This window comes from Macrotis lagotis, chromosome 6, assembly GCF_037893015.1.
Source record: "Macrotis lagotis isolate mMagLag1 chromosome 6, bilby.v1.9.chrom.fasta, whole genome shotgun sequence".
NCBI lineage: Eukaryota > Metazoa > Chordata > Mammalia > Peramelemorphia > Peramelidae > Macrotis > Macrotis lagotis.
In genome coordinates, this window is record NC_133663.1 from 14,506,222 (window position 1) to 14,578,310 (window position 72,089).

The 72,089-nt window shown below is 37.0% G+C and overlaps 1 long non-coding RNA gene across 1 annotated transcript; it reads left to right on the top strand.

The window, feature by feature from the left end:
- The first annotated feature begins 10,970 nt into the window (after positions 1-10,970).
- On the top strand, positions 10,971-34,864 carry LOC141491582 (uncharacterized). Its single transcript, XR_012469653.1, has 4 exons — positions 10,971-11,096; positions 11,677-11,757; positions 14,240-14,341; positions 34,818-34,864. It is a non-coding gene; the product is annotated as an uncharacterized LOC141491582 (long non-coding RNA).
- The last annotated feature ends 37,225 nt before the right edge of the window (positions 34,865-72,089 follow it).

Below are 72,089 nucleotides of genomic sequence, written 5' to 3' on the forward strand. Positions count from 1 at the left end.
GGTTTTGTCTTAGCTTACAGAAATCTAGAGATTTATTTCTTTGCCCAATGGTTCTTTGGCTTGGTAGGAAAAACCGAATGTAAACAGTGGGACTTGAATAGAGTTTTAAAGGAAATTGAGCATAATTTGTGCCATATAATTTTCTGTCAGCCTCATTTCATTGTTCCCATGTTCACATCCTGACCAGAAGCATGATAATATTTCCCAAGCTACCACCTCTACCATTCTCTTGGGTTCTGGTGGCCTGCCACTGCTCTTTCACTCAAGGAAAAGAACTACAGTCAGATCAAATATAACCTTCTCTGCTTAGTTTAAACATATGAATAACTGTTTCCAACCTATCTTTCTATTTCATAATATACTACTTCTTTGATGATACTCCGTTATCCAGCCAAACTGACCTATTCATTCATCACATATAAACCTCTATTTCTCAGTCTTTATATTGACTGTGCCCCATCTAAAATATACTCTCTCTTCATCTCTTCCTCATAGAATTCATTGTTTCTTCCAAACTCTACTTATATTCTAGCTTCCATAAAGGGCCTAGTCTATGGTAATTCCTTTCTGCTATTAGTGCCCTTCTACAATAAAAAAGAGATCATCTTGAATTTATGCATATGTGTATATAATATACATATAGAGAGTTTAAAGTGTGTTTATATACTATATTCTAATACCTTCACAAAGTATATATACACATAATTTTTTTCTCTGAAAGAATATAAGTTACTTGATGTCAGAAAATTTTTCATTTTTTTTACCTTTGCATTTTCCTTTCCTGGAACACAATAAGCCCTCGAACAATTCTTGCTTAATTAATTGATGATTTCATCTTTTATATAACCCACCACTGTTTCCCTGCCTGCCCTTCCTTCCTCCCTGTGCTTTTGTAAACGGACAGCTATGATGCAGAGGTGTGGAATACCTAACTAGGGTGACTCTTGATGAAATTAAAAAGGTGCTATCTAATAGAGAGGGGATCTGAAAGACCTCAGGTGAATTCTCTCTCCCTGCCTGTCCTGCTTTACTCCTTGCTATAGGGTCTACCTACCCAGTAGTTTCTTTTCTTCCACTACCCCTCCTCCCCAAATCTATTGATCCTTTCAGAATGTAAATTTCTTAAGATTAGGATTGCTTCATTCTTTATAGTTGGATTTTCAGCACCCTGGATAGTGCCTGGCACATAAGAATCACTTAAATGCCTTTGGATTGGTTGACACCTGATTTTTCTTTGTTCCAGAATTCCTACTTAAGACTCTGCCAGAACTCATTAAAAATTTAAAAGCCTTGTATTCTTGATCATCTTCCTTACTAAAATGACTGCAAAAATGTACATTTGCTCATTTCTTTTCCTACAATAATCCAAAAAATATCAAACCAGAGCTTTGCTCTGAGAGTTTTGACAGAGCAGTTGTCACAGTCATGGAGTCACTTTGTTTTGGTGTGTTTGATGAAGCAGAACAAGCTAGCATATCACTTAAGATGAAAAGCAAGCCAAAAATATGAACTCTAGTATATTTATCCTGTCACAAACTTACCTTCCCTAGTAAAAAGCACAGGGAGAATAGAAATAAAGAAAATCATCATAGAATTCCTGATGTTCATTTTCTGGGAATTTGATAGCTCATTGTATCTAGAATGAAAGTTATCTGTCATCAGCTGCTGTATCACTCCTGGGGTAAAGGCCTCATGGACTCACAGTGGGAGACAGCTCTGGGCCTTCAGGGAACACGAGCCACCCTTAGGCTATCCTGAAGCATCTCTGCCCCAAATGTCAATTCCAACTGTACAGACTCCCTTGGGTTCTGGAAGGCTCCAAAAGCAGCAGCTGTCAACTTGTTTTTACTAGCTACTAAATAAATAAAAATATGACCATATCCTTTCTCTATTGCAGAATCACTAAGAAAATATTTCTACTTTCCCCAATTTTTAATTTCATTTAAAAAATAGTAAAAAATAAAATGAAATGAAAGCTTTCATTCATAAATTCTATTTCATATGTCTTTTTATAATGATAGTTCTAACTATTCCTCCAATAAATTCCATCTTGGTGCTTAGGTTCACAGATTTAGAACTGAATGGAGTTTAACCATCATTTAGTCCAACCCCCTCCTTTAACAGATGAAGAAACCCATTTCAACTCAGCAACTATTCTAGGGTTTCAAAGTGTAGCACTGTTCTGGGAATGTGAAGATTCTAATCCACAAAGCATGTTATGGAAGCTTCCACCAAGCAGGAAAATACAGGTTTTCAGTATAGGTTTAATGGTGGACAACATGGGTGTCACATGGGCCAAGCATAGATAAATCTGGTGAGCATCATAATCAGATTGTTGGCCCACATTTTAATTTCTAGGGCATCAAAGGGTATCATTTGAATCAGTGAAGAAGAAAATCATGGTTTCTTTTAAAAAGTGACAAACAGGTTATCAAAGTTCAGTTTCTATTGTATGCCTCTAAAACCCTCCATGGATCAGTCTCCTTGTCTGTAAAATGAAAGGTCAGATTACATTATTTTTAATGCTTAATTTGATCTCTGACAGAACTTACAAAATTCAGAGGAGTATAAAAAAGAGGAAAGAGAATTCAAGAAGGAAAATCCCTTAAGAATGTCTTGAGAATACTGAGAAATGGTAATTCAAAATATTTTATATAATTTTATATAGACTAGATTTACACTCGAAGATTATAGAAACTGTCTTTACCACTATAATTTTAAGTGCTTCAATAGGCTCATTTAATTTTCCAGTAATTTATTTGACCATTTAAAAATGTAACTCTTGTGTTAAAGTATGCTGATCCCAGATGGTGTAATTTGCTTTGGTTGTGTGGTCTAAATTAGCAGTATTGATCTATGGTCATATTGACCTAACATACAGATTAGGACCTGTGCTTTTAGCTCTTTTTATTTTTCTTCCTACATAAAATATCTTTTGTATTCATTGTCTGAAATAGTAAATAATGAACTTGATTAGGAGTCAGAAAGACCTGGTTTCATATCCTTTGAGTCAGACAAAAAATTCTCTGTGACTCAGTTTCCTCATCTATGAAATGAAAGGATTCTACTTAAAGGTCTTTTCTAACTCTAAATCTAAAGTCTGACCAAGATTATATTAAAAGTATCTACCTTTATATCTACATATATGTAGATAGATGTGTAACATATATGTATGCATAAATATTTATCACTCTATATATGTTATACATATGCAAATATATTATGCTCATGCATGTGCATTTCACAATGTGTATTATATGATTATGCGCCTGTGTATAGGTAGATCAATATGCATACAAATATGTTTATAGAAATACATTCATACCTACATATAAAAATATATGTGTAATTATGTATAAATTAGGGCAAGCTTTGGAATCAGAGGTATAGTTTCTGACTAATGACAGATCATTAAACATTTCTGAGTCTCAATTTTCTGAGGAAATAAGGTCAATAATGTCAATGTCATTGTAAAAATGAACTTTGCAAACCTTAAAAACAATTAATCCACTAGCATAAACATTTCTTAGTTGCCTACTATACTCTAGGGACAGTGCCAAGTCCTGGATAATTAAAAGGAAAAAATGTAGGAAAATAAGCTTCTATCATAAAGCTTATGAAGGAAGGAATAAGCATTTATTATGTGGTTACTATGATATAGATGAAGAAAGTAATGCTTAAGTTATTCTGGATATTTTGGATTGCATTCTGCATATTCTATATAATGTATAATTATTCAATTCTCACTAACCCTACTGTTATCAATCACTGTTCAATCTCTTTTCTTTTTCCCAACACTTAATTAGAATATTCCTTTCCAGTACATTCTGAATCATCTCTGAGTCAGGACTCTCTAATCTGTCAATAGCTTTGGGATCCTAGGCCAATTTGGCACTCAAAGTCCTTTCCATCTTCCTACTGCTGTGACCATAGGTACTTCAGTTCAAAGACCTTCTTCAGTTCATTAAACAATCTGTGGACATCTGGCTAAATGAGACTGAACTCCTATACTGCAACTACTGAGTCAGGATTCACCTGTCTAAAATTCCTACTTCCCAGATCCTAGGTTTAGAGCTGGGGGAAAAAAGCCTCTAAGAACAATGACTCTAATCCCTTTTATTTTACAGTTGAGGAAATTGAGAATCAGGAGAGTTGAAGGACCTTTTTAAGATTATGTAAGTAATAAGTGTCAGAGGTGGGCCTCAATCTCAAGTGTTCTGGTTCCAAAGATATCACTTCTCATATTTTCTCTTGCTGTTGGTGATTATGTACAGAGATGGAAGCTAGTTTTGTGTCTGTGAGGTTGATGCAATGAGAAAAATGAGTGAGATAAAAGAACATTATCTATGTGGGCACAGAATTAATATGAGAGAGAGAGAGAGAGAGAGAGAGAGAGAGAGGGAGAGATGAGTAGATGGATAGACAAATAGGTAAATAGATGATTTGCAAGTATATACTCCTTATACCTATATTTATAGATATGGTATTCCCACAATCAGCACAATATTAATCTTTAATATGTTAAAAATGAAATTAAATATTTTTATAGTCTCTTCATGGGGAAAAAAGAATCCCTGTGGATTACAAGCTGGCCAAAATTCCAGATGTGAATAAAATTATCTGCAATGGTCTTTCTATTATCTGCAATGAGTCTTTCTAAGATGATATCTGACTACTGATCATTGTCTTTTTTTCTTCAAAAGACCCCAGGGATTCTTTAACATAGCTTATCTTTTCTGCTAATACCTATAACTTTCCATTTAAAGTAACCCTAGTCACAAAACTCTTCCCTTTTTTGCCTATTACTAATACATAGGTCTTGACTTTTGGGAGAGGAGCAAGATACTGTTAAGGGGAAAACAAAAGATGGCAGGTAAAAGAGAATAAAAAGAAAGAAAGAAAAGAAGACACAAGGTTTAATGAAGCCTCAAAATATCTCAAAGAAATGTGTTCCTCACATACACAGGACTGTGACTGAATCAGTAAAGGACCCTGAATTTTTTTCTTTCTCGAAATTATTTCCTTCTTTGATCTCAAGAGTAGAAATCCCCATTCCAGCTTCTCTAATTTTTTCCAGGAAAATCACAAAATTGGTACAGTATTTAGACATAAAAGGGTGATGCCAAAAACAAATTAGGAGAGCAAGGAACAGTTTATCTGTCATATTTAAGGAGAAGGGAAAATTTTAAGACCAAACAAGAGAGAACAAAATGAATAATTTTGATTGCATTAAATTAAAAAGGGTTTGCACAAACAAAACCAATGTAACCAAGATTAAAAGGGAAGCAGAAAACTGGGAAATAAATTATACATAATAGTTTCTGATAAAGGTCTCATTTCTATAATGTATAGAGAATGGAGTTTAATTTATAAGAAGACAAGTCATTACCCAATTGATAAATGGTCAAAGAATATCAAAAGACAGTTTCTGATGAAGAAATTAAAGTTATCTATAGTCATATGAAAAGATGCTCTAAACAACTACAGTTTAGAGAAATGCAATTTAAAACAACCATGAGGAACATCCTCATACCTAGCAGATTGGCTAAAATGACACAAAAAAAGATTGGAAATGGGAAAAAATTGGAAAATCAATGCCTTGTTGGTAGAGTTTTGAACTAATTCAAACAATCTGGACAGCAATTTGGAACTATGCTCAAAGGGTAATCAAACTATGCACATCCTTTGATCCTGCAATACCACTACTACATCTGTATCCCAAAGCAAAGACATCATAAAAAAGGAAAAGAACTTAGATGTACAACAAACATTTTAGCAGATCTCTTTTGTGGGGAGAAAGAATCAGAAACTGAGGGGATGTTCATCAGTTGGGGAATGATTGAACAAATTGTAGCATATGAATGTAATGGAATACTATTGCACTATAAGACATGATGAGCAGGCAGATTTTTAGAAAAATCTGGAAAGACTTACATGAACTGATGAAATGAGCAGAATCAGGAAAACATCATACACAGTAACAGCAAAATTTTGTGAAGATCTGACATAATTCTCAGCAATACAAAGATCCAAGGCAGTTCCATAAAACTCATGATATGAAAAGCTATTGAATCATATTATTTTTACTTTTTTGTTTTTTCTTTCTCATATTCATTTTTCCATTTGTTATAATTCGTCGTTCACAACATTACTAATGTGGCTATATGCTTAATATATAATATATATATATATATATATATATATATATATATATATATATATATACACATATATATATAACCTATATCATATTGGTTTTTTTTCTTAGGGAGGGGGAGAGGAAGGAGGAAAAAATTTATAACTAAATATCTAGTAAAAATGAATGTTGAAAACTATCTTTACATGTAATTAGAACAAAAGTAATTTTAGGTGGAGGAAAAATAAGAAGGAAGGGGAAGAAAGCAGCAGTACTTTCCAAACAATGGGGTTGAATTTTTTTGGTTAGCATTGTTTGAAAGAGAACTCAGAGACAAAAGATAAGGCAGGAAAAATGTCAAAACTGCTCTTCTGAAAACATCTTTGTGAAGAAAAACTCTTCAGCAACAGAATGGGAGGGAATCGGTACACAGTAAACACTTCACATTTTGCAGCTACTTTTTAAGTGTTCTTTTTCTAAAGTGCTGGGGGGGGGGGAAGGATCGAGGGGTTTTTTTTAAGAAAGATTTATTTTTATGTAATCTAACTGAAAACACTCAGCCAAGGAAGAGAAGACTGCTATTATACTCACTCCCTAAATGGAATCTCAAAGATTTATCTACAAAATGGTAGGTTTTCATTTTTCAATATTCTCAACCTGGTATCCTCTAGTACATTGGGAGAAAATGATGGTAATAACACTGAAAACACAGAATGATCCTTTGATGGGGGTAATTGTTTGGGGACCCAAACTAAGCCATTAGGCATTGTCTAACTGGTCATCATGACCTATTAAGACTGCATTGTTTGACTCATGTCAGTATGTAACATCTGAAACTCTATGCCCATTGGGGGAAGCATGGCAGAATGCATTGACAGCTGGCCTTAAGGTCTGGAAGTCTCTAGTTCATGACCCACCCTGAATGTGTAAAGCTGGACAAGTTCCTTGATTTCTCAGTGATGAAGACAAATCTCCAAAACTCTAATTTAGTCAACCAGGATTAAGCTCCTACTAAGAGTCACCTACTGTGCTAAACACTGGGGATGAAAGAAAGACAAAATTACTGAGAAGGTAAAGACCTGCACTGATGAATGAAAATAATTGGAATACCCATGCCAAATGAAATCGAAAGGCTAAGCAAAATTTGAAACCAATGTAATCATAAGCTGCTTTCTTGTAGTCTTTACCCATAATCAAATAGTCCTTCAAAGTCTCTCTCTGCTCTAAACTGTCCTACATACAAATGTCAAAGGGTCTCATTTAAGAACAGATATGAGGAAGGTCTCCTCTTCTCAATAAATTCCAGTGGCTTCTTGAGCCTCACAAATCAAAGAAAAACTCTTCTCTTTAATTTTTAAAGTCCTCCAACCTTGCCCCAACCTATCCCTCAAGCCTCTGTAGCTACTTTTCCCTTCTAGCACTTTCCAATCTAACAAAACCAGTTTCTTTCCAATCTGACACCTGCAATTCCATCTCCTCTGCAATTCCATCTCCTCATTCCCTGTTTGGCGGTGGCTGTTTGTCCCCCATGGCTGGAATGAATTCCCTCTGCCTCTTCCTTAAAAACACAGCTCAAAACATTGTGTGATAGAAAATTATGATGATCTTTCTCATCTCATCAGTGCGATAATCAAAGACAATTTTGAAGGACTTAATGATGGAACATAACAACTATTCTAAGAGAAGGCACTATGGCATCTGAATGCAGACCAAAGCTTACTATTTTCAATTTTTTAAATGTTTATGTGTTATGGTTTCTTTACTCTCTCATGGTTTTTCCTTCCCTTTTTGATTCTTCTTTCACAACATGCTTAATATGGATATATGTTTAACATACATGTATAACCTATATTAGATGCTTTCTGTTGGGGGAGGGGAAGGGAGGGAGGGAGAAAAAGGTATAACTCAAAACTGCCAAAAATGATTGTTGAAAACCTTTGCATGTAATTGGAAAAATAAATAAAATATTTAAGATATTAAAAATTCCATAGCTCACATACCAACTTCTCCTTGAACCCTTTCCTGATGCCCATCACTGCTGGGGTCCCACATCCTTACCTGCCACTATTTTTTGTCTTAGTAGCTATTCTCTATATGCTTATAGAGAGCTCATCTGTTCCTGGGGAATACTACCTCACTCCAAATTTATGGGCTTGCTATTTATGCTCTCCTAGGTCTCAAGTTTTCTCAGAGTACCCTGGGGTTAGTCATGGTACAGGCCTCAGGTCTCTGACTTCTGTCTTCACACCAGGGCCTACTCCAATGCTCAGGAGCCTATCCCCAGACCAGACTGACCTTGAATTGCCAAAGGCTGCCAGTGGCTAGACTCTCCTAGGCTGAACCTTTGTTTATTCACAGGACTCAACATGACCACCTGCCAGAACACTGCACATCAAGGCAGGGCCCTGAACAATCTGATCAGTGGATTTCTCTCTAATCAGTGATAATCAACTTGAAATAAATCTGCAATATTAATTAGTCAATTAGCATTTATTAAGAACCAAGCATAAACCAGGCACTAAGGTGTGCTCTGGGGAATTCAAAGAAATACAAGAAACACTCAGTCTTGTGTGTGTGTGTGCACATGCACACACACACACGCACACACACACACACACACACGCACACACAGCTCAGACAAGACTCTGAGCTAAATGTATATTTAGAAATAGAATATATATATATGTGTGACCCTAAGCAAATCACTTAACCTTATCTGCCTCAGTTTCCTCTTCTGTAAAATGAACTGAAAGAGGAAATGACAAACCGCTCCAGTGTCTTTACCAAGAAAACCCAAAATGGATTCAGACACAACTGAAAACAACTATACAACAATAGTCTCAGAGGGAAGGTACTAAATGGAGTTCCGAGAAAGTCTTCTTCTGGAAGGTTTTGCTGAGGTTTGAAGGAATCTAGAGAAGCTTCCTTCAAGATGAAGATCAGCCACAGGGCACTCTGGGAAGACTTAAAATTTTAGAGGCTAAAATGGGGCAGTTAAAACAGGATGTAGCTCTGCTTGGTTTCAACTCCAGGGAACAAGGCAGCCCTCACAGAATAAGCTGGTTACTCCATATCCCATCACCAACTCCTACCATGATACTTGGATAGACAACACCTTCCTGCCTGTCTCAGGCTCCTCTCCTTTCTGACTGGAACTCTTCCTAAAATCTCCCTTTTGAGATGATAGGACCTGGACATTCCAGCTCCCTCCACTCTCAATCTGCAGCTCTGCTTGGATTCAACAAGATACCCCCTGGTCTCCATCCCCTTTCTAGCTTAATTTTGTTTTCTTCCTCCATCAGATTAGAAGCTCCTTGAGGGCAGGGACCATCTTTTCTTTATTTGTCTACCTAATGCTTAGCATTAGATTAATGAAATTTCATTGAATTGAAATAAATGAGGGTTAACATTTTAGGCATGGGAGACAGTCAAGGGAAATGCCCAGGAAGACTGTCATGGAAAGAGGGGAAGGGAAAGGAGGGTGGTAGAAAAATGTAGAACTCAAAAACTCAAAAACTGCAAAAAAAGGTGAATGTCAAAAACTATCTTTGCATGTAGTTGAAAAATTAAAACAAAATAACTTTCAAAAATAAGAAAAAAAAACACCCAGTAAGGGGGCCAGTGACACAGGATCCCAGATTATATAGTGGTAGGGGAGGGAGTGTAAGAAGATTGGGAAAGTAGGAAGGGCCAGGTCTTGAAGGGGACATATACCCAAACTTTCCTATTTTCTGTTCTTCACTCACAACCCCTCCACTCTGGGTTCAGATAGTTACCTATTCCCAGAATTCACTTCTTCCTCTTCTCTTCATTTTAGGATCCTTAGCTTTCATCCTTCAAGGATCAGCTCACTTGTTAGCTTCTAAAGGAAATCTTTCCCAATTCTGCTACTTATCAGTGTTCTCTCCCTGCTCAAATTATCTTGTGTTTACCTGTTTTTGTAGGGCTTCCTTCCCACTGAAATAGAAACATCTTGAGGTCAGATGCTGCCCCATAATTTATCTCTGTAGTATCACTTGAATTATGCCTGACTCAAGTTTACCCAAGTGCTTGTAGCACTTGACCCTAGAAAACAAATGTTTGGTGGATTGAATTGAATGAGTGTGATTATCCTCATCTAAACCATTCGTTCTCAAGCTCATTTTACCCAATTTTTGTTATAAATCCCACAGGAATTTGAAAGTTACATCATATAACTGATAAATTAACAATTAAATCAATTGAAAAACTTATAATCATTTTGGTAGAGTTTGAAGTTATGTAACTTTTAACATGTTTTCTCAGCTTGAATCTCCAAATTCTTTAGGAAAATAAATAGTTTTGTGAAGTAAAAAGTTTTTAAGGAAAGACTATGAATGTCAGATAGTTAAAGCAGCCAGGTAGTGAAGTGGACAGAGAGTCCTGGGCATGGAGACAAGATGATCTGAGTTTAAATATAGAGATCTGATTTTCTGTATGACTTTGAGCAAGTCACTTTAAACTCTATTTGTCTTGGTTTTCTCATCTGTAAATGTATAGAAATAATAATTTTATTTATCTTCCAGGATTATTGTGAAGACTAAAATGATATAATATTTGTAAAATGCTTAGCACCTTACACAGTAGGAACTTATAAAAGTTAGTTATTAAATATTATTATTCTGGCCTTCCAATCTCTCTGGCAAATCCCCCAAAATGGTGTATTGATTATTATCGATAAATTTTCACTTCAAAGTCTGTTCCCTGGGCTCTTACATCTGTGAAAAGATTTTTTCTGTTGTTGAACTGCTTGTATTCCTGCATGGGAAGATGGTACTGATAACTCATATGAACCGTCTCATTTATTAAGGCAATCGGAAGGAGCATATAGAGACAAGGCCCAAGAGGGAACTGAATCTGAAGGTATACTATATTAAAAAGATGGAGTTAATGGGTGAGGAAGAAATGTACTGGAAGAAAGGGAAAGAAGATGTAGAATGGGGTAAGATATTTTACATAAAAGAGGTAAGAAAAAGTTTTTGCTTTTGGAGTGAGAGGGAAGGTGGGGGGGTGAGTGAGCCTTCATTCTCATCAGAAGTGGTTCCGAGAAGAACTCACATACACACTCAATTGTATATAGAAATCTACCTTACTTCAGAGGAAAATAGAAGAGGAAAGGGACAGGAGAAAGGGGACAGGGGGAGGGGAGGGAGGGGTGTAGGTGATAGAAGTAAGAGAAGATCATGGGAGAGGGCAGTCAGATACAACACACTTTTGAGGAGACACAGGATAAAAGGAGAGAGAGGATAAAATAAGTGGGGTGGGAAGAATGGGATGGAGGGATTTGCAGCTAGCCATAGGAACCATGGGCAAAAAATATTAAAGCAATTTCTCTGATGGACTTATAAAGAATGTGGCCATCCCAAAGACAGAGTTGATGGTGTTTGAATACAGACTGAAGCACACTTTTTTCCCCTCACTTTATTTTTCTTGAAGTTTTTCTTTCTTTGTGGAGGATGGGGTTATGTTTATTTTATAACATGACTATTGTAATAATGTTTTTCATGGTTACATGTTTTTAGCCTACACCAAGTTACTTGTTCACCTAATGAGGGGAGTGGGGTAGGAGGAAGAGAGAAGATTTGGAACTCAAGGCTTTGGAAGTAAGTATTGAAACTTGCTTTTGTATGTAGCTGGGGGGGGTTAAAAATAAAAAAAATAGATTTTATGTCTGCCTTAAAGAGAACTATGCTAATGAATGATTTATTTGAAGGTAAGACATAAGCACAAGATATTGTAGTGAGGAGAGCACAGTCTAAGAATCAAGAGACCTTCTTTGGTTACCCATTGCATTAATTTCCTGGGGATTCTGGGCAAATTTTCCTGCTCTGTATCTCATGTTCCCCATCTGCTAAATGAGGGTACTGGATACACTTCTAAGATCCCCTGAAGTTTGACATTTTGTGATTCCAAAAATTCTGATATGATAAGGAGAAAGTATGACTAATTTCATATCAATGTTCATTTCACATAGTGAGGAAACTTGTTCAGTTGTTTTAGTCACATTGAACTCTTCAGGATGCCATTTGGGTCTTTTTTGGCACAGATACTAGAGTAGTTTGCCATCTCCTTCTCTAGTGGATTAAGGCAGAGGATGTTAAATGATTTACCAAGGATCACACAAGTCAATGCTTAAAATGGGATTTGAACTCAGATCTTTGAGATGACAGATCTGGTACTCCTCTGTCCACTGAGTCACCCAAATGCCTACTGAGGGTCTTTATGCTTCTCTGTGCCTATTGTCTCATCCAACTCTGGGTGAGGAAGAGTTAAATTTCAAGCTGATGTAAGTGGCAACTATATTTTAAACCAAACCAAAGAAGCTAATGAGCTAGAACTAATGAAAAATGTATGCAAAATTCAAGAGTTAGTCCCCAAATATGAGAAAACAGAAGGCTGGGAGAGGACAGTCCGAACACAAGGAGACAAATCTTAGAGAAAAACATTTTGAGCATGAAATACCAGTGCAGAATTGATATAAAACCTTGACCCATGAAGGATGGTCCATTTTCCTGATGTTTTCACTATAATCTTTCTATTATAATGGTATACTATGGGCAGTTAGGTGGAATAGAGGCTAAGGTGTCAGGAACAACTATCTTCCTAAGTTCAAATGTGACCTCAGATACTTCACTAGCTTTGTGGGTCAGTTGCTTAAACCTTTTTGTGTCCATTCTCTCTTCTGTAAAATGACTTGGAGGAGGAAATTGCAAATCACTCCAGTGTCTTTGCCAAGAAACCCACAAATAGGATCATGAAGATTCAGACATGACTGAAAATGATTGAACAAATGTGTACTTCAATAGTTTAAACCATTTTCGAGCCGTGGACCCTTTAGAGTATGCTCATGAACTCTTCAGAATAACATTTTTAATGCATAAAATAAAATGTGTGGGATTATTAATAAAACAAATTATATTGCATTAGTTTTCAAGATAGGTTTTTAGAAGTTCACCTACTCTTTTGCTTTAAAAATCATAAAGGTAATGCCTGTGGAAGAGCAGAAAAAATAAGACATTGTACAAATGAAGGGCCATAGCTTGCATTTATATAATAATTTAAGATTTTCAAGGAATTTGACAATAATTATTTTATTGGATCCTCACCACAAGGTACTATTAGGATCCCCATTTTATAGCTGAGGAAACTGAAGTAGACTTGCCCAAGGCCATTCAGCTGATGAGTGCCTGAGACTGGATTCGAACTGATCTTTCTGACTCTATACACCATTCTGTTTACTGAGGTGCCAACCAGCTGCCTCTGATATCCTCCTTAATTGATTTAAAACAATTCCACCCATGTATTTTTTTCCAGGACCACTTTGTTACCTTCTTCAATCAAATTCAATAAAACCAGGTAGAACCTTCTAGACCTTGATTAAGGGACATAATTTTGAGAAGTCCTTTCCTCATGATTTTATCAGTAAAGGTCCCTTTAAAGACTTCAAATAGTATGGGAAGGATCTGATATAATATCTTCCCATAATTTCAATGCGAATAACATTGGGGTCATTTTATACTTTTAAAAGCTCAGGTCCCAGCTGGGTTCTGCTGTGGTTGTCATGCTGGCATTGTTTGTAAAGTTATTTTTCAGTTCTTATTTTCAAGTCCATGTTTACTTTCTCTGGTTCAAAGATATCACAATTTTGGATTTTCTGCTAAGGCAACTTTAGAATTAAAAAAAATAAAAATACTAAATAAAATGAACCAGTGAGTCATCAATCCTCCTTGGATGGTTGGTGAGATGTAACTTTTAATGTTTCTTGCATCTGAAATCCAAATCAAAATCAAACCTTTTGAGAATTTAGGGACAAATGTTGTTTTGATAATTAGTGCTAAGATTTTGTTGCAAAGTTTCCCCCCAAATGTACTAGTATAAATTCTTAAACTAGTATACAGGGGCAACTAGGTAGCACGGTGGATAGAGCACCAGCCCTGGAGTCAGGAGGATCTGAGTTCAAATTGGACCTCAGACATTTAATAATTACTTAGTTGTGTGACCTTGGGTGAGTCACCTAACCCATTGTCTTGAAAAAATAAAAACAAAACAAATGGATATATAACACTTTCCTGTTTATATTAAAAGCATGGTTCCAATAAGGTAAAAAAGTGACTCTAAAAAGAATAGAGATTTGAACCAGAAGGCACCTGGTGAAGAGGTGAAGGCGCTTGGACAAGATCAAACAAGGTATAAGTCTGAGGTAGGATACTGCAAAAACAATATATTTGTGACAGAAAATTATGAATATCAAATATAATCTTACCTGTCACCTTCTTAATGATCTTAGTAGTGTCTGAATTTCAGTAATGCGCTTTCATTCCTACTCTTGAGATTTTTGCTCATCATTAGGCTGAGCTGAATCACACCACAAGAGATTTTACCTTGTAATCTAGTTTAAGCTGGATCTCAGTTCATAATGTCTCTGACTCATTCCATTGGGATTCATGACACGAAGGAGGAAACAACAAGAATGAAGTGATTTTCCTTTCCCAGATTGCCGAGGGTGATGGCTCTCATGGCTAGGTGTTGCTACCTCCTCTTCTCTTTCTCCTAAAAGTATAAGAAGCTTTTACCTCGAGCCTGTTGATGGGACGTCCCCCAGACTCACACAAAACATCAGGTTTGCTGTGCCAGTAGCTCAATTAAGGATGCTTTATATCTCAATTTATGACTTTATTTCAAGATTTGACATGTGTGTCTTCTGTTTAAGATGGCAGGATAGTACATTGTATACTATTTTAAGGATTTAAATTTTAAAAATAAAGATAAAGCAAAACCATCAAGACTTTAAAAAGAATTAGGTGGAAAACAATAACCCATTCCCAGGAATTCCAGAGTCACTGATTCACACTATATTCTGACTGTTGCCTATATGTTTTGGATTCAATTCATTTTTCATGAGTTGTCAAAGAACCCAATAACAATGTATAATGTTATATATCTGGCAAACAAAATAATGGTTTGCAAATGAACTTTTGAAATAAGCCATTTGTCATTTGGCAGTCTCCTGGACTCAGAATCCATAAATATTCTTTTTAAGTGGAACTAATTAAATAGCAAAATATGGGTATTGAAAATGTTTTATGAATAGTGGTTTAATCACAATATCCCAAACAAACCAGTTAATTTGGTCTTATATGGGTTTGTCATTGTGGATTACTGTACCCAAAACTTATTCCAGGCTATAACCCCACCAAAGCAACTTTGCTAATGATCAATAATTTTCAACTGCTGCTGGGCCCAGTGCTCTGGGGTCTGCTTTTGGCTACCTTCCACGGAGAAACAGCATCACCCTTTAATGGCTCCGCTCCAACAGAAAGTAGCATGCAGATAAATTCACTAGGGTCCAAACGCAGCCAAAAATGGTCCTTTCTTTGTTTGGAGCATCCCAGCTCTGCCTTTCCAGACAGCTGAATGAACAGTCCCAGACTTTGTGTGGCTTATAGAGTCCTCATTAAGAGCCTCTGTGTCTCAGACATTTCAAATCACATTAACTGGAGTACCAATAATAAGCTTATTAGCAATGTAAATGTTCCTGAAGTCACACAGTAAGTACATATGGCAATGAATTCGTGAGCATTTCTCAGTTTCATTTCATGAATTTTTAATCCAGTTGAGCATGCTGAAAAAATGTAAAATCATTGCTCAGAATCCATTTTTTAAAAACATGGATGCTTCTTTTTGAGTTTCTCTTCTTGAAAGACTAGAGATAGAAGAAAAAAGGCCAATTTGCAAATTTAAAATCTATTACTGAAAATAAGCCATAGTTTTTTTTTGTTTTGCTTTTTTTTATGGGGGGGGGCTAGTGAAGGAAGTAGAAAAAATATTTAATTAGTCTTATTTTTCAAAGGCTGTAACACTCCTTTTGAATGTGGTCCTGATAATTCAGATGATAAGTACTGTAATGTTATTCTTTCATTCCCTTGACTTCAATGGTGATGGTAATGGGCCCCTGAATAAACAGACAGATAGCTATTCTTTTTCATCATCACAATTCTCTGGCAGGCTCGCACAAAGCTCCCACATTAGTTTGAATGCCCAAATTAGGACCATAAACCTAAAAAGTGATCTCCCTGAGCTTCCCTGGCCTTTTTTCCTCCTCTATATTTGCTAGATTCCATCTAGGCTACTAGGCAGGTAGCAGTTTTCTTTTTTCCTATTTTACATTCAATTTTTTTGTTCCCTCGACCTTGGCATGTCACCCACCTTCTTATCGTTCCCTATGTCCCTGTATTTTTTGCGGCTCTCAGAATCATCTTAGCCATTAAGGCTCTAAAAGGGCTCTTTTTTCTCTTTCTACTTCCTCTGCTGGTTCTTTATTCTCTGAAAAATTTCAGACACACTTTTCTCCACCTTATTAGTTGCAGACAATAGGCAAAGGATCCGAAAGAAACTATACTGAATGACAGTATAATTGATCTGCTAGTTCCTTCACTGACAAATCAGCCCATTAGTTTGAACAGAGTCCTTTCAAGTCCTTTGGTGGACATGAAGGAGCCAGAAATCAAAGAGACTAGGATAGATCCTAGACATATGAGTTCACTGGGAACTGTGGAGTGAGGAAACCTCTACCAATGTAAGGTTTGTGCCATCTTTACTGGAGAGGCTGAATTGAGAAATTGAAGGTTTTTCAAGTTCCTGCCAACTCCACTGCATACTTCCTAAAGAAATCATTTTTCTTCTCTCATTGAGGAGAGTCTTATGCAAATGTAGCACAGTAGATACTTAATAAATGACTTTTGATTGATAGATTAATTTAAATGAGATTATCATTTCTTATTCTTGCATGTTTTAAGGCAGCCATTATCTATAGTAGAAACAGAAGATTTTAGAATTGGAAAGAACCATTAAACATTATCTTGTCCAACCCCTTCACTTTACAGATGAGGAAACTGAGGGCCAGAGAGGAAAAAAGAGCTACACTGATGGTAGAGCAGGGGGAGAAATCCAGTTTTGATCTCCTGATATTGAGTGCTTAGAGATCATAGAGCTAGTCTGACAAGCTGGGTCCTGATCACAAAGAGACTGAAATGCCACAAGAATTTGCATTTGATCTTAGAGGCAATAGAAAAATCACTGGAGTTTACTGAGTGGGGAATGGAACAGTCAGATGTATCCTGAAGTTATATTCATTCTGATTACTTGAATTCATTGGGTGGATTGTTTTCCTGACTCTGCTCACTTCAGTTTGCACCAGGCCAAATTAATCTTTGCATGTTTCCCTGTGTTGCTCATATGTATAATTTTTTAGGGCACAATAATATTGCATCACATTCATGAACCACAAAGTGTTTAGACATTCATCAGTCAGTGAACATGAACTTTGTTTTTAGCTCTGTACAATTATAAAACTGCTAGTGTATATCATTTTGTATATACATATATGAGACCCTATTTTTTGTCTTTGACTTCCTTGATCAAATATATGGGTATATGTTTAACAGGCTTTCAAAGTTGACATCAGGAAATTTCCTAAGGGTTCCAAACTCATTTAGTCATCTAAATCAAGTGAAAACCATCAAAGATGGTTTCTAAAGAAATAGCAATGTAGGTTTCTGGATTTTCCTTGCACACACTGGATTTATTTCTCTTATTTTTTTCTCATTCATTCTTTTTTTGAACTCTGCATGTTGCTGTAGATGGCCATTGTTAACTTTAGAGACAGAAACAATCACTTCTAGTGAACACACACACACACACACACACCCCTCCACTTTTGATAGGCATTTTAATTGGATCTTAGGTTTATAAAACATATTTATAAATGTATCATTGAAGAGCCTCTCTGAATGCTCATGAAAGGGGAAAATACTAGAACTTTGATGAAATGCAGAGCTCTGGAAGTTGGGCTGCCAGATACTGGAGGAGAGAAAATAATAACAAGAGGAAAAACCTTAAAGGTCAAACCCAAATGCAACCTGGTATAATGACATGTTTCTTATTGAATTTGTGTAAATCAACAGGGGAAAAAACAGCATTGGTTAGTTGTCAAGATTCTGGAAACACATTTTCTGAACCCATCACTCAGTCTTCCTTTGAATATTATTTCTATCCCCTTCTTCAGCAGACCAATAGTCAGAAGGGAATTAAGAAATACTCTCTCTCCTCACCATTAATGTTCAGCTCACTCTATATTTTGGAAGGGGAACTGGGTGGATAGCAGAATCTTCGTGTGGAAAGTGTTTTGTTTTTTGCCAAGGTAGACAAAGTTGCTTTAAAATAGCAATCAGCTCTTTACCAAATGCGGAGGGAAGGAATGGGAGGTGGGGGAGTAGAATTCATCACTAGAGCTGGGTTTTATTTTTAGTCACTCTTCTCCGATTTTCCATAACCCCCTTTCCCTCCATATGCAGTAGGCACGAGAGAAGATAAGGGGGAGGGAAGACCCTGAGATCTTCTCATATATGCCCAATTCTATGAAGGAGCTACCTAGAGTGAATTTCTTAGTCTATAGGTCAAAGAAACCTTAGAGATTACTTAATCCAACCCTCTAATTTTTCATATAAAGAAACATAAACTCAGAAAAAGAGAAGACTGTTGCCTAAGACCACATAGGCAAGTCAATAGAAGAATTCAGGATCACAGCTAAGAAACTGACTCCAGTTTCAGAGTCCTTTTCATCACAATATGATGCTGAATCAACCTTAGTACCAAAACGTGCCAAAGTTCCAAATATAAAACTGGAAAGAAAAAGTAGAACACAAACCAAACCTTTAAATGATTTGCAATCATTTCCTTCTCCTTCCTTTTGACCTATTCACTTTATATTTAGCAGAAGCTGGCAGTTGAATTGAGTCTTAAAGAAAGCCAGGGATACAAGACAGGGGTCAGGTGGGAGGTTATTGCAAGCAGAGAAGATAGCTAGGAAAAAGTCACAGAGATGGAAGATTGAATATTGTGAGTACGGGCTGTTGCAGGTAAGACGTTATATCTGTACCAAAAGAACACTGAGGGGAATAAACTGGAAGAAATTTGTAAATTTAGGAAGAGACTAAGTTGAAGGGGGAAGGGGCAGCTAGGTGGTGCAGTGAATAGTGCACTGGCCCTGGAGTCAGGAGGACATGAGTTCAAATCCAGCCTCAGACACTTAATAATGACCTAGCTGTGTGGCCTTGGGCAAGCCACTTAACCCCATTGCCTTGCAAAAACCTAAAAAATATTTAACAAAAAGTTGAAAGGGAAGGGGAAGTAAAGACAAAAAAGAGAAGTTTTTTATCTAATACTAAAGATAATAAGGAGCCCCTGGAGTTTTGTGGGAGGATGATAGGGGGATAAAAACTTAAGGAAAATCACTTTAACTTCTGTTTGGAGAATGATCTATGGGACTTGGATGTTTGGGTTGTATGAAGGATTAGAAATATACATGTTGAAATCCACTTATATTGGGGTAGAAGTTAGTGAGGGGAGAAATAATTATTCTTTCCTTTTTTCCCTCTTGAATGATTTCTGTTCCTAATAAGTTTTGTACTGTTTTGTGCTTGTGGGGTTTTGTTTTGTTTTGTTTTTTGTTTTTTTTTTTAATGGCTGAACAGTATTCTCAAATGAAAGTAAGCTTCAAAGATACACCAAATCCTCTTCCAAAATCTGTGAGCTGGAAAAAAAATGGGAAAAGGAAGTCTTCATTGGAAAGTATAGCTGAAGAATATGGTAGTCACAATGGAAATTCAGATTTGCCTATTGACAATCCAACAATAAACATTTATTAAATTCCTGTTGTCTACTGAGTATTGGGCCAAGAGCTTTGGATATAAAAAAGGTTCCTTTAAGGAGCTTACAATTCAACTGGAGAGCCAACATATAAGCAGATATATCAAAAAGCAAGCTCTATTCAGGAATTAAAAGGGATGAGAAAGCTTCTTATAGAAGGTAGAATTTTAAAAATAGTTGTCCTTTGATTTTGAGACAACCATGCCAACCAAATTAATGGTGGCATGACTTGTACAATTATTTTTATTAAAGTGAGTCATCTTTCTCACTTGCTTCTTCCAGACCCACTTCACCCCATGACCTGATCTGATAGGAAACAGGACTTCTGGTGATGCTCTGGATGACGTGGGAGGTTCTTGGGTTTTTTATGGTTTCCTTTCCCAAACCAGTAAAGTACTTCGGTGTTAGTACAGCATCAGTGTTTGGTACCTAGTGAAAGAAAGGTGACATTAATAGTATATATAAGCTTATTTCTTAATGGACTAATTATCTTATGCTGGTTCAATAGTTGGGACTTGGAGTAAGTCAGGGAAGTCAGAAGACAGGGCAGAGGAGGGAGAGAATTCCAGCATGAGGCACAGTCAGAGAAGAGGTCTGGCACTGAGAAATGGAATCTCGTGTTCATGGAAGAGTCAGGAAGCTAATGTCAATGTAGCAAAGAAAAACTATTAGGGAGTAAGGGTTAAGAAATCTGGAAAGTGAGAGAGGCTAGGTTTTGAAGGGCTTTAAATGAAAGTACATTATTTTAATTTGGAGGTTATTGAGGAGAACCTATAGTTAAATCACTTTATTGGATGAGTGGAAGATTAATATGACTCTGGAAAGACATGAGCCAAACAGATCTCCCAGAAGATCATTGCAAAAGTTCAGGTGTGAACTGACCTAGACCTGCACTAGAGATGTGGCAGTGTCAGAGGAAAGATGCTACAAAAGAGAAACGAATAGACCTTGGAATTAGCCTGGATAAAAGAAATGGGGGGGGGGAGGAGGGAGGAAGGAAGAGAGAGAGAGAGATAGAGACAAGGATGAGTTCTTGTTTATGACACTGAGGGATTGGGAAGATGGTGTTGCCCTAATAGAGGAAGTGGGAAGAAAATTTAGGGGAAAATATAATGAGTTCTGCTTTGAGTTTGAGATGCTTACTGAACATGCACTCCAAGCTCCCTGAAAAGACAGTGATATGAGATAGGAAATCATGAGAGAGAGTGGGGAAGGAGAGATGGAAATGGGAATCATCAGACGAGAAACAGCAATTAAACCTAGAGAAGAGGGTTCAAGATAGAATTCTGAGTGATAGCTATGTTTAGAGGCATAAACTGAGGCTAATGAGGAGTGGTCAGAAAGGAAGCAGGACAACCAAGAAAGAGTAGTGTCCTAAAAACCTAGAGAAAAGAAAATATCCAACAGAAGAGATTGATCAACAGTATCAAAGGCCACAAAGAAATTAAGGAGAATGAGGATTTTAAAAAGACCAGTTGATTTAGCAACTAAGAGATCATAGGTAACTTTGGAGAGAGCAGTTTGGGTGTATTGATGAGGTCAGATGTCATATTAACAGGGGTTAAAAGAAAGTACTAGGAGAGAAAGTAGAGATACCTATCATAGATGTTCTTATCAAGGAGTTTGGCCAGAAAGCAGAACCAGGGGAGAGAATCTAGATAATGGAGTAGAGTGAGTGCTCAGTTGAGTTCCCCCAATATTCCCCTCAAAACAACTTTAAAATATCACCTCAAATCATATTCTAGAGAGGCACAGTCAAGATAATGGCAAGGTGAGACATTCTTCCAGTCCTGGCCAGTATAGGAGGTCAGAAAGAGAGAGATTGGTAACAAGGGGTGGAGGTCAGCTTGGAGCCCTTCTAGAAGATTCACTAGTCATGGTGGTAGTAAAAAAGGAGCATGAGCTTTTGGATCCCTCACAACAGAGATGGTAAGAGGACCTGACAACTGATCATAATGAGATTGCAGGGTTCCCATGTGTTCCCATGGTACATAGGAGCAGTTGCTGTTTGGCACATCAACTTACTTAGCAGCTATTGCATTAAGGGGTGGAGGACTTAAAAATGATATTCCAGAAGACAAAAGATCTGGGATTACAAGCAAGAATAAACTACCCAAGAAAACTGAGTATGCTCTTTCAAAGGAAAAAATTATTATTTTTTTAATTTTTGCAAGGCAAATGGGGTTAAGTGGCTTGCCCAAGGCCACACAGCTAGGTGATTATTAAGTGTCTGTGACCGGATTTGAACCCAGGTACTCCTGACTCCAAGGCCGGTGCTCTATCCACTACGCCACCTAGCCGCCCCAGGAAAAATTTATTTTTAATGAAAAAGAGAATGTTAAAGCATACCCAATTAAAAGACCAGAGTTGAGTAGCTAAATTACCACTATTTCTGTATTTTACTTTTATTAAAAAATTCATTAGGAGGAGATAGAAATAGAAATTCCATTTAAAATAATTACAGGGAATGAAAAATACTAAGGAGTTTATCTGCAAAGACAAGCCCAGGGATTATATGAACATAATTCTAAAACACTTTTTTACACAAATACGAAGGTAAGCAATTAAAGAAAGATTACTCACGAGTAGGCTGAGTCAATATAATAAAAATTACAATTCTACCTAAATTTACTTATTTAGCATCATAACAATCTACTAGATAATTATTTTATAGAGCTAGAAAAATAGTAACAAAATTCATATGGAAGAATGAACCATCAAGAATATTAAAGAAATCAATGAAAAAGTATGAAAGAAGACCTAGGAGTTACAGACTTCAAATTATTTTACACAATGGTAAATAGTTTGCTTCTGCATAAGAACTAGTGTGGTGGGTCAGGGGTAGCTAGGTAGCGTAGTGGATAGATCACCGGCCTTGGAGTCAGGAGTACCTGGGTTCAAATCCGACCTCAGACACTTAATAATGACCTAGCTGTGTGGCCTTGGGCAAGCCACTTAACCCCATTTGCCTTGCAAAAAAAACCAAACTAAAAAAAGAGCTAGTGTGGTGGGTCGAGTGCTAGAATAGATTAGATATGTAATTATTTTGTTCAGTTGTTTCCAATTGTGTCTTACTCCATGTGATCATCATAATCCTATGCCACAATTTATTCAGCCAATCCCCAGTTGAGGTATCCCCTCAATTTCTCATTCATTACCACCACAAAAAGAGTTGCTCTAAATATTTGTATACATGTTCTTTTCTATTTTCTTTGATCTCTATAGGTTATCTACCTAGTAGCGGTATTGCTGGATCAAAGGATATTTTATAGCCTTAGGAACAGTTTCAAATTGTTCTCCAGAAAGGTTGGATCAGTTCACACCTAGACCAACAGTCCAGGATTTGTCATTTTCCTTTTTGTGTTGTTAGGCAATTTGAGAGCTATAAGGTAGGATTTTAATCTGCATTTCTCTAATCAGTAGTAACTTAGAGAATTTTTTAATGTAACTTTTAATAGCTTTGATTTCTTCTTCTGAAAACTGTCTTTTCATGTCTTTTAATCATTTATCAACTGATGAATGTTTATATGTTTATATTTGACTCAGTTTTATATATTTGAGAAATGAGGTCTTTATGGAGAAACTATTATAAGAAATTATAAGGAACTCAAAAGCTTGCAAAAGGATGAATGCTGAATGTATTTGGAAAAAGTAAAATAAAATCTTTGTTGAAAAAAATTATGAGGGAAATGGTTTCAAGGGAAATCTGGGAAGACCAATGAATTCATGTGAAGTGAAATTAACAGAAGCAGGAGAACATTTTACACAATAACAACAGTAGTGTAAGGATGATCAAATTCGTGAAAGACAAGACAATGATCCAAGATAATTCCAAAGGACCCACAATTTAATATCCATGCCTTCTTAAGGAGTGGAGCGGGAGACACAGGAGAGAACAGGAGAGAATTTTGAATAATCTTTTAATAAATGTCACATTTTTTAAATGTAATTGGAAAAATTTAATGAAATAAAAATAACTTTAATAAAACAAAGGAAAGAAGAGATATCGGATAATAGGAAGATGAAAATATCAGGTGACTTTTTTAAGAATGGGAGAGAAGAGGTACTTTTGAAGGCAATAGGGAATTAACCAGTAGACAAGGAGAGATTGAACATAAGTGATAGAGTGGAGATGACAATGGGGAACAATATATTGGAGGAGATGGGATGGAATGGAATCAGTTGTGCAGGTAGAGGGTAAAGATCTCAGTAAGGAGTAAGAGCACTTCATTATATGGGACAAGGGTAAAGAAGGAGAAAAAGAGGCAGAAGGTGCTTTAGTGATAGGAAATGAGAAAGAGGGGGAAAAGATAGTTTTACAGAGATATGAGGCAAGGCTCTCATCTCAGAGAGTGAGAGGAGAAAGAAGAGTGATGGGAGATTTGAGGAGTGCAAGAAAATGGTAATGAGGAGCATTTCCAGAAGATACAATGGAAGTGACCAGTAGATGTATGACCAAAGATGAATTGGACTTGGAGGGGCTTAGAACCGAGATATAATAGAGAAGGTTATGGTAGATGGCGTAGATAGAAATTTGAGTCTAAGGAGAATTATGCAAGGAATCAAGGCTGACTGAGCTATCATCTTTTTAGACAAATAAATTGTTTGAAAGTGTCTAGCAAACTCCCTTCTTTTTTATGATTGGACTTTCCCTGGCAATTTCTTCCAACCCTTCTGAGAGATTTGATATTTTTTTAAAACCTTACATTCTCTTCTTTTCCAGATATAAGGAGAAAAGTGGTTCCCTTCTCTTTTTAACATCACCCGTGGCTTTTAATGACATGGACTGTTTTAAACCCAGGGTCTCTGGGTCTCATGAATTTGTCAGACTTATGAAAGTGAAATAATAGCACTCTTTTTGCCTGAACAGCTACGGTGCCCAGGTTCAGTCTTGCTCTATTGAACTAAATAATTCATTTCTAGAAGATGGAAATGTCTCTCTCCGGAATGGGAGAAACCCCTTCTCCTCTTTCTGACCTGAACTCCAAATGTGAATAATAAGTAAACAGTATCCTCAAATAGTTCATTTTTGTCTATCAATATTTTTTTAAAATCACATTTAAAGGGTTAAAACAAAAAGTAAGCAGTAAGAACAGAAGATAGCCTGACAACATCTTCCTTGTCTTAGTCGCCTTCTTTGCCTTCCAGGCTGAAATGGAAGCAAGGGCAGCTAGTTGCCAATAGTGGATAGAGCACTGGCTTTAGAGTCAGGAGGATGAGAGTTTGAATCCAGCCTCAGACACTTGACTCTTACTAGTTGGGTGGCCTTGGGCAAGTCACTTAAACCTGATTTCTTCCCATGCAGGACCATCTCCATTCATCCTGATCCATATCTAGCCATTGAACCCAGATGGCCTTGGAGGACAAAGTAAGACTTGATGATTTAGCACAACCACCACCTCACTCAAATCTAATTCATGTGCTTGTCATGGCATTATCTCTTTGATGTCATGGTCTCCTTTGAAAATGAAGGATAAATACTATTAGAAGCAAAGGGTGAGAGACAGGAAACATTGCCCCTCATTATGTGATCAGAGGATCATTTGGGTTTTAGGCTTTTCTTGGTTTTATTTGTATACAATAGGCACTGTATAAATGTTAGTTGTTTCTGTTCTTGTTACCTCCTATCCACTGCCATCACAGCCACCTATGATAATTTTCTTCCTTTTTCCTGATATCATTGATCTCCTGCATCTCATGTGAAGTCAACGAGCAAATAAATCACCCTGCTAAACACTCATGGAGTTCATTTTCTCAAGAGGGCAACCATGAGAAAACCTGTGCACAGACCAGATATCTACAGAGTAAATACAGCCTTGTTATCATTGAGGAAGATTGGGAAAGATGTCTGTCTGTTGACTCTCTCTTACTCCTATCAACCACTGGAAACTGGGTAAGCCCAACCCAATCCAACCAGGCAGATAGCTATTATTTATTTATTAAGTTTAAAACTCCTCCTAGTAACATTCAAACAATCCCAAGATAGTAACGCCTAATTTGCTTGCTCATTAAGGCTTAAAGATATGCAGAATATGTAAATCATTAAGACTAATTTTCATGTGCAAAGCTTCTCTACAAGAAAAGTTGTATGTTATTGATGTCGGAAGGATGGCTCAAGAAGGAGAAGTTATAAGATTGAACAGATGATTCAACAGAGAGAATCAAGGACCTAGAATTTTCTAAAATATATGCTTGAAACACTGGTTAAGATCCTGCTGAAGTCAACATTTTTTTGCATGTGAATAGGCCAATAACTGTATTCTATGGTTCAGCTGATTATGGGCGCTCTTTTTAGAATGCTGATGTTCTATTGGCGTTGGTTCAAGACCTTTACTAGGCTCAACACATTACAATTTTTAGATTAGTGGGCTGATGATTATAGGCTCATGCACTCTAAGGGATAAGGGAGCTAAAATATAATCCTATACTATTATTTTACAGATAAGGTAACTGATGTCCATAGAGATTAAGTGATCTGTCCAGTGTCAAACAGTTTTTGAGTATCTGATAATGGGTTTGAATTCAGGTCCTACTTCCACACCATAAGCCTAGTCCTCGCTCTGCTATACCATGCTATTGGAAAAAAAGTGAAAGACTTTATTTTATTTAAACACTTCCTATCTGTTCCAGAAGATGCTTTATTTTTGGAGGGGGAGGCGAATGAGGTTAAATTATACCAAGGTACGGAACTGATTAATCATTGAAGATACTTGTTTCTCACTCCAAAACTTGTCAAGAAAAGAAGAGGTGGGTGAGACAAACATTTAATGAAAACTCTTTTATGTGTTTTGGCTGATATTCCTATGGGAACTCTTAAAGTAAGTATGTTTTCATTGAAACATAAAACTTCCTTTGACAGTTCACATTCCATTGTGAGAGGATGATACATAGGCTTTTCATGAACCTATCTAGATGTTTTAAGTAATAGGATTTAAGAAAAAAAGAATTCCATAAGGTACATTGAATATTTTCTAGGACAGCATGTGGGAGGTATATGACTGAAATAAAGATAAAGACATCAATAAAACATATGCTTCAAATAATATAATAGCATATAACTCATATTATTATTCATATACATCGCATTTTTATGCCATCTTTAATCTTGTTGTGGTTGTTCAGTTACATCTAACTCTTTGTGGCCCCATTTGTGGTTTTCTTGGCAAAGATATTAGAGTGATCTGCCATTTCCTTCTCCAGCGTATTTTACAGTGGAGGAAACTGAGACAAATAGGGTTAAGGGACTTGCCCATATTCATGCAGTTAGTAAGTGTCTGAGGCCAGATTTGAACTTAGGAAGATGAATATTCCTGACTCTAGGAGAGGCACTCTGCCCACTCTGCCACCTACTCACCCCATATTTAGACCTGGACTCTAGCTAATAGATTCCAGTTCATAAGACTTTTGAATGTCTTAGCACTTCTAAAATCTATTTTTCTCATCCTTCCTTATTACTCCAGAGCTATAGCAGTCAACTCCCTGGAGTTGGAGTCAGAAAGACCTGAGTTCAAAATCTTCTTAGACATTTACAAGCTATTTGATCCAGCTTCCATTAGCCTCAGTTTCCTCATCTGTAACATGGAATAATAATAGCATCTACCTCCCCAAGTTATGAGCACCAATCCAATGAGGTAATGTATGTAATCTTAAATCACACTATAAGTTATAATTATATTATTCCCCTTTTCATATGATCTCCAGCTGTCTATTTCTCTTTTATTTCCAGGTTGCAAGAAGAGCAAGTTGCCTTCCTCACCCTTGTCATGAACCTACATTTGTTTTATTATATCTCCTTTAATCTTAACAAAGAAAAACCTTCTTTGTCACCTTCCAACAATTTTTTATTCTCTGCAGTTTCATGCAGCACAGCTTGAAGTCATTTTTCTTGCTTTTTGGAAGATTTTGATGGTCTTAGTTTCAGCCTTGTAAATTTTCTCTGTCTCACTCTTGGACCTTCTCCCCAGTAGAAGTGAAATTATCGATACCTGCTAGATCCTAAGAATAATGAACATCCATCCCAGGGTCAGAAGCCTTTTCTCCCTACCTCCCTGCTCTCAGAGAAACAGAACTATTATAGGACCAGAAAGGACCTCTGAAGCCATCTGGATCCTGCACAAATGTACAAGAATCTCTTCAACCCACTCAACAAATGATCAAGGATCATTTGCTGATTCTTTCAAGGAGAGAGAATGCATTACCTCTCAGGGCATAACAATGTTTGGAGGTTTTTTCTTTAGCCTAAATTTGTGTCTGCAATTTACATTCATTCATCTAGCTCTACAGTCTTCGATCAGACAGAAAAATCTTGTCCTTTTGCTATGTGACAGTCAAAATTGGAATCAGGAAGAACTGGATTTGATCCCCCACTTCTGTCTGATGCTGCTCTTGTGATTCCAACTTTACCTTCTCAGTACTCTAAGGAAATTGTCTAAGGCTCAAAGTAGCAAATCATTATGATCTCCTTTGGTAGAGGGACTTCCCTCACTGAGAGCTTTCTATGCTAAATAAATCTCAGATCTTATTTTAAAAAATAATTAATACTTGTTCCAACATCCTCACTTGGCCATTGTGAGAAGAGCCTTTGGTGAACCTTATAGTACTTTTTAAGGTGAACCATTATTGTTGCTATACTCATCATCATCATCATCATCACCAATGTTATCACTATTGCCATCAACCTCTATTGCACCTTCAATCCATATCTCTTGCTAAGAAGACAAAGGCAGAAAACAATAGGAAACAGGAGAAGAGGTTCTAGTCTGTACCATCATCTCAAAAAGCTATTCACTTTCCAACAGCATATCAAAAGGGCTCCAATTTCATTAAATAAACTCCCATTTTAAAATCAGAGACTTGGAAGTCTGAGGCTTGTTTACAAGGTGATTCCAGGATGCCTTATGATATATGACATGACTCAGCAGATGCTCCTAGAACCATCCTAAAGACTGGTAGTTGTAGCAGGAATAGCAAACGATAAGATCACTGAGGAATGAGGTTGCCAGTTTGTTTCAAATATACTTCATAAGAAATCATAGTAATATCCTGCAGGTACTTAGGTCTAGAAGAAGGTCCACTTTTTCTGGAAAGTTTAATGATGCAAATTCACTGTAGAGCTATAAACCTAACCTTGGTTTTTAATTAGGCCTGAGCATTGGACAGCTGCTAATTTTGTAGGTTCTGCTCTGAAGTCCTGCCGGTCCCATCACTGGGCCCCATTTGTTGGCTTCGTTGAATTCCACCATTTAAGAAAAGTCCAATTAAGGCTGCATAAATAATAGAAATGCCTTCAAACAATTTCACTGTCTCCAGAGGGGAAAATTGAAAATGCAGGCTAAAAGCAAGATTTGTTCAAATAAATTTAATTTTTTTTCATCTTCTCTTATTTTTAATATTTGTTTAAAGAGGGATTCAAAAAATCTTATTTAAAACATTATTGGTCAGTGAGGCTATTGAAATATCTTCTTTTGGTGTTAATGGTAAAGAATTCTCTTTCTCTTGGTCTAATTTAGATACAATACATTTTCAACCAGGGCTCAGGTTTTTAAAAATCTTGTTTTATTGCTATCTTTTGGCACAGTGTCTGCTTCAATTGACCTGGAATCAGAAGAACTGAGTTTAATCCTAGCCCCAAGCACTTACTAACTCTGTGACCCTGGATACATCATTTAATCTCTGACTGCCTCAGTTTCCTAATCTATGTATTGCTGATCAGTCAATTTTCAGTCATGTACAACTCTCTACAACCCATTTGGAGTTACTTGGAAAAGATACTATTTCCTTTTCCAACTCATTTTACAGAGGAGGAACTGAGGCAAATGCCTTGCCAAGGGATTGCACAGCTGATAATGATTTGAACTCATGAAGATGGATCTTTGTGATTCCAAGCCTGGTGTTTTATCGACTTCACCACACTCTCAAAAACATCTGTGCTTCTCTTAGGGTCTTCTGAAGGATAGGTGAAGATATTTACTACTATTTTCAGGAGGAAGACTTTCATAGTGATGGACATTTAGTAAATGTTGGTTGAATTGAAGGAATCATTGAGTACTGTTAGTGCTAAATAATGAAAAATCAAGTTAGAAAAATTAATCTGGGAGCAGGGGGAGGCTTGTAAGAAGATATTTGAAAACTAAGGAAAAATGCACCTCAGATTAGTTGTGGCCTTCTCTAATCTGCCACATTAATGCCTTCCATAAAAATGGGTCATCAAACTTTACCCATAGGAAATGGAAAAAGTCCACTAGACCAGTACTCTGGGGACTGACATCTATTTGCTTCTGAGGTCTAACAATAATTGACTGAATGAGTTTGAATAAATCCACCAATGAGTAATTACCTGGAGTCTTTTTCTGTCAAGCACTGTGCTGAGGGCTGATGGAAAGACAGATAGAGATAAGTAACATAACTTTTCTCTAAAGGAGTTTAGTGTTTCCTTGGGGAAGACAAAATTCACATGCAGGAAGCAAAAGGGGAACAATCAAAGTCAGTATAGTATATAATCAGGTCTTAAGGGATGTGGCAGCAACCAGAATTGAAGGCAATCAGTGGATTGGAGGAGTATGATATATCGTGATATCTATGTGATTTTACAGCCCCTCCTCACTCCGGTCCAATTCATGTGCTGGTCATGGCATCACCTCCCCTGATGTCATGGTCTTCTTCAAGAGTGAAGGACAAACAAACATCATTTTGTGACTTAGGACAAATTCTTTAATTCCTTGGATCTCCGTCTTCTTTTCTAGGTTTAAATACAAGAAATGCTCTTTATTTGTAACTTGTGTGATACTGGGCAGATGATTTTACTTCCACTTACAACCATTACCTCTCATCTGTCAAATATGAATTAGCTTCTATAATTAAATGAAAAAGGGGAGGGGCAGACGTAATCCTTCACTTTGTAGAAGGATGCATCCCTCTCTTGGGCTTGTTCCTGGTTTCCAAAATCAAGCCATCCCATCAACTTAAAACTTCCCTTAGCTCTTGGAGTCCACTCATCCCAAAACCTCCAACCAGCTCCATGATCCTCTCAGCTTGGAAGGTCCCTCCCCCTTGAAAGGACCTGACCCCTTCTCCTCTTACCGAGTTCTTTCTTGAACCTTGGAGAAGCCAAGGGTGACCTTCATTCCTCTTCCATGCTTCTGTCTTCCAGGTCATTTTAATGTGTTTTCTCCCATTAGAATGAAAGCCCCTTGAGGGCAAGGACTTTCTTTTTGCTTCTGTTTCATTTGCAGCATTTTGTACAGCGTCTGGCTTACTGTCTCACCTCTCATTTACAAAAAAAACCAAGGCTAAACTAGATAATGTCCAGAGTACACCAGTCAAAATGAAAGAACTTAATCAGCAACTACAACAATACTAACAGCAGCAACAACTCACATTTATATAGTGTTGAAATGTCTACAATGTCCTTTAGAACACATATAAGTATATATATATATGTGTGTGTGTGTGTGTGTGTGTAGAGAAAGGGGTATCTGGGGGTCCAAAGGATAGAATGCCCTCCTAGCATCAGGAAGATTCATCTTCCTGATTTCAAATCTGGTCTAATACAAGTAGAAGCTGTGTGACACTGGGTGAGTCCTTTTAACCCTCTTTTCCTCAGTTTTCTCATCTGTAAAATGAGCTGAGAAGGAAAGGGCAAATACCTCTAGTATCTTTGCCAATAAAACCTCCCCATAGGGTAATGAACATTCAGACACAACTGCACAACATCAACGATATGTAGACCAGGGGCTCCAACCCAAGACCTGCTGGCTGCTTGAGGGCCCTCAAAACTCATTCCTGTGGCACGCCTCGAGTATGAAGGAATGGGTGAGAACCTGAGTCAATATTTCAACATCAGCTTAATGTTCTCTCACACGGCCCTTGACAAGTTTGTGTTGGTGATGTGGTCAATAAGATCCAAAAGCTTGGCTCCCCACGAGAGAGAATTATGACAGATGAATCCAAGGTAATTTGGGAAAGATCAGTAGCATTGGGGAAGTAGCGTTTCCGGGATGGCTTCATTTGGAGGATGTCCCTAGAGTGGAGTCTGAGAGAAACCAGAGATGCTGCAAGATGAAGATGAGAAGGATGGGCACTGAAGTAGGAGAAAGGAATGAAGATGGGAGCTGGGTTATCCCAGGTGAGAAATAGCAAATTTCGGTTAGAATGACTGAAATGCAGAGTACATAATGTGGAACCATGAAGAAGAAAAATGCGATTGTGAAAAGGTTTCAGTTCCAGAGGCGCGTCATGCCTAGTAGGCTGTTAATAAATATAGCTTGCTGCTCTGATACTTGGGCATTTCAGCCTGTAGCTCAAGAGTAAGGGATGATTCACTGTATTGTGGCGAATCTTCTGTTCTTACTTCCTGTTCCCTTCTCAAGGTTACTTTCTCCAAGGACATTTTAAAAGTATTCAGAAAAAAAGTCCATCACAAAGTGAATCCTGTAGATGGGTTGCATTTCCATGCATCTCACAGTATGTTTCACTCCAAAAAATCCTCAAATTTCTCTAATTAGAAGTTTGTGTCATTCAATCTGAATTGAAGATTTTCTTTGAATGATACAAGGTTTACTGTGCAAATGGATATGAGAAACATCATCAGGGTGGGCGCAAAGAAGGAACTTTTTAGGGAACAAGCTCCTCCCTCCAACTGCATGCCACTAATTTGACTGATCTTTAACCTATTCCTTAGAATTGATCATTCTCTTCCTTGGTCCTTAAGTATCTGGGCTAGCCCACATTTCTGGACAAGTACTCAATCCTTCAGACTCATTCATTTAAACTTCCTGTCTCCCCATCCCTGCTTGAACCCCTCAAGATGATCTGAATTAGTAAAATTTAAACGTTTCCTAAAAGGAAAGTATATTGATGATAAGGTCAGAGAAGAAAGTTAGAATAAATGATTGAAGTGAAATGCTACAGATCTGCCTTCTCTAATATTTATAAAAACAAACTAAACCAAACCAAGATATAATTGAAAGATGACTTCTTTGAGAGAATATAAGCCTTGGGTTCAATTTCTGACACGACTAACTTGCTAGCAGTAAGACCTTAGCTAAGGTGCTTTCTGTATCTCTAGTTGCTTAGCTATGAGATGAGAAGCTTGGACCAGAAGATCATCATATCCAAATTGCAGGGCAATAATAATAACTCTTGTCCAAATAACACAAAACTCTTTCTTTCCTTGCAATAATCCCAGGGAAGACAGGATAAAGATTTTTGTCCTTGTTTTACAGAGGATGAAATGGGAGGAGGAGTCAGTGATGGCGAGTAACTTGCCTATGTTCATACAGGTAACCAATGTCTGGGGGGAAGTTCATGTCCACATCTCCTACTCATCATGGGAATCTCACAATATGTTCTCAAATCCTATGATCTTTGGATCCCTTGGTCCTTTCTCAGGAGTCATATTAAAGGTCTATGTATTAACTTTTGGAAGAAAGATACATTGATTCTATGGCATATGGCAAAAGTAAGTTCTGTGAGTTGCGGGCCTGAGATAACTCTCAAAAGCCTAAAGGAGTAATGTGAAATCCCTTGTTCCTCAGAGGTAGAGAGGAGAATCTTCATGTTTCCATAAGAGGAATTGTCTGATGATTAAGATGACATTTCAGATGCAACTTCACATGAACGAGAGGCTACAGTTGCCTTGACCTTACTCCCAGGAGTGATATTTTGTAGTGAGCAAGCCACATACCCATTTCCTTTCTTCTTGTTTTTGTTGTGAAATCATACTTAGTTCTAAATCTATTCCTCCTCATTTCCCCTAGTGAAGATTTTCTTGGAATTTATTTTGTATGATCTGATTGGTTTGTGGTGTCTTTCCCATTCAAATTTGAGTTCCTTGAGCATATAGCTCTTACTTTGCTTTGTATCCAGCAATGTCTGGGACATGGAAAATGCTTCATAAATGTTTGTTGATTAATAAATAGCATATAATTCCTATTCAACTTGGCAAGTGAGGAATGAAATATCTTAGCTAATTAACCCACACAGCATTTAACCTTCCTCCTCAACCCCCAACTTTTGTCCTCACTACAATCATCTGAGTTTAGATAAGACTCTAACTCTTCCATGGGAGCATCCATGGTCCCCAACTTTTGTCCTCATTACAATCATCTTTAGATAGGATCCGAACTCTTACATGGGAGCATTTGGGGAGGTATTAGAATTTAATCTGACAGGTTCTTCATGAAACTCTTGCTATGGGCAAGACTCAGTATTAAACTAGGTGCTAGAGATATAAAGCTAGACACAACAGATCATCCATGATTTAAAGGAATTTATATTCTACTGGGTGATACACAGATGTAAATTCATAATAGTTTGAGTACAAAGAACAGTTGCAATTAGGAATGACCCCAGGTAGTACCTGAGCAGAGACTTAAAGGAAAATGATGACTCAAAGATGTGGAAGTAAATAGGGATTGCATACAAGCCGGAGGACATCCTGGACAAAGATATAAAGAAAGGAAATGGAATCTTGAGTAGAATTCAATTTGGTTAGAATGTGGAGTATATGAAAAAGAGAAATTTTAACCAAATCTGGAAAGCTAAGTCAGAAAAGCTTTGTATTCATAAAGGGAAAATGGAAATAATCATGAAATTAGAAGATGATTGCATATTTTAAAAGTCCTTAAGGGTCCCTTCCCTATTGTCCTCTGAAATGTGTCGTACAGAGATGATTTTCAAACTATTTTCTAAAAATACTTGCAAAACTTTCTTTGAATGACATGAGATGTGAAAAATGGCTCAAATAATTTGAAAGTTTCTGAATAAAAAAAGAGCAAAGCAGATATACCTTAATAATGAAAATTATTGGAATTAATAAGTATTTTAGAGATTTCCCCCCACCATGTTTCTGGCCAGGTATGATGGCAGCATTGGGTCCATGTGGATCCTCATTGTGTTCTTTCCCTAGGTACCCAATATATTGAAGTGAATTTTTGCTTTCTATAACGTTTTACAGAACATAAGATCTCAACATTAGAAGGGATCCAGGAGCTACCTGATGGATCGTATAATCATAAAGGAAAACTAACTGTAGCATACACTAACTGTAGCATACACAAATATGGGCCACCTGCCTTCACTTGAAGACTTCTGTCAATGGGAATCTTCTGTGTTTGTGAAGCGACCCATTCAAGTGTTGGACAACACAAAATGTAATTTTTTTCCTTGTAAAAAATGTATGTCTTTCATCTAGCTCTATACAGAACAAGCAAAATTTCTTCTATAAGACTGATCTTTCAAATATTTGAAGAGATGTGTTATGTTCTCCTAAAAGTTTTCTTCAGGTTATAGTTCCTCATTCCTTTCAAGTCTACTTCAATCCATTTATGATCCTGGCTACCCTTTCCTGGTTGTTGTCTTTTTTTGTAAATGATCTTGCTAAAATATAATATCTAGCAATGAACCCAATATTTACCCTGGTGGAACATAGCAGGAGTAACAATTTTCTAATCCTAGAAATTATGCAAAAAAAATCACATTAGCTTTTAAGCTATCATGCTTTGCATTGATGACTCGTATTGAGCTTACAGTACAATGAAAAACCTAGATGTTTCCTACAAATTACTGTAAATCATGCTTCTCCAATTTTATGGTTGCAAAAGTGATATTTTGAACCCAACATATTTTGGATTTTTCTCTACATCTTATCTCCATTTTTTTTGCAAGTAAATGGGATTAAGTGACTTGTCCAATGCCACACAGCTAGGTAATTATTAAGTGTTTGAGTTCAGATTTGAATTCAGGTCCTCCTGACTCCAGGACTGGTGTTTTATTCACTGCACCTCCCAGCTTCCTCCTACAAAATCTTATCTCTATTAAATTTCATTGGATCTGATTTGGTCTATCCTTCCATACTGTAGAGATGTTTCAAGATCCCGACTTTATCATCCTACAGACTCACCATTCCTTATTGCTATGTGCCACTTGGGCATTTTCATACAAGTCATCCATATGTTTATGTATGTTTGAAATAGATTCCCTAGCTCACTCTAGGAGATACTTCTCTCTCTTTGTTGCTGTAGAGCCATGAAAACAATGAATAACTCTTTTGTTCTAGTCGTTCAACCAAAGCCAATATCAAGCTAATTGTCTAGCTCAATGTTTATCACATATATTTTGCATTTTGTCTCTAAAAAATGGCAGCTTTTTTTAGTCAGCTATTTTGTTAATATTGGTTCATACTACGTCATACTACGTTCATACTACCCATATCTACATTCAACTTTTCAGTTATCAGAGATATTTCCAAGTGCATGGCTGCTTTTTTCCTTTTCTTTTTCCAAGTTGCATCAATCAGAATTTGACATGTGTATGAAATGATGAATAATTAGCTGGGATAATGGATTCAGGGAAGCAATTTGTCTTTTGCCAGCCATAAATTTGAAAAATTAATCAGTGTTTAGCAAGTTATTCCAATTTTTTTATCTTTAAAAGAGAAAACAACATAAGCTTCTGTTTTCAATAGACTGTATGCACATATAGAGGGCAGATAGGTGGCACAGTGGATAGAGCACTGACCTTGGAGTTAGGAGGATGTGAGTTCATATTCAGCCTCAGACACTTGCCACTTACTAGCTGTGTGTCCTTGGGCAAGTCACTTCACCCTGATTGCCTCACATACAGGGTCATCTCCAGGCATTCTAAGCTATATCTGGCCACTGGACCCATATGGCTCCAGAGGAGAAAGTGAGACTAGTGACTTAGACCAACCCCCCAACCCCTCACTCAAATCCTGTTCACATGCTTAACAATGCATCACTTCTTCAATGCCATGGTCTTCTTCTAGAAAGGAAACATCATCATCATCATCATCATGCCCATATACTGAATAAGAGAGTAATTTGTACTTGAGATGAAAGGAAATTGATAAGAGTTTGTTTTCTAACTTTCTATATTATTTCTGTTTTTCAGTAGCACTTAAAATAGAACTTGGAAGGAAGAAAAAGAGAATGAATGAACGAATGAATAAACCAACAATGTGCCAAGTTCTGGTTTTGGTCTAGGAATACAGATACAAAAATTGGATATTTCTGTACTCATAAGCTTCCATAAGTTCTAAACAAGAAGATATACAATATAGGATAGATGACCAGGCAAGGAAGCTTTGACTTGGGAAGTTACAGAAATGGTGAGTGACTCCATAGGGACATCGATTATTATATCCTGAAAACTGATCTTCATTTTTGATTTTATAGGTTCTTCAGATAATCCAATATTTAGGAACATAGTTAATCTTTTGGAAACAGTCACATTTTCTTACAAAAAAAAAATGTTTGTCTTGTCAGAATCTACCCAAGAACAGGTGTGTGACTATAGAATACTTCTTCTCAAATAGTTTCAGTAGCTCCCTGCTATCTGCAGAATAAAATACAAATTCTTAGCAAATGGATTCAGATCTTATACAATCAGGTTACCACCTCCTTTCCCCATCTTATTATACATTATTAACCTTCTTGAATTCTATGCTCTAGTTCCATGAGGAATTCTGGAACATTCTCTCCCTCCCTCCATAAATACACAATACACACACACACCCCTCCATTAAACCGGAAGATCCTTGAAGGGAATGTTGACTTTTGCCTTTGCTTCTCCAGACCCAGTCTAGAGCATATTTCAAAGCAAACTTGGAGTATTTCAAAGCAGCAGGTTCTAAGATTAATTCTCAGTCTTCAAATGTTCAAACAGCTAGTTTTGTCCCCTCAGGCATTACCTATATATTACCTCTCCTTTATATTTCCCATTATGGAGTTTTACCAGAAGCTTTGCCCTGGAGGAAACTTTGAATAGAACTGCCTTAGTCAAATATCTGTGTTTCTTTTCCCTACGGCTATGGGTGTCTGTGATCCTTGGGTGGGTTTGGGAGAGGAGGTAGTAAAGGCAGGTGGAGACAGTTATGAGAGGATAGAGAAAAAAATTTGCAAATTTAGCGGGACATGTGATTTAATCAGCATGACCATCATTTAGTCATTAAAAGTCCACATTTCTAGAACACCTTGTCTTGCAGAACTTTCAATGTTACCTAGATAGATGGCTGTGTTTATAAAAATACAAAGAGGAGAATGAACTTTTCAGTTCCTGAAAATCTCAGATGATAACTGCCTAAGTGAGGGCAAAGGAGAGCAGGGAGGAGGTCAGGGAAGAGGCATGAGGACATGAGACCTACCTCAAGATCAAGGCTAGGAAAAATGAGCTGGGGGACTCAAAGCCACAAGAGTGTCCTCATGATTTTTATAAAAATGATTTTTAAGATTGTTGTCAAGTTCCCTGGGGCCCTTCCTTGATGTGGGCCTCTGTTTTTGCTGAAAAACAATATTTATATAATAACCAAAGGCTTCTGGCACTTTCAGGGATTAAATCCCTGGGGATATTTTCATGGATTGCTTCATTTGTGGATGCTACTTCCTATGATAATGAAAGGAAAAGTCTTTCCCTAAGGTTTCTCTGTTACCAGCTGAGTCAACACAGTCTGTGTTGAGATTTATAGTGATCAGAGAAGGTCAGGTCTAGCCAGTGCTTTGTTTCCACCACACAAGGCCAGGCCAGACAAACAAGAACGCCCTGTGATGGCTGGTAAAGTTTTATTTTTGTCTTTGTATTCTTTGTGTCTGCCACCTAGGAGTTCTTAATAAAAGTTTATTGATTTATTCACCCCTGGTCTTCCAGAACACAGATGTGAAAGACCAAACCTCTGGCACAAGCTTTCATGGAATAAAACTCCAGGAAAATAACATCAATTCATATCAAAGTCCATTTAGATAGTGGCAGTTAGATGGTGCAGGGGACAAAATGCAGGGCCTGGAGTTAGGCAGATCCAAGTTCAAATCTTGCCTTGGACATTTATTAGGTGTATTACCCTGGCCCAGTTACTTAACTGTATTTGTCTCAGCTTTCTCTCCTGCAAAATTAGCTGGAAAAGGAAATGACAAACTACTCCAGTATCTTTGCCAAGAAAAACCCAAATGGAGTCACAAAACGTTGAACCTGACTGAAAATGACTAAATAATATCAAGCAGATAAGCAAATCTACAGCTACCTTGACAGTGGGAGTGCCTCTGATTGAGAACAGCTTCTCCCTCTATTGTGGAAAATCACCTGCAATAGCACCAACTACTTTCTCTCTCTTTTCTCAGATTGGAATAGCCAGTCCCCAGCTTTCCAAAATCAAAGGACATTCTAATATTGTCTCTTTTAAGCCTGTTTCCAATCACTGCTAATATGAAGTCCACTAAAATAAAGGCTATCGAGGCAAAGCTAGCCATTTACTAATGTCCTGTCTATATTTCCACTTCCTTCCTCACATTAATGACATCATTGGTATTGTGAGCATGAATATCCCTGCTTACCCACAACCAAGGTGTGTCAATCTCCCATCTCATCATCCATCTTCCATTTTCCATCTCCCATTGAATCTCTCTCCTTCTATTGCTGCTTCCTCAGTAACAGTGGTTTTCCATTCCTCGACAGACCTCTTGGGCCTCTTCCCCCCAGGTTCAAATTACTGAGGTCCCCGCCTTAAGATGCTCATCCTCTTGGAATATCAAAAGCAGAACAAAAATGTTCCTAATTCTTGTAGTTGCTTGCTGAGCCTTAGACAGAGAGGAGAAACAGATAGATTATGGCACTGAATCTGGAAACGTCTGGAGGCAGACCATGAAGGTCTTTTATGTCAGAAGGATTTGTAATGGTTTGTGAGGCTTAGATGAGATCTCATTTGTAAAATACCTTGTGAATTTTAAAATATCAGAATATTCTAGCTCTTTATTATTCTGTTGAATTCTGCAGGATTCTACTGAGTATTGAATCAAGATTTTAGTGTGTTAGTTATATAGAACTGACATGCCCATATCACACTCCACATTGAAATAGGTACAAATGGACATACATATGCATGGGTATACCTGCATAAGACTGAAATCTCCTTAACTACCTCCTTCCCCACTGCCTTTGCTCAGTGGTCCCCTACAGCTAAAAGCTCCTAGAAGCCTTCAATTTTCTATCAAAGTACAACTCTGGTGCACCTCCTTCCTGAGCTATTCCTTCATTCCTTCTTTTAGGGATGAATTTTCTTCTTCTTCTTCCTTCTTCTTCCTCCTCTTCCTCCTCCTCCCTTCTTTTTTCTTTTTCTTTTCCTGCTTCTTTTTGTCTCTGTCTCTCCCTCCCTCTCTCCTCTCTCCTCTCTTCCTCTCCCTCTCTTTCTCTTCCCCCCCTCCTCCTTTTGTCTACTGTAAGCTAGGGAAGGGCAGGAACTGTTTAATTTTGTCACAAAGGCCTCTTTAGGAAGAAGAAGAATAACTGTTGAGGAAGAAAAAGTTTCAATTTCATTTGATTCAATAAACATTAGATTATGTGTATAAATGTCCTTTAGAGTGGATGAGAGAGAACTTGTCACTGCTCATCAACATATCACAACCAGCTCAAACTTTGAGATTGTGATTTATCTTTAAAAAGCAATTTCCCTTAGATTTGGAGCTTAGAGCCTTGTTGAGTAGATGACTGATGTCCAAAGTGTCAGGCTTCCAGCCACATGCCCTTTCCTAACCCTCCTCATTTCAGATAGAATTTATCTTTGCTTGGATTTTGCTCAAGTATTGATCTCCCACTTCACTCCACTTTCTTCAAGCAAAACTACTAATTACAGATCATTTTCTTTTAATGCAAGCAACCCGGGCTTTTGTACTGATAACAATACAATTTAATTTGATAAACGGGGAACATAGGTTTTTTCTGACCTATTTGAATAAGTGGAAAATGCATTTCATTACTGAGTCAGGAAGTTGTGGTCTAGAGAAAATGAAAGCCTAGAGAGATCAATGAACTGAGTTAAAAAAATTACATAGACACACACACACACACACATATATATATATATATACACATAAAATATCATATATTATTCTATATTTGAGTTTTTACTACCTAATCATGGAAGCAATTATTTTTCCATAGCTCCTTATGATCCAGATTTCTCCTGATCAAGTCTATCCTATATATCCCTGTCAGAGCTGAAATATCATTTTCCTCAAATTGTTCTCATCCTCAAGGGTCTGAGAGTCCCATAGGATCAATGCAGGCTAGGTAGAAAGGTCAATAGATCCATAATCAAAGGACCAGAGTATACATATTAACTTTCTGACTTTGGACATATATTTTTCTCTGGGACACCTTAGTTTCCTTATTTGTAAAGTGAAATAATTATATCAGATAATCTCTAAATGTCTGCCCAGTTCTAAGTGAAATCTGAACCCTTAGTCATAAGCAAGGGCATCTATCAACTAACTCCATCATGCCCACTCAACTTCATTAAAAATGACAGTATCACTTTCATTTGTATGCATCAGCTCATGTCATACATGTATACTTCAATTTCTCTTGGACTATCTTTTTTTTCTTTTTCTTTTGAGTAACCCTTCTTCTGACTTAGAAACAATTTATGCTTTTTGAGTGTGGTCTCAATATGGCTTGGGGAATTCATATATAGATTGATTCCACCATCAGCTGTCTAATATGTTTGTTTGGAAGCCCTGACTTGGAGATGCTCAATGATAAGCACAAACCCAATTTTCAGGAGTGAGTCAGTCCTCCTTGGGTGCCAATGATCTAGTCTTTATCTCTCAGTATATACTTCCTTGCCTGCACCACTGTATCAAGGGAAAGGAACATATCTATATCGCTGTTGGCTTAGGAAGTTCCCCCCATCCCCCTGAAGCTTTTGAAGAGTCCTCAGAGATGTGGATGCCTTGACTATTTTGGGGTGGAGTTCTCCTGGATAGCACAGTAGAAACCCGTTGACCTGAACTCATCTTCCTGAATTCTGATTCAGTCTCAGATTCGTATTAGCTCTGTGATCCTAGACAAATCACTTAAGCCTCTTTGCATCACTTATAAAATGAGCTGGAGAAGAAAATGGCAAATCCTTCCAGTATCTTTGCCAGACCTCACCCCCCCCCAAAAAAGGGTCATAAAGAGTCAGACATCTGAAAATGATTCAACAGCAACAAATCTCCTGATTGAGTGGATACCTCCCCAATTTAAATGATGGTCTCAGATTATTCAAACGAAGAGAACTTCAGCTTTACCTTATATTACACTTCTGGTCTATATTGATCTCCTGACTATGTCTCTAGCTCCCCCACACTTACACTCCTTTTTCTCTTCTACAGAAGTGGCCTAAATGGCATTTTAATTAGGCTTTTAAATGAAGCAGCATTTTTTGTGCTGTTTACATTTTTCCAGAACCAAATGTAGGAGAGGTCAAGAAATAATTATTAGGGTGCTTTGACTACAAAGTGTATCTTCTGTAATCAAACTTTCTAATTCCCTTAGCTGTAAAGCATATGTTCTGTTTTGGGTTTTTCCTGTCAGAAGAGCTTGTGAAAAACTGACTTTTTCATCTTTGATCATCCAAGGCTCAAAGTTGACTTGCACCAAGCTGTCCTGATGAATCCAATCCTATCATGACTTTCACCCAGTTTTAGAATGCCCTCAGCCCTCCCAGTGTTTATATACTTGATGGTCTTTCACTTTTTTTTCTATGTTGCCTAGTGATGATGCTTTAGCTGTCATATATGTAAATTTTGTTTTGTAATTAGATTTCAAAATCTGAGAGAGCAAGGTCCACATCTGTTAATTCTTTTTATCTGGAACAGCATGGATACAGTCCCATGCACATAGCAGAAGTTTAATAAATGCCTGAAGAATAATTGCTATCATTGTTCTTATTTCTTCATGACTATATATCTGTAGGCATATTTCCTATAAATATGTATGTGTGTGCATATATAAAATAAATATTTTTTACATTTTTGTCATATGTTTTAGCATCTTGTCACAGATTTAATACAAAATACAAAAACCTATACATAGATAAACAAGATTTTATTGTTTTGCTAAGACTACTGACTTTATCAATGTAGGGAATAAATATTTCTTTCATTGCTATATATCAGCAATTCTTTTGTAATGTAATCATAGAGAGTAACCTAAGTTACTGATAATTTAATGACTTTTACAGGCTAGTTCAGTCAGTATGCATCAGAGGTAAAACTTGAACTCGGATCTTCCTGATTACAAAATTGGCTTTCAGTCTTGAGTCACCAGTGTATTGCATCAGTTTTCCATCTCATCTAAAGACCAAAAGTAAAATCACAAATACACTTTTTTCCATTACTTAAATCTGAAAGGTAATTTCAGGTTGTAGTGGATAAGAAGGAAGGCTGTTTCAAAGGCCAGACATGAGCTGCAAGCAATTTTATTCTACTAATCCCAGATTCTCTATGGTCCCATTGGGTGACACTGTCAGAAATCTTAATATCTTCAAAGTGTCAGTGGAGCTGACCTCATCCATCCTTTGAAAATGAAGCCTGTCGCTCAGAAAAAGAAACTATAAAAATAATCTGTTACAAAGCACTCCTGCTGAAGCCCAAACCAGCCAGGACCAAGACTTTCTAGGACCTTGGTGTACAATGATCTTTTTGAAGTTACCATGTTCATGGTGATATGGGACTATGTGATACACACAAAAGCTTGTAGTGAGTTGGTTTGAGATGCAAGGCAGATGTATCTTTGTTTTAGAGACTGTATAAAGATTCCTGGGTAGCTCTAGGAGCAATAGGAGCAAAATAAAAGAGCTAGGATCTCCTTAGGACTGAGCATTCAAAGTTAATTGTGCCCCATAGTGGTAATTCAACCAGAATGGAAATTGGTTCATCTACAGAAAAAGGTCAGATTCATTGATATTGGGAGTACATCCAAGTTTAAGAGGATCAGAATGCCTTCTTTCTCCAGGCAGTCCACCCTTGTCTTCCTATTTTCAAAATTAGGTCTTGCTCTTTTAGGCATTCGTTAATGACCTCCTTTAAAATAAGCCACTATTCATGCCATCATTATTTCTATAAATCATTAGAATGATTTGGGGAATAACTTTCCAGGAGTAAACTTTTCATCTCAAATTAAGAGACTCTTCAACTATTAGGTGAAAGGATCAGGTAAGATTTTCTGCAATTCTAAAGACAGTAATAATATGCTGAAGCAAAAAAAAAAATCATATTTTCTGAGAGAATAAAAGATAAGACCCAGACTGTAGAACTGAAAAGGACAGGAAAAATTTCAACAAAGAAAGCAAAATTCAAAATTGAGATTGTAGAACATGACTCCTTTTTTTCCCCATTTCCTAACTCCCCCACCAAAAATGTAATTTTTAGAGATGTGAAAAAAGCTCCCTAAAAACGTACCATCTAAATACACAATTACAATAGGATTCAGATATTTAATTTTCATTCAGTGGTCATTCAGGTTCACAAAAGGAAATATTCAGATCATATTGCTAAGAACAAATCTATGAGAGATGTAATTCATCTTATTGGTTTGTTTACTTCCACAGTCAGGCATAAGCTAAGAGTTAAGAGTTTTAATGAAATCCATGCCAACCTCTTTTTGTATCTATACCTAAAACCCTTGGGGTTTTTTTTTTGTATCTTTGGTCAGAGAATCACAGAATTAAAACTGAGAGGAAACTCAGAAGGCATCTAGTTTGATACTTTCCTTTTACAGATGAGGAAACTAAGATACAGAGAAATTAAGCCTCCACTTAAAGGCATGAATTCATGAGTGACCTGGCCAGGATCTGAATTATAATCAAATAATGATTGAGAGTGAAACATTCCTAAGACCAATAACAAATAAGAATAATGATTGGACCTGTGAAATGATTGATATGATATAGTGCCAGATGAGGAAATTCCCCTCTACCAATGCTGATCTGAATCTTTTCAATTTATAGTTTTAGAGTTGCTTAGAGCACTGATTAAGAGATTCATACAAATGTGAGTCAAAGATGAGATATGATCCCAGGTTTTCTTGGCTCTATCCTTTTTGCCATGTTGTCTCTTTTATTAGTTAGAATACCTTCAATAAAGTATATAACATGGCTCCAGAGGCTCAGGAGGGAGGTATAATAATAAAAGAATCATCCTCTGTCTTCTCTAGCATGATGTTAAAGAAGTCCTCCCTATAGCTTTGTGTGATTTTTATATTAACGATCATATATCATTGGTTATTTCATAGTGTAAGGAATTCTTGTGTATTTGTTATATCCTTAACTCACAGAACCACAGATTTGACCGTGGAATGAGTCTTAGAAATCTAAATAATTCATTTTTACAATCTAAACTGAGATGCAGAAAGGTGACAAGCACAAAGTTTCACAGAAAATAAATATAGAGAACTGAATCAAATCGACATGGAGAATTGAGTCAAATTTATAAAAAATAAGAACCATGTCCCAATTTATGAATGATCAAAAGATATGAACAGTTTTCAAATGATGTTATCAATGTTATCGAGGTCATATTGAAAAAAATATTCTAACACTATTGATTGGAGAGATGCAAATTGAAACAATTCTTAGATACTATTTACTGGGTTGACTAAGAGAAAATGGCAAATATTGAAGGGGATATGGGGAAAATGAGCCATTAAGCCACTATTGGAGGAGTAGCGAAATGATTCAACCATTGTGTAGAGCAATTTGTAACTATGAACAAAGGGTTATAAAATCATGAATATCCTTTGACCTAGAAATGCCACTACTAGGTCTGTATTACAGAAGAGATGAAAATTAGGAAGCTAAAAGATAGATAGATAGACAGACAGACAGAGATATTGAAGCTGTTTCTGGTGGCAAGGAATTGGAAATTGAGGGAATGCCCATCAGGGATTGTTTGAACAAATTGTAGTAGGCGATTATTATGGAATACCATTCTACTATAAGAAATGGTGAGTAGGATACTCCCAGTAAAACCTGGAAAGAGTCACATTAGCAGATGCAAGGTGAAAGTACTGTGTATACAAGGTAAAAGCAATATTGTGGGATGATCGCTGGGAATGGCTAAGCTTTTCTTGGCAGGGTTGAGCCAAGATAACTCTGAAGGATGCATGATAATGAATGCTATCCATCCCTGAGGGCCAACCAATGGTGTCTGAATACAGGCTGAAGCATACTTTTTTTAAACTTTTTTTTTTTTGAGGGTTTTATTTTGCGGGGAAAGGAGGTCTATGGTTTCCCTCACAACATGACTATCATGGAAATGTCTTACATGACTCCACATTTTAACCTATGTCAAATTATTTGCTTTCCCAATGAGGGGACTGAGGATGGGAAGAAGGGAAAGAATTTGGAATTCAAAGTTTTAAAAGGGAATGTTAAACTTGTTTTTACATATAACTGGAAAAAAATAAAATAATCTAGCAAACAAACCAAGAAAGAAAGCAAATAGCAAGGAATAGTTTATCTGTCAGATTTATAGAAATGGAAGGAATCTATGATCAAATAAAAGATAGAAAATACTTTAAAATACAAAATGAATAATTTTGATAACATTAAATTAAAAAATATTTTGCACGAATCAAAACAATGCAACATAGGTTAAAAGGAATTCAGAAAGTTAGCATTTCTGATAAAGGACTCAGAGAACTGAATTGAATTTATAAGACTACATGTCATTCCTCCTTTGCTAAATGGTCAAAGTAAATGAACAGGAAATTTTCAGATGAAGAAATTAAAGCTATCAAAGTTAATAAAAATTCTCTAAATAATTATTGATTAGGGAAATGCAAATTAAAACAACTTTGAGCTACTTACTACCCCACACCTATCAGATTGGCCAGTATGACAAAAAAGTAAAATGATCAATGTTGGGGGACTTATGGAAAAACTGGGACACTAATGCATTGTTGATGGAGTTGTGAAATGATCCAACCATTCTAGAGAGGAATTCGGAACTACACCCAAAGGGCAATAAAACTGCCTACCCTTTGATCCAGCAATACCACTACTGGGTCTATATTCGAAAGAGATTATGAAAAAGGTACATGTACAAAACTATTCATAGTAGCTCTTTGTTTTTTTAGTGGCAAAGAAATAGAAATTGAGGAGATGCCCGTCAGTTGGGGAAATGACTGAACAAATATTGACATAAAATGATGGAATTCTATTGTTCAGTAAGAAATCATGAGCAGTTGAACCTCAGAAAAGCCTGGAGAGAATTGCATGAACTAATGCTGAGTGAAGTAGGCAGAACCAGAAGAACATTGCACACTTTAACAGTAACAGTGTGAAAGACAACTATGCAATACAATGTTCAAAGACAATTCTAAAGGACTTGTGATGGAAAATACTATCAATAGCCAGAGACACTATGGAGACCAAAGCATACTATTTTCAATATTTTTAAATTTGTTTTATGTTTTATGTTTTCTTCTGTGATTTTTCCTTTTGTCCTAATTCTTCTTTGACAACACTAAAATTGAATTATGTTTAACATAGTTATACATTTATAATCATTTTCAGATTATTTGCTTTCAAGGGGAGGGGAAAGGGAGAGAAGGAGAAAATGTGGAACTTAACATTTTACAAAAAATTGAATCATAATTATTTTTGCATATAGCTGGGAAAAATAACTAAAAAATAAATAGTAAAACCAGGACCTGGACCAAGGTCTTCATGTGAGTTTCATGCTTTTTTCCCCATTAAACTATACTATTAAATGTCTTGTGAACTGAATACAAAATTTGTTGGCTGATTAGTCCAGATAATATAATACTCAAAATAGAAGGAGACTTAATGATTATCTAATCAGCTTCCCTTTAAAAAGTGAGAAAAGTAATATCCAGAGAGGAAAAGTTACTTGCCTCCAATCACCATGAGAGTAAGTGGCAGTATCAGAATTTAAATCCATTTCTTCTGATTCAAGTCCTTTTTTCATTACATGACATGGTGTTTTGATCCTGAGTCCTCATAAGTGTTTAACACTAAAATTTAGCAAAAATTTAAAAGTTGTATTTTATAGGAGGGAGGATAGTATATAGGAGAGAACTTGGGACTTGTAGTTGGCAGACTGGGTTCTATTCCCAGCTGTCTCACTAATTAATTGTTTGACCCTGGGTAAGTCAATATTTTTCCCTGATTCAGTTTTCTCATTTGTAAAATGGGATCATAATAATTTTCTTCCTCCAGTTGAAGATTTTTGTAAGGAGAGCACTTTGTAGATCATAATGTGTTGTGCAAATGTGATTTATTATTATTATTATTATTCAAAACAATTTAAGTCAATCTGCGAATAGGTTACATATTATTTCTCCTTTCTACCTATGGCAAAGACTTCAAGAGTCCAAGTAAATATTTATTGTGATTTACTATCTATCAATTATGATATACTGTCTATCAACTCTTATGAAGGCTATAAGAAAATAAAGAAATTTAACATGTAGATTTTGGCTCAAAGGAGATTATAACTTCACTGGGAAACCATGAAAAAAATATTGCACGATTAAAGAAGAAATTAAATGAATATATAAGATTGTGATGCAAACAGTGAGGGTTATAGGATTTGGGGGAATGGAACTGTCACTGTGGGGTGTCCTTAAGAAAAGGCTTCATAAGAATTCTTTAAATATTGTTTTAAAAAGGCTTTTTCAGTTTGTAGGAACAGCCAGCGATAGTAACTCAATTGCAAAATCACTTGGATTTCTTTGAAAGAGGTAACATAGCATAAGAGTGTTGTCACCTTGGGTCTGGAGTCATTTCTCCTACTGGAACCATCTCTATTTGTGTCTGGGCAAGACATTTCATCTCTGATCTTCAGTTTCCTCATCTGTAAAATAAAGGGGTTGGCCATGGTGGTCCATTTCAATTCTCCCTCTTAGGCTTCTTTTTCACTTGAAGTGACTGGTTATTAAATCCAGTTGGCCAGATTCTCCCGTTGTTTTGATCTAGGGAATCCACAGTCCATGTGCAGGCTCATTGTCAAAGGACTTTGTGATCATTCATCATTCAGTTAGTCCTCTTTCCTGTGGTCTGAACAGATGGAGTTCAAGTTAACTCTGACTGGCTGGTTCTCATTCATTTAATCACAGCCCTGGTGAGAAAGCTGTTTTCAACAGCACTAAATTCTCAAAGCAAAAGATATTGCTTTCTAAAACTCCTATTCCCCCCACAAAAACCTGGGGAAATGTCAAGAAAAATCAATCTCAATTTTTCTAAAATAAAGTTTTTCTAGTCTCCTTAGGTTATATTTCTGAGGACAGGTCAATTTTTGGACCTAAAAACTTAGACATGTCATAGACAGATTTGTTTAAACCATCTTCTCCTTAACTATGCTAAGAAAAAAATTCCAGAAAATCACTAATGAATATCAAATTTTCTATCTAGGATCTTTCAATGTGGGGATAAGAGCTGATAGAACAGCTGTTTTTAGCATATTTCATTTGAGACAGAACTCTGCATCCCCTCCTAATTCTGGGAGGATTTGAGATGGCTGCACACAGAACAGACTGATCTTCCGAAGGTCAAATGAAAGGAAAGATGTAAAACAGAGAAGTGATTAAACTTTCAGATAGTTTGTGGAATCTCCAACTGGGCAATCTCAAGGCTTCTAAAGACAAAGGTGGTTACAGGTCAAGAAGGGCAGCCCTATTGCTAAATGAACCTCACCTTCTCACACTTGGCAGTGTTTTTACTTCAAGGGCCACCACAGGTCAGAGACTACAGGTGATGGTAGTAAAATAGATAATTAGGCTTCAAGACAACTCCATTTGTGAATACCTTCAGAAATGTCCATTCACTTCTCTGCTAACGGTGATGTCAGCTGAACTCATTAAACAACTAAAGAATTAGGAAATCTGGTTCTAGGCCTGGGTTGGCATATAAATACTTGATAAATAAAATTGAAAGCAAAAAAAAGTGAGGGCATTGAATCAATTAAAAAACAAGAAGTTTTTAAAATAAACATTTGGTTGTTCCTTCTTGCTTTTTTTGTTTATAGAGAGACAATGCTTCTATGAATTGGATGGAGCCAAGAAGGTATCCTAGAAGCAGTGACCCAGATGAACGTCCCCAACAGTCCCTTCCAAACAACTTTAAAATAATGTGACAAATGAAATTCAGTAATTCAGAACCAAAGATCAAGGTTAAACATTTTTACCAGACCAAGGCATTTTAGGATATTAGGAGGAGTGGTGTGTGGCACCAGGGTATAGAGAAGCCTGGAACACATGGCGGGGTAGCTTTAGCAGAGGTTTTGAAAAGCAGCTGGGGCAGAGGCAACAGAATCTAATGCCAAAGACAGAAAGGGGATTGGACAACTGGTCAGAGATTTCAGTAGACTCTTTGCTGGCACTGGGTGCAGGACCTTCAACTATTTGGCAATTATTGTCTATACAGCATACATAGTTCTGTGTTGTAGTTCCAGGTGAAGAAGCATTTATAGTCAGTCACTAGGAAATAGAAGACCCGGCCCCAGTTCCAGGGCCAAAAGGAACACTAGTACTTACAGTTAAAGGATGACTGTGGTCCTTCCTGGGAAAAGATTAGATCATAGCCCAGGAGAGCAGTGACAAACCTCATTTCAGGCCATATCACCTTGGAAGCATCAGAAAGTTGTAGAACACCTAAACTAGCTCAGAAAAAAAGTAGAACAAAAAAGTCAAAACTTAAGACAGTATCTCTCCATTCCCAGGTGAGCAAAACCCAACTTCAATACAAAATTTAAAGTCAAGAAATAGGCTGGGGGAAATGAGCTAAAAGCAAAGTACTGAACATAAAAGTCTGTGGTGGTGATAGGGAAGACAAAAATACAAACTCTGAAGACAATGCCATGAAAACACCCACAAAGCCTTAAATAGGAAAAAAAATTAGTTATCCACAAACACAAGAATTACCAAATGAGCTAAAGAAGGAATTAAGACTGGCAGAGGAAAAAATAAAAAATGAAAGTGATGAAAGAAAATTATAAAAAGATAATGAACAGCTTGCATGAGGCATTAAAATAGTAAAGAAAATAATTCCATAAAAATTATATTTGGGCAAGTGTAAGTTAAGAACTCCATGAGACACCAAGAAACAAAATAATAAAAATGAAAAAAATAGAAGAAAGTGTGAAAAATTTCATTGGAAAAAATGACCTAGAAAATAGATAAAGAGATAAAGAGATGATAATGTAAAAGACTACTGAAAACTCTAAATTTTTAAAAAGAACTTAGAATCATATTTCAAGAAATTATCATTGCAAACTGCCTGACATTCTAGAACAAGAATTCTAGAAAGAGTCCAAAGATCATCTCCTGAAGGAAATAGTAAAATGAAAACTCCCAGAAATATTATAGCAAATTCCAGAGCTCCCTGGTCAGGGGAAAATACTGCAATCCTCCCAGAAAAAAAGAATTCAAACATCATGGAATCAGAATTGGGATTACACAAGATTTAACACCTTCCATCTTAAAGGAGTAAAGGGCTTAAAATATGATATCCCAGAGACAAAGAGATAGGAATACAACAAAGAATAACTTACCCAGCAAAACTGAATGCAATCCTTTAGAGGGGGAAATGGATGGATATATATATATATATATATATATATATATATATATATATATATATATATATATGAAATAGAGCATTTCCAATGGAAGACTAGAGCTGAATAGAAAATTTGACATTCAAACACAAGACTCAACCATAAAAATATAGACATGAAAAAGACATCTTAAGGGACTCAAAAAGATTAAGCCTAAAGGCTTATAAATTGTTAAACATTAGGACACCAGTGAATGATGGTTTCTCTCAGAAGCAGGTCACTGATGTCTCTCAAGTGGATGCCACCATCTCAGGCTTAAAAACCTGTTGTTCGGTTCTTTCAAGAATGTATGACTATGGGGACAACTACGTGGTGCAGTGGATAGAGCACCGGTCCTGGAGTCAGGAGTACCTGAGTTCAAATCCGGTCTCAGACACTTAAGAATTACCTAGTTGTGTGGTCTTGGGGAAGCCAGTTAACCCCATTGCCTTGTTAAAAAAAACTGAAAAAAAGAATGTATGACTATGGAACACTATTGTTCTATTAGAAACCAGGAGCGATGGGAATTCAGGGAAGCCTGGAAGGATTTGCCTGAACTGATGCTGAGTGAAATAAGCAGAACCAGAAAAACATTGTACACCCTAACAGCAACATGGGGGTGATGTTCAACCTTGATGGACTTGCTCATCTCATCAGTGCAACAAATCAGGGATAATTTGGGGCTATCTGTGATGGAGAATACCATCTCTATCCAGAGAAAGAATTGTGGAGTTTGAACAAAGACCAAAGACTGTTACCTTTAATTTTTAAAAAAAGATATCATTATATAATTTTGCTATCTCTCATAATTTATTTTTTCCTTAAGGATATGATTTCTCTCTCATCACATTCAACTTAAGTCAATGTATGCCATGGAAACAATGTAAAGACTAACGGACTGCCTTCTGTGGTGGCGGGGAGGGAAGCAAGATTAGGGGGAAAATTGTAAAACTTAAAATAAATAAAAGCTTTCTAAGAAAAAATTGAAAAAGGAAAGAAAAAAGAAAAAAAGAATGTATGACTCTTTTTGATCCCATTTCGGACTTTCTTGCTAATGATATAGTAGTTTGTCTTTTTTCTCCCACTCATTTTACAAACGAGAAACCCAAAGTAAATAGGAATAAGTGGCTGGTCCAGTGTCATACAGCTAATAAGTATCTGAGGCCAGATTTGAATTCAGAAAGATGTTTTCCTGACTCCAGGTCTGGTGTTTATCCATTATATCTTTTGTCTAATATCTATACCTAATTGTTATCTAATCATCTATCTCACCTATATGTGTGTGTGAATGTGTACATGAGTTGTTTCCCCATATAGTCAGTAAGCTCCTTGAAGACAAAGACTGCTTGAATTTTTTTTTTGTGCCTCTGGTACCTGCATATAGTAAATGCTTATTAATTTATAGGAGTTAATTAATTGGTGATTGTCCCTCTCTCTCTCCAAAGCCCAACCTGAAGCCATCAGCTTCTTTCTTAGTTACTGCCTGCATTGTTATGTTGGGTCCTATCTGTTCAAGATGGACTGATTGTCAGTCCATTTGATAGATAACCTGAAACCAATCAAGGTAATGTTAACGAAATAAACACAGAATCTTTCTAAATCATCCAAATACAGGTGGGAGAAATTCCCACCTACAGCCAACCTGGCATCATTCATCACTTATTACTCCCCTGCAAACAGAGCGTGAATTTTTAAAAACTCATCTTGCCCTTATGACAGTTCTGCTGATGTGGATATAAAGGAGCAGCGGGCATGGGCCCTGGCAATGGGATCACTGAAAAAATGGTCACATTCTAGGAGGCACATTTGGAATAGGCTGTGAACTAGGGCTGGGAATTCTCACAGCTATACATTACTAGTGGCCCACGTCTGTCTTTTTTGACAAAACTCTACTGATTTATAATAATATTATTAATAATAATAATAATGAGGATTCATATAGCAATGTAAGATTTTTCAGTTCTTTATATTATCTTGCTGGATCCTCATAATCAAGGGAAGTAGGTATTTTTAGGCTTATTTTACAGTTGAAGAAATGGAGGCCAAAGGAAATGCTTAGGAACACAGTTGATAAGTGTTTGAGACTAAATTCAAACTCAAATCAGTCAGATTCCAGACCAAGCACCTATGCCTAAATATTTGTGTGTATGTGTATGTGTATATGTGTGTGGTAGATTTAGAGCTGATAATTACCTTAGAAGTCATCTATTCAGGGCTGCTAGGTGGTGCCGTGGATAGAGCACCGGCCCTGGAGTCAGGAGGACCTGAGTTCAAATTTGACCTCAGACATTTAATAATTACCTAGCTGTGTGTCCTTGGGCAAGTCACTTAACCCCATTGCCTTGCAAAAATCTAAACACACACAGACACACACACACACACACACAAAGAAGTCATCTATTCCATCTTTTTTGTTTGATAAGAAACTGAGGTACAGAGAGGTTAAGGGATTCCCCTAAGTTGACACAAGTTTTAATGTTGGTTGAAGTCAGGTTCTCTGATTCCACAAGCAGCCCTCTTTCCATAATTCAATATGGTTTCCTTTGCTTGGTTTCCATAAGTAAAGAAATAAATCCTTAAGTAAATAAATCCATAAGTAAAGAAATAAATCCTTATTTTTCAATATTTATTGCAAAAGAACCAGATTCCTAGTCCAAGTTGCAGAATGGGAAAGAAAAAAGCTTTCAGCGAGTTGATTTTCTAGTCTGGATTTCCCAGAGGAGCACTTTACTCATATGTGTTAATGATATTCCTTCATAAGTAACCTGTGACAGTTCAATCCAAGCATCATGGGAGTTTTCAGGAATACCTCACATGTGTGGAGAATTTTATATTTTGCAAGGGCTGTCTCCTTCATAGAATGCCTTTGAGGCCAATAGTAAGATATTCCTATTTCCATTTTATGGTTGAGAAAGCTGAGTATCCAATAAAAAGTTATATTGCATATAGCTAATAAATTAGAGGTGCATCTAGATGGCCTAGTGGACAGAGTGTCTGGTCTACAGTCAGGAAGACCCCTCTTCCTGGGTTTAAATCTTGCCTCAGACACTTACTACCCATATGACCTTGGACAAGTCACATAATCCTGTTTGCCTCTGTTCCCTCATCAATAAAATAAGCTGAAGAAGGAAATGGTAAGACGCTCCAGTATCTCTACCAAGAAAAACCTGAATGAATTCACAGTTGGACACAACTAAAACCGATCGATTGATAAAAACTAAACTTCATAGTCAGAAGGCTAATCTAATCTTTTATTTATGTGTGAATAAGAGTGATATGTATGTCCTCTCACCAGTTAATGCTTGAGATACAAAACCCATTATTTGAAGATGCAAATTCTGAACAATTTTTAGCCATCTGTATTGAATTGCCTGATCAATGCAAAATCTAAACAAACATAATTTATCACTTTGGAAATGAGTAGAGTGCTTCTAGGCCCTGGATGAAATCAGAGGATGGGATATAATCCAATTGGAAGAAAGAATTATTTCCCTGGGTCTGTACATATTACTGAAGAAGATGACCAAAGAAATATTCCAGCTTCTAGAGTCCAATTTCAAGAATGTTTGGAGATGTCAGATCCTTTGGTCTGTAACCAGAGGGCAGTAGGGTTAGGGGAGAGCAATAGAGAGAGAAGTCTCCAAAGGATGTCATACTCTCTCTTCTCCATTTGTTGGCTATATTATCAAGGAGAATCAACTTTGAACAATGGCTCCACCTGAAAGTTGAGGAAAGATGGACTAGATATACTGAGAGAATAACTTCTTTGGAATGGAATAAAGGAAGGTCACCTATTTCAAGGGTGACATTCATGCATTTACTCCTGGCCTGGACAGTCTTTAGTCATAATTATAGAAGCTATTTCATGTAGCAGTGGAAATCATCACCCAATGTATAATTAAGTCTTCCAGAATTGCTTGGCTCACTTCTCAATGGGGTCAGGACAGTCTTCTCTAGTACTCCTGCCTTTTTTTCTTAATTGACTGCTTCTAAACTCAAATGGACTGTTATAGGATAATCAAATTTGTTAGCATGTCATGCAAAGGATGAAGATACCAAGATCATCTATACCAGGGAGGTCTGTTTAACAACCAACTCTTGAAAAAACATAAAGAACTCAAGAAATAATTTTAAATTTAATCTTCCTCATCAACATTTTCTCTATCCCAAAACCAATCAAGTTCTGGTTTGAGGCATCTACTGATTTCTGAGGTCTAAATGCTCACACTGAAAATTTCACAATCAGCTCTCCCAAGCTGGTTCAAGTTAGTACCAGCACACCAAAGTTAGGACTCGATAGGGGACTCTTTAATGAGTAAAGTGTCTGGGTTTTGTGCTAGTTATTTCAACCACTCATGGACCCTTTCCATTTGTTTCTACTTCTTGCCTTTTTTCCTGGTTTGTTGAGGTTGCTGCTTAAGTAATATCCAGATCAAGAAACTGTTACAGTTCATTTTATCCCGCACAAGATTTAACACACAGTAGGCACTTCATAAATGTTGATTGATTATTATTAATATTATTATTATTATAAATCAGTAGAGTTTTGTCAAAAAAAAAAAAAACTTGGGCCACTAGTAATGTATATCTGTGAGAATTCCCAGCCCTAGCCCACAGCCTATGGTTTTAATTTTTTGGACCCACCTCCTGTCCTGACATATGACAAGTCCCCATTAATGATTACAATTCTTGCCTAAAATGTAATCTTTCTCCTTCCATCTACCTCTTAAAATTCCTTATATCCTTCCATCTCAGTTTCTCCACAGTCTTTTTATTCCCTCCAGATCTGGATGACTTCCATCCAAAGGAAGCTTCCATTTATTTTGGCATCATTTCTCTGTCTCTACCTCTTTATCTCAGTCTCTGTCTTTCTCTGTCTCTAAACCTCCACACATTTATTGTTGTTGTTGTCATTTTTTAGTCATATCTCAATCTTTTTTTTACCTTAATTGGGATTTTTCTTAGCAAAGATACTGGACTGGTTTGTCATTCCCTTTTCCAGTTTATTTTATAGATGAAGAAACCGAGGCAGAAAAGATAAGTGATATGCTCAGGGTCACACAGCTTGTGTCTGGGGCTAGATTTGAACTAAGGGAGATGAGTCTTCCCAACTGCAAGTCTGGAACTCGAACCGCTATGGATAGAACCACCTAACTGCTCACAAACATACAAACATATAAGCACATTATATATTCAAGTATGAATTGCTGCCCCGAAAGAATGTACCTACCTTGTTATTTGTCTTTGTATTCCCAGGGTCTAATGGATAGTATGCACTTAATAAAAGCTAGGTGATTAATTGTCTGTTATGACTCATCCCAGAATTTTTAGAAGAACCCCCCCAACAAACCTCCGGAAAGAACCTAGTGCATTTGGATGTTTTATATCATCTTAAGGCTGTGTGGTTAGTCACACCTGGAAAGAATTTTAAAATGAAAAGTTGCTGCTGGTAATGAATAAATGCTAGCAACAATATGGATCATGTGACTCAAATTTTCTCTCAATGAAATTATATAGAACTGAACATGTTCTAATACTTAGATATTTTAACATATATTTTCCTAATTTATAACTGATTTTTTCTGACACCACACTGATGATTTTATACTTTGTGAATATGTGAATAATTTTCAACAAAAATAGCTTAAACATTAATGATGATGACTCAGTAAGAAACCTATTTCTTTCATTCCTTAGGAAGAATGTATTCCCCTCTAATATCATACACAATGGTGACATATAAAATAGGTCATTAAACATCTATGGAAATGGTAGTAATTTAGCTCTAAATTTGGACAACATTGTCAAATTGGTTTGAAAATGTAATTTCTTTGCATTTGACTTAAGATAAATGGCTTTAATGTTTCAGTAATATTCAAACACAATGCTGTTGACCTTTCTCCTTCTCAAATGTCATCACTAGCTATACAGCATTAGAGAAGCCTTTTTGGTTTAGCCAGGGAATACCAGAAATTTAGGTATGTTCTCAGTTCTGTAAAAGTCTTGAGTAAGGACTAAAAAATAGGAGGAAGAATTTGTTTTAATGAAATCAATGCACTATTGAAAATGATGAAAATTCTCCGAGGATTGCCAATATATTAATAAAATAGCAATGCAGATTGAATCTAGGATGTTAATAATGGGAGGAGTTCCCAGGTGAGCAAATTCTTTCTTCCATTTCTTCTCTGCAACTTAATTCTTACAGAGTTGACTGAATAATAAGTACTGAGTGCTGAGAGCTACTCTATATGGAAGATTCCCCAGCTCACACAGTCAGGATGACTTATAAGTATGATTTTTTTTTTTGCAAGACAATGAGGTTAAGTGGCTTGCCCAAGGCCACACAACTAGGTAATTATTAAATGTCTGAGACAGGATTTGAACTCAGGGCCTTCTGACTCCAGCTGGTGCTCTATCTGCTGTACTACCTAGCTGCCCCCATAGGTAGGATCTGAATGTAGATCTTGTTTCAAGGATAGTTCTCTAACCATTAAATGCTGCTGCCTCTCAATAGTAAAAATAAAAATAAATTTCTCATGCTAAATGCTATAGCCAATGTGAATAAATATGAACTGTCAGAAGGAGGATTTGGCTATCTAGCAACAACAAAAACAATAACAAAGCTATCAAACTTATTGACCTTGAGAGTCATTTCTATAAGATCAGAAACTTTGGGGTTTGAAATAAAACCCAGTGGACAGGTCTTTGTGTAGTGCCAATGTGTTTTACAGTGAAATATCTTCTTGGAGATGCATCACCTTTAAGTATGAGAACCACATCTAAGCTCTCTGGCCTAACATTTGCTTGGGGCTTCTTAAGTTCAATAAATCCAATTCACCAAATAACAAATACTATGTGCAAATACAGGTAATTCAAGTAGATAGTTGCAAAGCAGATACATCCCTGGGAAGAAAGTAGCAGGGTGGCCATCAAGACCCTGTATTTTGTCTTCAAAATCCCAGACTATTTAGGTTGTGGCAATTTGTCCACTGGTGACTGAGAATGCTTGGAAGGATTCAGCCCCTGAGCATTCGTGTTAGATTCTGCCTATAGTGGAAGATGGTGTATGATGGAGCTGAATGTGGCTGGAGTCCTTGCTGTGGTCTGAGCAATGGATATGAAGCTGAGATGAAATAAGTAAGTCAAAGGTATGGGTGAATGTCTATGGCAAGGACTAGAGGAGGGGTAAGAAATGGATGCTGAGGTTATGACTAGAATTACAGAAGCTTCTGAATTTGCGGAAGCATGGAGAGGATGGTTATTTATCCTGATAGCTATGGGCACATTCTATTCATGTGGTTTGGGCAGGAGTGTGCTCATAAATATTTAACAATTGACTTTCCAAAAATATGTATACTAACTCACTTTAAAATTTTAATTATTAACATTTAATCCATCACTGTTTAAATTCTAGACAGCTGATAAAATAATCAAACCATGCTTTGTAAAATTTGCGAATTTCCAAGATATAAATACTCACACAAAGGGGTTTAGGAACTGTCCCTATAGCCTTGTTTGCTATTCTCACTATTCTCCTACTTTCTAACTTACTGGTAAGTATGATGATAGAGTCATGAGGTGTTCCATTTGTTTGGTGCAATTCTGAGTGTCTAAAAAGAGACACCCTTTTGGTGAGGAGTAAAAGGACTGGGAGCTCACTACATGAGTTTGAGAGAAGTCCCCACTCTGCTACCTACTATCCATGTAAATGGGTTATATAAATTTCCATGTCCTTATCTATAAAATGAAGGAGTTGCACTAAATAGTCTCTAAATTCTCTTCCAGCTCTGATTTATGAACTTATGATGTGGTTCAATCAGTCAGCAAATATTTAACGAGAGGCTTTTATGGTAAGTAAGACAAAGCAAATAGGTCAACGCCCCAAATAGGTGGATCTCTCACTGGACTAGAAGGAACGATACCTGGGCTCTTGCTCAGGTCTTGCCATTAGCTAGAATTTCAAAACCTCTAAAATATGGAATAAATTAATTCTCCTGCATTATTTCACTATAACCCTTTGACTTTGAAATTGCTTCACATCTCTGGGACTCTTATTTCATCTACAAAATAGGAGATTTGATGAGATGACAATTAAAGTCTTGTTCAGGTTTGTTAATTTAATTTATGATTTTTTCCTTTGGGCCTATAGATTTATATCAGTATCAACTTCCACATTTCCATATATGTCTCTGTATGTCTATGTCTATATAACAGGAATGTTTGTAGATGTCTATACATACACATATATGTCTATGTGTTTATATGTCAAATGAAATTATCATAGTCTTAAGATCCCCTATGCTTCCTAAACTGTGAATAAGGAAACATGGGAGATCTTATGATGACGATCATTTCTTCTGATATAGAAACACATATAGATATTGGAATGGAGCGATGAAATTTTCAATCTTTCAGTAGCACAGAAACAATAGAACTCATCACTTTACATGCAAGACCGACTTGTTCCACCCATCTTGCCTATAAATATGGTGCCTGTGAAACTAGGATTCCAGTATTTTCAACAGTGTTCCAGGTTAAAAAAATGATATGTAAAAATGATTTCTGCTATTTGTCCTAGGGCTGGTTTGTGCTGGCCAGGCATGACATTTCTATTTATTGTTCTGAATGGAATGATCTGGATCATGGACTGAGTCAGGATAGTCCCCTGGTAGTCCGGATCTGAAAATGGAACAAAACAAGACCTCCATAGTACACCTAAGTGTTAACAAAAATGTTACTTGTCATATTAGAGGACAGACATGCATAGTGGAGAAGTTCACCCAGAATATGGCTTTAATTCAGCTTAGCCCAATTCTCTTGGGTCTAATCGGTCATTTTATTAATTTGAGGTCGACTTGAGGAAGAAACTTTACCCTGTTTCTGTCTTGGTTGTTTTGTATCTGGGTGACCAGGAGTCAACATTAATGGACAAAGTCCTAGACCTAATTAAATCTTGCAAAGTTTCAATAACTTTTAAGGAAAATAGCCTATCTTATATGATGGGAGCACATGGTAATGGAAATAATTAGATAATGATGCCACCGTAATCTGGATTTCACACATCCAGGATGGAGATAGGCAACTGTTCTTGGAAGCCAGTTTTATCATTTAACAATTTTCTCCCAAGAGACTTAACTAGGACATGGAGCCCAAGACTTTTTCCCAGAATTATAAAATTTGGAATACACTGACAACCCTTTTACTTCTTTAGTAAATGAAAGCCAACAAGATAGTCCCTAATTTAGCAAGAAAATTTTGTTACAATAATAAGCTACTTGATAGCATTTTTCTCTTACTCCCACCCAAACACTGATCAAGTCATGTTCCTGGCCAAAGGCTGAAAAGGCTTCAGAGACTGGTTCTTGATTTTAGAATTAAATGCAAATTTTTCTGTCTAGAATTTCAAAACCTCTAAAGTATGGAATAAATTAATTCTCCTGCATTATTTCACCATAACCCTCTTTAGTCAGAGTCACCCCATTTAAAAATCAAAGTCTAAATCTACATCTATATAAATTCCTAAAATGGTCTCCATTTCCTAAGAGGCTAAAGATGAGACCAAATTCATTTATTAATAAAGTGATTTAATAATCATTTGTACATTTTGCTGTAATCTAATTGTTCCCTCCCTTCCATGCCATTCCAACCTACCAATCTGCCAGTAAATATTGATCCAACATTCCACCCTGTGATGTGGAATTGATGTGTGAAGCTTTGAAATATAGCTCTCATCTGGATTTATGTCTACGAAATAAAAAGACTTAGAACCTTGGGTGAGATCTCCCACCACTTTCCATCAAATGATCGTACACCAAAGAAAGGTCAGAAAAATGTTCTTTCCTTTTTAGAAATAGCAAGTTCTTTCAAAAAAAGTGACTCAGCCAGTATTCTTAAAATCATTTTGATAGCACAAAGTTAAGAAGAGTGGTGAGTTACAAATGTTAGCACTAATTAGTCTCACCAATCTGTCTATCTAATTAGTCTCATCCTCTCTGTTCTAGCTTCTGCATAATTACCAAGGTGATTTTCCTAAAGTATACATCTCACCATAAAATTCTTAACTCACTAAATTTCAATGGGCCCTGTTATCTCTAAGATAATATTTAAGTTCCTTTGTTTTTCTCTTAAAGCCCTGCTCAAGCTGGCCTCATTCTACCTTTCCAATCCCATTATACATTATTCTACTTTCCATACATCACTATCCATTCCAACTGGCTTCCTTACTATTACTGTTCATACATCTCTCTTCATCTCCCATGGCTATACTTTTGCACTAGAAGGCTCTCCTATCTCACCACACACTCTTAGAATTCTTATGTCCTCCAAATTTTGATTTAGCACTACTGTAATAGAAGCCCATAAATTCAAGAATGCCTTTATTGTCCATCTCTATAAAGGTGAAGGTAATAGTTCATGCTGTGACAATCACAGGTATATTTCTTTTTTAGTCATTTTTGGTGAGATTCTTAACAGAATCTTCTTCAATAGGCTGATCCTTCACCTGGAAGGTGGTCACCTCCCTGAGAGCTAGTGTGGCTTCAGGAAGAATGGAGGGATAGTTAATAGGGTGTATACTGCCCAACAACTCCATGAAAAATGCTAGAAGCAAAACAGAGGTCTGTGTACAGCATTTGTAGATCTGACCAAGGTCATGAGGGTTTTTGGAGAATTATGTCAAAATTTGGTTGCCTGGAGAAATTCATCAGAATTGTACATCAATATCATGACAGCTTGATTGCCTGGGTTCTGGATGGTGGACGATGCTCTTGAGATTTCCTTGTCATTAATGGAGTGAAACAAGGATGCATCCTTGCTCCCAGGTTTTTTAGCGTGATGTTTGCAGTCATGTTATCAAATGCCTTCAACTACCACACTGATGGCAAATTCTTCAACTTGAAAAGGCCAAGACCAAAGTGGAGGCAGTGTTGGTGCATGATTTTCCATTTACAGATGATTTTGCCCTCAATGAAGCCTCTGAAGCTAAGATACAACAAAGTAGGAATTGATTCTCTGCTGCTTGTGCTCATTTTTGTCTAACAATGAACACCGAAAAACACAGGTGCTCCACCAGTCAGCACCACAGCATTCATATGAGGAAACATTGGCAAATGGAGAAATTTTGAATACTATGGCTAAGTTCACTTACCTTGGCAGTGTACTTTCCAGGAAGGTGCACACTGATAATGAGGTTGACCTATGCATTTCCAGAGTTAGCTTAGCATTCAGGAAGCTCCAAAAGAAATGTGGGAAAAAGAGGTATTAGACTGAAGACCAGACTGAAGGTTTACAGAGCCATTATGCTAACTCATTGCTGTATGTCTGTAAAACCTGAACAGTCTACCAGTGCCATGTCAAGAAACTGAATCACTTCCATTTAAACTGACTTGGGAGGATTCTGAAGATCACTTGGCAGAAGATACCAGATTCTGAGATCCTTTCTTGAGGGAAATTGCTAAGCATTCAAACAATACTACAGAGAGTATCACTATGATGGGGCACATTGCTGAATGCCAAATGTATGCTTGCCAAAAAGACCATTTTATGGAGAATTCACACAGGGGAAATCACTCACAGGAGGGTCTGAGAAAAGAGATACATGGACATTCTGAAGGTCTCTCTTAAGAATTTTGTAATTGATTGTGCAGCATGGAAGACACTGGCACAGGTCTGCCCAGTATGTCATTCCCTCATCAGTGAGGGTGCTGTGCTCGATGAGGAAGGCAGAATTAAAGTAGCTCAAAGGAAGTGTGAGGCGCGTAAGTTTAGAGTAACCAGCCCGGGTGTTCACATGGACTAGTTGTGTCCTGTGGTGGAGCATTCAGAGCTCATATTGGTCTGATCAGTCATAGTAGGACATACTATAACTTGTCTCAAACATAATGGCATTTTGAACTTCTTCAATAATTAAGGTCAAGAACCAACCAACCAACCCAACCCAACCCAACCAGTGCCTTGGTTCTCCAGATAAATTTATCTTTGATTTAGTTTGTTAATATTTTTGTATAAAGAGATATTTATATTATTATTTATATGTTGACTTCCCAGGAGAATGTTTTCTCAGGGCCTAGCATAGATATGTAGAAGAGAGTGTGTGTGTGTGTGTGTGTGTGTGTGTGTGTGTGTGTGTGTGTGAAGTGAGAAAGAGAAAGAATAGGTGATAGCTAGATAGTTAGCTAGGTAGATAGTCAGATAGATAGATGATAGCCAGATGATATAATATATTTTTAAAGCTTTTACCATGATTCACACAGTAGACTAAGTGCTGCAAATACAAGAAAATGAGTAAAACAGTCTTAGTCATCAGGGAAGTTGTATTCTGATCAGGTACACAGTTCCTAAAGGAGAACTAGGAAGGGGCCTGGACACAGAAGGCTGAAGGATGTTGAGATGACCAGGAAGTAGTGCAAAGCCTTTGTACTAGTTAAGAGGAAATCTCCGGGGCATCAAGGGTCAGAGACTGAGGGGAAGAAGAGAATACCTCCCCCAGGCTTGTTGTGAAGCTTTAATCAAATAATTTTTTAAAGTGTTTTGCACGCTTCATCCATACTATTACAGGCAGGGAGTACAAGCTTCCTGTGGGGAAGATGGTAGGAGTGGAGGCAATGGTGCAGGTTTAATGAATGTTGGATGGTGATTGATGAAATATTAATAAAAACAGAAATTTTAACCAACACAGTCATGTTATCTTTCTGAAGACTTTTGGAAAGTAATGAATGATTTATTCATTTGACCTTACTTATTCAAAATTAAAATGTTATGATTCCATCTGATAATGATTGACAGTGCATTTCTTGTTCCACCAGAGCAAGGTTAGACCATGGGGCTTGAAAGTGGAGACCTTACAGGAACAATTAAAAACACCTAGAGGTTCCACTTGGGAGATACAGAATCAAAGAAACCCTGGATTGTAAGGGACAAAAGAAACCAGTTAATATGATCCATACTATTGGGTCGGCTAGGTGGTACAGTGGATAGAGCACTGGCCCTGGAGTCAGGAGTACCTGAGTTCAAATCCGGCCTCAGACATTTAGTAATTGCCTGGCTGTGTGGCCTTGGGTAAGCCGTGTAACCCCAATGCCTTGCAAAAACCTAAAAAAAATATGACCCATACATGAGCCAGGGTTCTTCCAAATGGGTTATTTTTCATTAGCGTTTAACAAAGAGATTGTTTCATAGATATTGCGATCATGAAATATAAGGGGGATAGACTCAGGGTGAGTATTATTGATATTCGTTTTTCCAGAAGAAGAAAATTGTCATGGTAAATTCTGCTTGGATTTTACTCTGGGACTCTGGCCGTAATTGAAATGCAGCACATATCCACACCTCCTCAAGGGAAACAGCAGAAATAGCTAAGAAACACTTTTCAATTAAAATTACTGCATTTGGATGTTTTCTAGACACTTTGACTTTTAAGGACTCAGAAAATACTCTTCAACCATCATTATCAGGAGGCAGCAAATTATAGAGAGCTGACCTCAGAGTAAACTATCCCTTCTGAGACCTCCTAGGTAGGTGACCTTGGACAAGTCACAACCTGTCAGTACCCCCAGTCAAATCTCTAGGGCTTAGAAAACATAAGAGTATGTGCCGATATGTTAAGGGAGAGGAAGATTCCTTATTAGGAATCCCCAGTACCAGTGAAATCACAGTTCTAATGTAAACTAAATCTTTGATCTTGAAGTCATCTAAGTTTAGAGCTGAAATGAGCCAAAGAGAATAATTTTTCGTGTTAATTGGAAAGCTTAATTTCTTTTTCAAGCTATTATTGTCTGTGTCATAATTGGTCTCCCTGCCTCCAGAGTCTCTTGCTCTAATTTTTCCTTTACGTGACTGTCATATTGATATTTCCAAGGCACAAGTCTGACCATGTTTTTTGCCAATCCTCAAGAAACATCAATGGCTCCCCCTTGCACTAAGGAAAACACAAAAATAACTCCTCTGTCATGACAAACACATCACAATCCATTTATAACTTATTTTTTAACCTCATTTTCACATGGGTATCTCCCCCATTGATAATTTCCTTACTTCCAGGTCATCCTTTGTGTGTGTGTGTGTGTGTGTGTGTGTGTGTGTGTGTGTGTGTGTACGAACAATGTATATGAAGAAATAAGAAAGAAATCCAGGATATAAGAAAGGGGGCAATGTGAAAAGATGGAATGATCATAAATTAATTGAAATGATATCAGAGATTTTATAAAAACCAATCTAAATATCTGTATGCATCTTTGGACAGGAAAGACCTTAGTTGATTCTCAGTTTATTATAAGCTTAAAGGCTTCTTCCTGGGGGCTGAAGAATATATATGAAAGTCTCAAGTGGAGAGGCCTACTCATTCAGATACTGTCAAACATTGGCTATTTAAAAATCATTTCTTTTCCCTTGAAAGAAGTGTTATTTCTGTTATAAAAGGCACTATTCAGATATTTATGTTGCTGTTATTTGTTGTTGTTAAGTCATTTTAGTCATTTAACCAACTCTTCATGGCAATATTTGAGGTTTTCATGGCATAGTCATTTGCCAAGAAACTGAACTTTCCTTCTCTAGCTCATTTTATAGATGGGGAAACTGAGGCATGCAGAAGCAAATTGACTTGCCAAAGTCACAAAACTAGTAAGTGGCTGAGGTCAGATTTGAACTCAGGAAGATTAGTTTTTTAAGATTCTTAAGCACAGTACCACCCTCACAGCCCAGGGGCCACCTAGATACCTGACATATATGCAATATTAACTCATGATTGTCATATTTTGGATTTTATGGATCTAAGCACATGTATACAATACAAAATTACTGTATGTGTTAGTCAAACGATCCAGTCTGAATTCTAGCTTTGACAAATACCACTTGTAATGTTAGGCAAATTACTTGGTTTCTCTAGGACTCAGTTGCCTTATCTATAAAATAAGAGGGTTAGAACAGAGGTGATAACCTTGATGCCTGAAAAGCTCCCTAGTGGCCCAAATCAGTTCAAAATGGTGATCGGGAAATGGTTAATAAAATCAATGAAAGTGCAATATAATATAGATGGTACTAATCTGAAATTTTCTTAGTCCGTATTGTTGGCAAGGATCTGTTTCTATTCGAATTTGATACCACTGGACTAGAAGACCTCTGAGGGTCTCTCCATCTCTAAGTCTGTGATCCTAACTAAAATTCGAAGAGAGGTTTTGAAGGTTTAATGACTACTGTTCATTAAGACCCCTAGATTAATTTCTACCATAAAGCCCCCAATTAACCAGACTTCCCTCTTTATTTCAATTTTCAAATCAACAAACATTTAATAAATGCATATAGTAATGTAACTCTAGAATTATAAAGCCCTATTCTCAAGGAGCTTACATTTTAATGGGGGAGAGAGGGAATAACCTGAAAACAAATATATACAAAGAACATTCTATAAAGTCAAGTAGAAAATAACAGGGAAGTCACTGAAATGAAGCAAGTCTTCCTATAGAAGATGAGACTTAAAGGAAGGCAAGAAAGTAGTAGCTAATATGGATGAGAGAGCTTTCCAGGAATGAAGAAAAGTCCTGGAGCCAAGAGATGGAGCATCTTCTTCATGGAGCAGTGAGGAGGATCAAAGCTTACATGTTGAGAAGTCAGGCATATGAACACAGAAAAGGTTGGAGGGGACTAGGCAATGAAGGCCAAAAAGAACATTTGGTATTTGCTCCTAAAAACAACAGGACACCATTGGATTTGACTGAGCATGATCTGATTTGCATTTTAGAAAAATCACTTTAGGAGGGTGGATTGGAGAATTGTTTGTACTTGGCCACATTTTTCAAAATCAAACAATAATGGATGTTCATGTTTCATTTTTTAATTTATTTTTAATAGAAGAAAAACACGAGGACGATGCAAATCAGTCATAATTAATGAACTGAAACCATCCCTTTGGGAGATTTTCATGTATTAGCTTGCTTTAAAGTCATTCGAACTTGTTGAAGGGTTATTGGAATACATAGGCTGTTCAGCAGCTACGTTTATTTTCACAAAAGTTGGATTTAATTCTTTCCAATATTTTGGATAAAACTTGCCCATTCCTTCTACTGGTTATTCTTTTCCTTCCAGGACCGTACTTGTCACCAGTTATAATCCACTCCCCCCCCCCAAGTCTGTGAGCTCTAGTGTCTTTTCTTTGAGGGGGAGGAGAGAAGAAAAGTAAAAGCAGAAAGAGTAGGATGAAAGATGACAACTTCGTGCCCTAGGAATCTCTACCACACACCTTTTTTTCATAATTTGAAAAAGAGAGAGACAAGAGAATGAAACAGTTTACTTTCCATTGTTCCCTTATTCTTTAAGGTTCGCTAACTCTTGAACAGCAAAGTCAGTACAGACTTTGCTCAGAAACTGCCAAGGTTTGGGATATATTTTAATGAGATAGAGGTCCCAAGTAAATTTTAAGGTTTTCTAACAGTTTCTCTCCAGAGGAAACTACACTATAGCTAAACATAAAGAAGATACTTCAAAGTAGCCTGATCATTAATCAAAGATCGCCTCTAATGCCCCATAATCTACCAAATCAAGTCAAATGCTTTACCTTGTCATTCAAGGCCCCAAATTTGGCAATGCCTTACTGTCTCTCTGTCCCTCTGTCTCCCTGTGTCTTTCTCTATCTCTCCCTTCCTCTCTTATCTCTTTACTTTGATCGTGCTTCCCCATTACCACTGCCTTTCCAATACCACTTAATCAAGTTTCACCTTCTCCAATAGGATTCTGTTGATCCACCTGTTAGAACTCCACCACATAAAATCTTAATTATTTTCTGCCCTCTCAAATTTGCAAACTCTCCAGGAAAGGGATTGTTTCACTTTTACATTTACATGTTCAGTGTCTAGTGTCATCCTTGGCACATGGAAGACTCTGATGACTATTTGCTCACTACTCTTTCTATATTCCCATTTACCCCATTTGAACTGGATTGAGTATTCCCTTCCACGAGTATGCCGCAGGGTTTCCCACATTCATCACCCAGTCCTCTACAGCTAGAACACCCTTTTGTCTTTTCCTTTTTCTAAAATTCGATCTATTTCTTAAAATCCAATTTTCTCAGTCTACCTCCTCTATGAATCTCTCATCCCCAGCCAGAGGGAATCTCTTGTTTGACTGTGTCCATGTGGTTTCTTTTGCGGAGCTCCAAATCAAGTAATGAATTGCAGTTTTGCCTGAATTATAAAGTTTACCCAAAGGAGGGACATTTGAAATACCAAGAACAGCTCTTTCCTAAGGAAGAAGGAGGGAAGAATGGAGCTGGGCCTGAGAACAACTGGGAAAGATGGTTGGAGTGATTTGGGTATAGGGTCCTCCTTTGAGGTATGGGTAGAAGGAGGAGTCAGAGAATGCAACTGATAGAACCTCATCTTTGGTCCAACCTATGGATGATAAGGATAAGATCTCTCAGTTCTATTTCTAGTCTTGACCCAGCAAGTCATCCCTTAAGCTCAGGGAGAAGAGGTAACCCTGCTGCAAATCAAACTTAGGTTGTGGAGGGGGGAGCAGGTTTGGTTTGTAAGTAGAGGACATGGTCTTAAATCATGACCTTAGCACTGATAAAGTCACATCAGTGACTTTCTTGTCAGTCAGGAATTTGGTTCAATTATTTCCCTATGGATTCATGCTTCCCCAGCTGTAAAATAAAAGTGTTGCCAGCCTCAATGACTCCCAATATGTTTTCCATTCCTCTATCTCAATGATTTGACACAAGCTAGTAAGCAACCCACCCTAACTTCTCCAGACACAACTTTGCTTGTAGAGGAGGAACCCTGAGACCAGGAACAAGGCAGGAAAAAGATGATAACCTTTCTCCAACCCTTGCCAGAGGTACATACCTTTCTGGAAACATATTTCCTTGACCTTTGGAATATTTCTTTCCCTGCTAGTTTTGTTTTCTTGGCTTCTCCTAATTCTCCAAGGCAAGATGGCCAGAATGTAGATAGGAGAACTGGATTGGATATGGTTGTGGGCAACTCCAAGAGGGAAGAGAGACTATTTATAACCCCGTGGTCCCATGAGACACAAAATCTAGAAGTTGGTCAAATGGTTCAATTTAAACTAAATTCCATAGATAGTTTAAGTCTTTTGAGGTAAAGAGTTTGGATTGACTAGGGGATCACTCATCATTTTATTCTTTAATTTAAAGCTAGAACTATCCCAGAATGACGGCTGTTGTCATCCCTGCCTCCCTGAATCCTATGGGATTTCAAGTAAGGAAGAAACATGTAGTTCTGGGGAACCACCAATGTGCTCCTTTACCTGACACCAAGGGAAAATCTCCTGGCATTCCACTGGAGCATATATACAAGCAAATTCATGTGTGCACACATACACATACATGCCGACAATTAGCTACATATCAATTAGTCCCTTCACTCAAATAGCTGGTGGCTCTTCATTAAGAGCTCAGAATTTAATCATAAATACCTTAACATTTCTCACAACGTCCCATGCTTAGTAAAAATAATCTGTTAAAATGAGGGCACTAGATTCAATGACCTATAAGATCCCTTCTAATTTCATCTTTATGTGTGATCCTAGAATATTATTAGATAATTTAAATAAAGTGAAATAGTAGTCAATAAATATGCATTTATGAAGAATTGACCATTTGCCAGATTTGGGACCCAAAATCAAGAAGGAAGTGATTATCAGTCTTAAAAGTATTCATTCTATTTGGAGAAGACAATATGCATTCATGCAAATATATGCATGTATGTAAATATTTACATGTATGTATATGTGTTCATATGCATAAGTATACTCACAAATCAATAGACTCCTTTTGTATGTACTTTCTTTTAGACTTCATTTAATGACATTTTATGCAATCAAAATCATTCTTCTGAGAAGAGGTTCATAACACACACAAAAGTTTAAGAATCCTACTGAAGGAGGTGATGCCTAACATTGAAAGTCTAACTTTTGACATCAAATGTCTAGCCCATGACATCCAAGCATCCTTTTATATTTTTCTTGCTTTTCGAAAATCAAATGAGATTAAAGAAAAATTCTTTGACACGTTATCTAAGAGTCTTCTAAATTTTAGCTTTGGGGATGATATTTTTTTCAGTGGACCAGAGTGCCCTTTGCTCAATGAAACATTCATGTTGCCATTGTACAAGGGGAGCATAGTGGGATAGGAGTTGATAAAATGAACCACAAGCTGCCTTGATTTGCATTTAAGCAAATCAGAAGTTCTTGTAAACTAGGTAAGGAAAAGAATCATCTATTTGCCTACTGGGTCATAACAGTCCTGTGCAAAATCAAACCAGACATTCCTTCTTGAAGTGGTTGCCTCTTTCTCACAAGCCAGATTAGTTAATGTATGCAGACTCTATGGGACAGCAGAAGATTTTCTTATATCTCTAACTCATAAACAACTAAAAAACTTCATGATAAAACAGTTGCTGTGTCAATATTTATACAATAAGACCATTTTCCATTACTAATGAATTTTTTCAATTGTTCTGTTTGCCCTCCTCTCCTTGGAGAGAACATTCTTTTAATATATTCATAGATTTAGGTTTTAAAGTGCCTTCTGGGTCATTTACCAATAGAAGGCTGACGGAAACTGGTTTCAGATCAGCTGAACGCTCTATAACAATCCAGACTTTTGAACCTCTAGGATAAGAGAATGCAGAGTCATGATACTGCATTAGAACAATGGCCTACAAAGTCTAGAACTCTATATTTCCCCATTGATTGCTTAGTGCTAGGACAGACTTCTTCACCTAGATCTATGCATCATGTAACTACCAATAGAATAAGATCATGGAAGGCTACGGTTGCATGTTACATGCTTCATAATCCACAGCTACAAAGAGATCATCAAGGCTTGCTTGAGCTTGTGGCGGGCCCTCAAGGAATTTTCAGTCTCAGAAGAGACAATCTTTGAATGAATAAGTGCACACAGAATGTGCACAAAAGGGTTACAAGGCAACTGGGGACTGGAAGGGGAGAGTACCGGGTGGTACCCAAGGAGACATGAGATCCTGTGAGGTAAAAGGGGGCTGTATCATACATATGGAGGAGAGGAAGGGAAGGGGGAAGGAGGGAAGGAGGGAGGGAGGGAGGGAAGGAAGGAAGGAAGGAAGGAAGGAAGGAAGGAAGGAAGGAAGGAAGGAAGGAAGGAAGGAAGGAAGGAAGGAAGGAAGGGAGGGAGGGAGGGAGGAATCTTGTCCAACTGAAACTATCCAGTTGGGTCCTTAGTGGGGCAGCTGTGACTAATCACAAGTTATTTGTTTTTCCTTTAAAAGTATTTATTCTATTGATTCCTGGATGTGTAGAACCACTACTCTCATTATTAAACAAAGGCAGTGAAAGGCTTCCTAATGGACCGTATGCTAAAATATTAGATTTTTAGGACTGGAAAGGACCTTAGAAATATACCAACTAAAAAGATAATGAAAGACAACTCTCTCTTTTAAAAATGGGGTTAGATGGTCATAGTGACCTTTATGAAATGAAAAGTGGTCTGAGACATATTTTAACATGAAGTCAGCCCTATCCACAAAACCATTCATTAGAGTGAAAAATTCAGCTTCAAAATTTAGCAAAGGGCAACAGTGATTTAAGTGATCCAGCAGAGAAGCAGAAAGGGCCCAAGACAGATTCCGGGAAGGTCCAGCCTCCCTCCACTTTGCATTTGTTGGTTTGGATATTAATCTAGCCCTCTTGCTGGAGCACTAAGTTTGATTATTATGCAAATATTTCATTGAAAGACATTATTGTATACCCAGTTGTTGAGTACATTAAGTTGCTTGGATTTGATTCAACAAAAATGTATTAATTATCTAGAGGCAGGATGGTGCAGTGGCAGGAGAGGTAGACTACTGATT